At 39.8% G+C, this 71,345-nt stretch overlaps 3 protein-coding genes across 13 annotated transcripts; 2 read left to right on the forward strand and 1 right to left on the reverse strand.

Annotated features, from left to right (window-relative positions):
- Window positions 1-6,561: 6,561 nt before the first annotated feature.
- Window positions 6,562-12,864, forward strand: LOC122332195 (eukaryotic translation initiation factor 5-like). 2 transcript variants are annotated; one of them, XM_043229492.1, is made up of 12 exons: window positions 6,562-6,634; window positions 6,871-7,066; window positions 8,471-8,750; window positions 8,835-8,916; window positions 9,019-9,191; window positions 9,924-10,035; window positions 10,227-10,354; window positions 10,437-10,598; window positions 11,066-11,227; window positions 11,682-11,846; window positions 11,940-12,080; window positions 12,331-12,864. In XM_043229492.1, the coding sequence occupies exons 3-12, from the start codon at window positions 8,679-8,681 to the stop codon at window positions 12,424-12,426; spliced, it is 1,293 nt and encodes a 430-aa protein (XP_043085427.1). In that variant the 5' UTR covers window positions 6,562-6,634; window positions 6,871-7,066; window positions 8,471-8,678; the 3' UTR covers window positions 12,427-12,864. The 2 variants fall into 2 exon arrangements, with proteins under 2 accessions (XP_043085427.1, XP_043085428.1); XM_043229493.1 differs by lacking the exons at window positions 6,562-6,634; window positions 6,871-7,066 and adding an exon at window positions 7,097-7,310.
- A 1,486-nt stretch (window positions 12,865-14,350) lies between these two features.
- On the forward strand, window positions 14,351-39,925 carry mark3a (MAP/microtubule affinity-regulating kinase 3a). Of its 9 annotated transcripts, XM_043229503.1 has the most exons (19): window positions 16,385-16,537; window positions 17,253-17,444; window positions 18,136-18,189; window positions 24,103-24,151; window positions 25,241-25,306; window positions 25,397-25,467; window positions 26,784-26,840; window positions 26,969-27,205; window positions 27,282-27,401; window positions 28,013-28,112; window positions 31,493-31,605; window positions 31,707-31,857; window positions 32,583-32,785; window positions 33,447-33,550; window positions 33,762-34,001; window positions 34,201-34,227; window positions 35,976-36,085; window positions 37,796-37,840; window positions 38,736-38,959. In XM_043229503.1, exons 1-19 carry the CDS (start codon window positions 16,427-16,429, stop codon window positions 38,822-38,824), a joined length of 2,139 nt encoding a protein of 712 aa, XP_043085438.1. In that variant the 5' UTR covers window positions 16,385-16,426; the 3' UTR covers window positions 38,825-38,959. The 9 variants fall into 9 exon arrangements, with proteins under 9 accessions (XP_043085442.1, XP_043085436.1, XP_043085437.1 ...); XM_043229507.1 differs by lacking the exons at window positions 16,385-16,537; window positions 35,976-36,085 and adding an exon at window positions 14,351-15,028 and having other exon boundaries at window positions 38,736-39,925; XM_043229505.1 differs by lacking the exon at window positions 37,796-37,840.
- A 419-nt stretch (window positions 39,926-40,344) lies between these two features.
- LOC122332222 (creatine kinase, testis isozyme) lies at window positions 40,345-43,265 on the reverse strand. Of its 2 annotated transcripts, none has more exons than XM_043229518.1 (7): window positions 43,179-43,265; window positions 42,344-42,498; window positions 42,091-42,223; window positions 41,451-41,622; window positions 41,100-41,223; window positions 40,714-40,903; window positions 40,345-40,622 (listed from the first exon to the last, which is right to left on the reverse strand). In XM_043229518.1, the coding sequence occupies exons 2-7, from the start codon at window positions 42,482-42,484 to the stop codon at window positions 40,444-40,446; spliced, it is 939 nt and encodes a 312-aa protein (XP_043085453.1). In that variant the 5' UTR covers window positions 42,485-42,498; window positions 43,179-43,265; the 3' UTR covers window positions 40,345-40,443. The 2 variants fall into 2 exon arrangements, with proteins under 2 accessions (XP_043085453.1, XP_043085454.1); XM_043229519.1 differs by lacking the exon at window positions 43,179-43,265 and adding an exon at window positions 42,639-42,846.
- Window positions 43,266-71,345: the final 28,080 nt, after the last annotated feature.

Here is a 71,345-nt window from a genome sequence, read left to right on the forward strand (position 1 = left end):
AGAGTGTCATCTTTCATCCATTATATCAGATGACCAAACTGGTTTTATAATGGGCCGCCAGTTATCGTCCAATATACGCCGACTGCTGAATGTAGTCTTTACTCCATCCAGGTCATCAAAACCAGAAATGGTCATTTCGCTGGATGCAGAGAAAGCTTTTGACCGGGTGGAGTGGGATTACTTATTCACAGTTCTACAAAATTTCGGATTTGGATCTACATTCATATCATGGATCCGTTTATTGTACTCCAATCGCTCAGCATGTGTGAAAACAAACTCTGAAATGTCTACTTATTTTTCTCTCTCTCGGGGTACCCGTCAAGGATGCCCACTCTCACCTCTCCTCTTTGCTTTGGCTATTGAGCCTCTCTCTATAGCTTTGAAATCTTCTTCAGTGTTTTCAGGTATTAGTAGAGGCGAACAGGAACATCGGGTATCATTATATGCTGATGACCTTTTGTTATACATCTCAGATCCTCTTAACTGTATGAATAACATAATGCATTTGTTAAATGAGTTTGGCTCTATTTCCGGGTATAGGCTGAACTTTGCTAAGAGCGAATGTTTTCCAATTAACGCGTTGGCAAAACAAATCTCCCCGACGTTACTTCCGTTTCACATGTCTTTTACTGGTTTTCGTTATTTAGGGATTCAAATCTCAAAATCTTTCAAATCTTTGCAAAAAGAAAATTTTACTAAATTAATAGACCGTATTAAAGCAGATCTTCAACAGTGGAATAATCTTCCGCTATTGTTAGTAGGCAGGATTGAGTCAATTAAAATGAATATCCTTCCACGTATGCTTTTTCTGTTTCAGACGCTTCCTATTTTTCTCCCCAAATCCTTTTTTAAGTCACTTGATGCCATCATATCCTCATATATTTGGGCTGGTAAACCCCCACGTGTTTCGAAGTTAACACTTCAAAGAGCCAAACAGGATGGGGGTCTTGCACTTCCAAATTTTCTTTTTATTATTGGGCAGCTGTCACGGTTGTGTGGTAAGCACGAGAGCACACAACGAGATTAAATGAAAATAAAAGGATTTAATCTTGAAATGGTTAAATAAAGATACAAAAAGGCAGGCAGGTAGAACAGGCAGGTAGAACAGGCAGGCAGATACAGGTACGGACATCGGGGGACCTTGGCACCAACAGAACTCAAAACACAGGACTTAAATACACAGGGTAATTGACGAGACACAGCTGATGACAATAACATAATTAACACAGAGGGAAGGCAGGGCACAGGGAGCACATGGCACGAAACGAAAACATAAACACAGAGTCCGGGGAACGTGACAGCAGCTAATATCCAAAAATATATTTTTGGTGTAATTCCCCAGATATCACTTGGTGTAGGATGGAAGCCAATTCCTGCGTATCATCCTCATTACCCGCATTGGTTTTTGACCCCAATCTGCGATGTCCCACTAAATTCACCACAAACCCGATTGTACTCTCTTCACTAAAAATCTGGAAACAGTTCCGAAATCATTTCAAATTAAAAGCATTGTCCACTTTGGCGCCTATCTGTGGTAATCATCTTTTTGTCCCTTCTAGTTTGGATTCTACTTTCACACAGCTAAATGAAAAGGGTTTAATACAGTTCCGGGATCTGTTCTTTGATCACACATTTGGGTCATTTAACGATTTGTTGAGTAATTATAAAATCTCTAAATCAAACTTATTTCGTTATTTTCAAATGCGTGACTTTGCCAAAAAACATTTGGATACTTTCCCCCAGCAGCCAAAGAATACTTTAATTGAAGATATATTCTTGCTACCAAAATTTCTGAACCGCATTTCCTCCATTTATGACCTGCTTCAGTCCTCACATCTTCTTCCTCTTTCTACACTCAAACAAACCTGGGAGATGGAGTTAGAACAGGAAATTGACGAGGAGCTGTGGGACACTGTTTTAGCCAAAATTAACTCTGTATCTGTGCTCGCTTAAATCTCATTCAGTTTAAAGTTGTTCACAGAATCCATTTCACTAAAGCAAAATTAAAAAAACTCTGTTTATCAGAAGATGATAGGTGCAATAGATGCCTGTTGTCCCCAGCAGACCATATTTATACATTTTACACTTGTCCTGGTCTGAATTCTTACTGGTCCTCTTTTTTTGATACAATGTCAAAAGCTCTTAGTGTTTCTGTGATACCTTGTCCAATAACAGCAATTTTTGGAATATCTCCTGTTGATGGCTTATATAAGAAGCACCATGCCGATATTATAGCCTTTGCCTCATTAATAGCCAAAAGACGTATACTGTTACACTGGAAATCCTCATGCCCCCCTCCCAATCTCTCTTGGTTGAAAGATTTGATGTCTTTCTTACATTTGGAAAAAATCTAATACTCTATCAGTGACTCTGTCAATTCATTCTATAAAATGTGGAATCCTCTGCTTTCTTTCTTTGAGACCATACCTGCATTATAGATACAGAATCTTTATTTACCCCCTTTTTTTTTTTTTTTTTTTTTTTTTTAATTTAATTTCCTTTTCTTTATTAGAAATTATCCCCTTTCTTTTTTTTTTTTCTTCTCTTTTTTTCCCCTCTATTTTCTGTATAATAAGTTGGGCTGGGAAGAGATTATTTGTATGTGTATTCCTTTTGTGTGTGTGTGTGTGTGTGTGTGTGTTGTTGTTGTTGTGGTTGTTCAAAAAAAAAAAAAAAAAAAAAGTTACATGTTTGTATGTATACATATATTACAGTAATAATAAAAAAAAATAAAAAAAAAAAAGCTGATGCATTGTCACGTTTGTATGCCTCCAAGTTCTTGATGAACCTGTCAATGTTCTACCATTTAAAATGTTTGCACTGGCCACCCAAGGACCAATGCAAGTCTTTTGCTGCTATCCAGTTGCTTCTTGTGGCCTGATATGGCAAGAGATGTGAGAAGGTACATCCAGGGATGTAAGGAATGTGCCATGTACGAGAGCCCCCATCATCTACCAGCTGGAAAACTGGCTCCCATCCCCAACCACCCATGGTCACACCTAGGAGTTGATTTTATGTTCTTGTCATTGTCAAAGATTTTCCAAATTCTGTTTCGAGGCTGCAGCTAATCACGCTAATCACGCTAGCACCGCTAGCAGCATGATGAACAGCACGCACACCGAGAGAGCCGGAGAGGAAACCGCGTTCACCATTTCGGAGCACGACGTAAGGAGGGCATTCAGGAGAGTGAACACCAGGAAGGCAGCAGGACCTGACGGCATCACAGGTCAGGTTCTGAGAGCCTGTGCTGACCAGCTAGCACCGGTGTTCACTGAGATATTTAATCTCTCCCTGAAACAGTCTATAATCCCCTCGTGTTTCAAAGAGTCCATCATTGTTCCTGTGCCGAAGAAACCTCAACCATCTTGCCTAAATGATTACCGCCCTGTAGCTCTGACATCTGTAGTGATGAAGTGCTTCGAGAGACTCGTCAGAGACTTCATCACCTCATCACTACCGGACACACTCGACCCACTACAATTCGCCTACCACCAGAACCGTTCTACGGAGGATGCCATCACGCACCTCCTCCACACAACCACAAGCCACCTGGATTTTAGGAAAGGTAACAATGTGAAAATGCTGTTTGTGGACTATAGTTCAGCGTTCAACACCATAGTTCCCTCCACGCTCAGTTGGAGGTCCTGGGACTCAGCCCATCCCTGCGTCACTGGATCACCAACTTCCTAACTGACAGACCACAAGCCGTACGGATGGGAAAACACACCTCATCCTCCCTCACTCTCAGCACTGGAGTCCCTCAGGGTTGTGTTCTGAGCCCCCTGCTGTACTCGCTGTACACACATGACTGTGTGGCCACTACAAACTCCACCACCATCATTAAATTTGCTGACGACACTGTCGTGGTGGGCCTGATCTCCAACAACGATGAGATGGCCTACCTTCAGGAGATCAACAACCTGGAGAGATGGTGTCAGGAGAACAATCTGCTCCTGAACGTCAGCAAAACAAAGGAGTTAATAGTGGACTTCAGCACGAAGCAGGTGCGCTCTTACCATCCAATCAAGATCGACGGGACCCCAGTGGAGAGAGTGGACAGTTTCCGGTACCTGGGTGTTCACATCACGCAGGACCTGTCTTGGTCCTGTCACATCAACACCCTGGTGAAGAAGGCCCGGCAGCGTCTATACCATCTGAGGCGCTTAAGGGACTTCAGACTTCCATCTCAGGTGCTCAGGAACTTTTACACCTGCACCATCGAGAGTGTCCTGACGGGAAACATCACCTCCTGGTTTGGAAACAGCACCATGCAGGACAGGCGAGCTCTTCAGAAGGTGGTGCGGTCAGCTGAGCGCACCATCCGCACTGAGCTCCCTGTGCTGCAGCACATCTACAACAAGCGGTGCTGTACCAGGGCCAGGAAGATCGTGGAAGACCTCAGCCATCCCAACAATGGACAAAGCGCTTTCGTTCCCTGAAGGCAAACACAGAGAGAATGAGGAGGAGCTTCTTCCCGCAGGCCATTCGGAGTCTGAACCAGAGAACACCCAGTACCTAATCACCGGGATTCCCATGTTTACCCCTCTTTCCCCAGATACTCGCCACTTACTTTGGACAATTGCACTAGCCACTTTGCACTGGACATTCGCACAGCCACTTACATTTTACACTTTATATTTTATATTCTACACTTTACTTTATTTTTATACTTTACTTTGCACACTTCTTTTTTATACATATTTTTATACATATTTTTTTAAATTTTATATTTATATATATTTAAATTGTGTTTTCTATTTTGATGCTGGACGGTTGTAAAGAACATTTCACTGCATGTCGTACCATGTATGTATGTGTATGTGACAAATAAAATTTGAATTTGAATTTGATTTGAAGTACTCTCAGAACTCCCTCCGTTAACCATCGACTGTTTCCAGCCCCCGCTGTTCCCTTGGTCAGGGCGACCATCCGACGTTCCGGCCATCGACTACTGGTTCCGAGAGAGCGAGAGGGTCTATCAACCAGGGCAAAAGGTCTGGCATCTTTAAACTGTTTACTCGTCTCTATATTCCGCTTCTCATCTGGCTTATGCCCTGCTGTGCCAAAATAAACCACCTGTTATTCAACTCGCCTCATTGTCCTGTCTACTTCTGTAACACCTACACACATGTAAATAAGAAATAACATGAACTGATGCATTTTGTTTGAGAGGCAAAAGACTTTGGTCTCTGATGCAACGTTGAAACACTACTTAAACCTGACTGATGAAATTATTTTTGTGCACTTCATGGTCGAATGCTGCACAGCTACCAAACTAATGATTGGTCTTTGTGTGAACTAGAACTGGTGGACTTTCTGAGTGTATTTAAACTTTTGGCTATTTTAGAAAGAAACCTTTAAATTAAAAAAAAATAGGAATTGGGAGGAATCAATATACTGTATTATGAATAATTTATTGCTGTTGTGTGACTATCTAACTTTTTTAAATCTGATTATGTAATCCAGATGACGTAATCAGTCCAGCACTTTACAGTAAGCTTTATTTGTTAACAGTAGTTAACTACATTATATAACACGAACTGACAAAACTGACGAACGTTTGGATGTTATTTAATGGGCCTGAGCTAACATGGACATACAACAGCTGTATCTCTTGATAGATCGGGTCTCCACGCCAGGTAATATTTAGAATACAGCCCAGATGCCAGATCCGGTCCGAAAATATCAATTAGTCCAGAAACAAAACAACTAGTCAGCAGAGCTGTTGGAGCCCAAATGAGTGTTCAACAGTCGTCAGTCAGTCAAGATGCTCACTGAGAAAAAACAGACAAGAGCAGAATCAGGAGACAAAGTGATTACGGTAAAACAGTAACGGAGTTTATTGAACGATCTTAGTTGCGTATGTCCCAAATTTCACATTTTGTCTGACCAGCACGAATTTGACACGTACCGTTATACCAAAACTGCTTCATAGCAACATCCCATAAACCTTGGGCTTCCATAAACATTCCCCTTATCTATCTCTATTCATACAGACATAACAGTTCATTAAACCACACAAGCTTGAGAATGAACAACAATGAAAATACATAAGCAAGGAAAAATTAAGAAATATAAAAAAGATCAAACAATAAAAATATAACGATAAATGATCAACATAATCAGATGAATTACAAATTAATAATAAATCATATTATTAACTAATGATTATGTAAATAAATTATCATAAATGAATTAAAAACATAAACCATAACACCACATACAGTTTGCACGTGAGGATCTAAGGATCCTTTACTTTATTAACTAACGTTAACAAAAATCAATAATTTCTGTAACAAATGTATCGCTTATTGTTTTGTTCACATTATTCACATACATTATGTGAATTAAAATCCTCAACTAGGCTAACTTACGTAACCTATAACTCTCGTTTGCGCAGTAAGAGCTGCTTTAGAAGAACGTAAACCCAAATAAATAGTAATTATGCGGCGCACGGTAATGATTGACGTTACACGGAACAAGTCAACATTGCGAACTCGAATACAGGAAGTAATTGTAGCCAATGAGTGGCTGCAATGGGCGGGGCTACGTGGATTCCACGCGACGTTCACGCCCACTGCCAGAGCTCTCGACTCATTCTGCCTTTGCGTGGAGCAAAGAAGGTTCTGGAAAGGTAAGACGTGACTAGGAACCAACATTAAAACATTAATTGCTGGTAAACTAACACGTCTCAGAAGACGTACTATATAGTGTTTAAGTCTAGCAGTTGTGAAATCATTTTGTTTGTGTGTTTTTTTTTTTTTTTTTTTTTTAGAAAACAGTTTTTATAATGGCGAACAGGAGAGCCGCTTAGCCTAAGTGTGCTGCCAAGTTACATTTGACAAATCTATCTCTCTTTTTCTAATCCAGCTTCTCTGCGGAGATCTGATATCCCTCGATTGATCGGCTGCATCGCTCAGCACTTCCCAGGTCTAATCTGTCTTTACCGTTGTGTCGTGTTACATTCTTGGATCACGACCCAACATCTCCAGGCTCTCCACTGTCAACCCTTCACTGCGTCGGTGGACGACTAGCGTTGTGTTTATGTCTTTATTTTACGGAAACGGTGAGTATCCGATCGGTCGTTTGCGTAAACCGATTTTGTCGGTACCCGTTACACGCGTGTAAATGCGTTCTGGTGATCCAAATCTCGGAAACGGGTGTTTTTGGAGGCTTTTTATAACTGGCTAATGGGTGTGAACTAGCCTGACGGAGGGAAACAAAATGGCGGCGCTTTGCGCACTCCGCTGCGCGCTAACCGTGACGCACTCTGCACCACCGCGACGAGCACGCAACTTTACCAATCTGAGGTTTGTCAAAGCAGATACCCTTCTGGTTGAGCCGCCTTTTAACCGTTTAGCGTAACGCACGCGCTGTCACCGGTATTCGACGCGTTTATCTCGATGTAAAAATATCAGGGTGGGTTGAGCTCAAACGGGTAGCCATGTGCATATCGACCTTGGCTGCGACACGGGTCACTCAAAATTGCGCTGTATCTTATTTCTAAACCATTAACGAAGCCCCTTTAGATGCGTTGACGTGGTTTCTGAACGTTTACGTTGACTTTAACGTAAACGACTCGAGGGATGCACCAGCCAAAGACACGCTTAACGCTACGTGGTCGTAATCTTACGGTTGTCTGGTGTTGGAAATATTGTTCTGTCACGTAACTCACGGCTCTTAAATATATTCCTCACCACGTGGTCATTTGGCTCGAGGCATACGTGAACCTGCTGACGCAGTCGGTGACGTGGGTAACTAGGGTCTAGAGCAAGGCCTAACCTACATGATTGTTTTTCACGACCAGACGTTTGTTTAGCTTTAATAACAGATGGCAGAAAGAATGCTAAAAGAGTGTATTTAATTCAACGTATATTGTGGGTCATACAAGCCGGTGCCTTGTGGGTATTCAGAGGAAGAAGTCTCCACAGTAATCATATGTGGCCATATTTGCCCCAATATTTAATATAGTTGATGGTGCACTTCACTGTGCATCGCTCTGTTTGTTGTTAGCATAACAAAAATGTTTGGCTAGTTGTGTAACAGCTCTTGTCAGTGTCAAAATAATAGAAATGGCCCATCAAATAAAAAAATTAGCTAAGCATTTAATTTATGACAGCTGATATAAATCTTTTTATCCATTTAAATGTTGGTGTTTCAAATCAATGATATTTGATATTTGTGTGTTTAATTCATTATTGAATGAGACAAGAAACATTAGTGGAGATCAGTAGCAAATGTGTGCGTATGGCCTGCATTTTTAATGTTTAAAGATTAAAGTAATGCTGTATCAGCTTAACTGCAATGTAGCTTTAGGTGCTGATTGGCCAGTTGGGTTGCATAATTCTTCTATCGACAAAAATGGTTTTGAAAGAATCCAATCTGAACGTGTCACTAAGCGGAACGCCAGAAAATGGTCAAAATAAGAGGAAGTGTTGTATGAGACGATGTGTTTCCCTTTACTTTTCAGAGCTGTTGCGCAGCTGTTGGAACGCGAGCGGGGGAAACCTAGTCCACGAGCGAGGAGTTTGCAGCCACTGTGGCAAGATCTTTTTCATGTCAGAGACCGAGCACTCTTGCAGTTGTTTATGTCATCCCCTCTTCTCCAGACAGAAGATACCCAAAAAATTCCATTCAAGATCTTTTTATCTTGCTGATAGTGCCTCAGATCACTCAAAATGTCTGTCAATGTCAACCGCAATGTGTCGGACCAGTTCTACCGCTACAAGATGCCCCGTTTGATTGCCAAGGTACCCCGAAGATTGTTTTTGGCCTGTGTGCTTTATTGTATTGAGTTGGAGAAGATTTAAAACCAAGAAAAAATGTAATTGCAGGTGGAAGGCAAAGGGAATGGAATCAAGACGGTCATTGTCAACATGGTTGATGTTGCAAAGGCACTGAATAGGCCTCCAACCTGTAAGTTTGTTCATGACTGGTTATCTCAGAGCGGTTATTCTCTCAGTAGTGTTTTATCATGGAAGAGTAATGCGTTTCTTCCTCTCTTTGATGTTTCCTCAGATCCAACTAAGTATTTTGGCTGCGAGTTGGGGGCGCAGACTCAGTTTGATGCAAAGAATGACCGCTACATCGTAAACGGATCCCATGAAGCCAACAAACTGCAGGACATGCTGGATGGATTCATCCGCAAGTTTGTGCTGTGCTCCGAGTGTGACAATCCTGAAACTGACCTGGTAAGCTGTAGCTCACGGTTAAAAATTAAAGACTTTATTTACTCTTGTGTTTTGCTGTCGGCCTGATAATGTTTAGAGAACCTTCGGAAGGGTGTTTAACCTTTTTTGTTTTCTTGGTACAAGTACAAGGCCAGTTGTCGTGTTTATTTAGTACACTCAGTTTTGTCCTTTGCCCTCCATAACGCCTACAAAAGTGATAACAAAATAGCCATGGTTGTGAAAGCATTGGTCTTTTTATTATTTTATTATTGTAATTTTAGTAATTGGACTTATTAAACACAATTTTTTTTATTTTAGTTGGTGTCAAAGAAGCACTTCTATTTTATTACAAGTTCTTCCTTCTGTTTGTTTTTATTTTATTTCTGTTTGTTTTGATTCTTGCGCTCACATTTCAGAGCACAAATTCTAAGTCTGCTTAACAGAGAAGTGCTAAAATTTATATTGATCCTGTGCGTTTAGCTTAATTAGCACCAACTATAGTTTAATTGACACATTTATGGGTTTGAAAGCTGTAGAATTCAAGTGAGCGCTTTGGCCATTTTGGAAAAAATGGAAAAACAACTCCTTGTAATAGCAAATGTCCTGGTTTCACATTTTTAGCTGGTATTTAAAATGTAATTCCATCCTCAGTGGTTTTTTAAACATTTGTTGACACAATTCAGAATTGTTTAATTTTCCAAAAATGTTCCTCATGAGGATCTGTTGTTCAGTTAGTTTCTTTTTTTCTCTCAGCATGTTAACCCAAAGAAGCAGACCATCGGGAGCTCTTGCAAGGCTTGTGGTAATCGGGGAATGCTGGACACTCGGCACAAACTGTGCACATTCATCCTCAAAAACCCACCTGGTGAGTTGTGCTGTTGTGGGCTGTTAAAATGCATGTACTCTTTTTATTATTCACTATATTAAGAATTAGATTTACGTGTTTGTTGGACATTGGTATAGTACTACTTGGTTATTTATTTTTTTCCTTTCTGACGTTAGTATTGCATACAAGCTTTACAACCCACATTAATTGCGAATCTGTTTGAAATACAGAGACTGATAGTAGTTGTGTGAAAGAGAAGAAGGAGAAAGAGAAGAAAAACAGAAAGAAGGATAAAGAGAATGGCTCGGGAAGTGGTGAGGCTGGGAACCATAACAACATAGATGCACCAGATGCTGTGGTGAGAGATGCATGTGAATAACAATGCATATATTATTAATAGAATTTGTAACCGCTGTATTAAAGTTTATGCTGATGTGTAGGATGGTGAGGAAGACGACGATGACTGGGCAGAGGAAACCACGGAGGAGGCCCAGCGTCGGCGTATGGAGGAGATCAGTGACCATGCTAAGAACCTGACCCTCAGCGAGGACCTGGAGAAAACCCTGGAGGAGAGGGTCAACATGTTCTACAACTTTGTCAAAGTAAATAATGTCGCTGTTATCGGTTTCCTATGTGTTTTCCTTGAGTTACATTGCCATTCAAAAGTTTGAGGGGTTGGTGAGATATTTCCTTGCTCAACAAGATTAAATGCATTTGATGAAAAAGTACAGTGATATTGTGAAATAGTATTCAAATTTAAAAACACTTAATTTCAGTTTTTTCCTTTTTAATCCAAATTTCTTCAGTATCAGAATGACATCTGCATGATCATGTGATACTGATGATTTTCTGCATGTTGAAAACGGTGGAAAAGCTGGTTTTTGATGAATAGAAAGCTTCAAAAAGACGTTGTCTAAAATGTTGTAACCTTTGATCAGTTTATTAAGTCTTTCTTTAAAACTATGAATGCTACCTGTGTAGTAGATTTAAATTAACACATGGTTCTAACTAAGGGTTTGTGAGTGGTATTAGATTTCAAGATTTTTTTATTTTTTTTTTCTCTGATCAGCAAAAGAAAGAGAGTGGAGCAATAGACTCTGCTGATAAGGATATTCTGGCTGAAGCAGAAAGGCTGGATGTGAGAGCCATGGGGCCACTTATCTTGAGCGAACTGCTTTTTGATGAGAACATCAGAGACCAGATCAAGAAATACAAACGTCACTTCCTGCGGGTACGTATTTATAAAGAAAAGTTGATTTTAAATGTAATGGACTGGCCCACACAGACTTTGCATGTACGTAACATTGGAGCACCCAGTCACTTGTGTAATTAAATATTTTGGTTCATTTGAGCTCCATTTAATACATTTTACACCTCAATTTGGCAGGTTTTCCCCCCCAAAAAAGTTTCCATCTGGGCCTAGTGATAGATGAGTATTTATAGCAGGACACGGAGACGTGCTGACAAGCTAGGATGCTAGCGTAAAGCCATGCTAAATATAGCCTTGACTATAAATAACTTTTATAAGTGACTCTTGAATGAGCAGCTTTGATATCTACCGCTTTTCATCCATTGCTTGTATAAATAAAACTGAATCGATTTAAACGATCTACCCATTCTGCTAAAGATAACAGAGAGTGTTTTTGCTTCATAAATCAAAGTGCTACGTTTTCTTTTTCCTGCAGTTCTGCCACAACGACAAAAAAGCTCAAAAGTATCTGATGGGAGGCTTTGAGTGTCTGGTAAAGCTTCATCAAAGTCAGCTGCTGCCACGAGTGGCCATCATTCTCAAAGACCTCTATGATGCTGACCTGCTGGAGGAGGATGTCATCCTCATGTGGGCAGAGAAGGTACAACCTACTCACCAGTTTGATTAGTAGAGCATTTTATAATATTAGGAACTACAAATCATAAAAATATATCTTTTTTTCCTGTGTTTTAAGGTGTCCAAGAAGTATGTTTCCAAGGAGCTGGCCAAGGAGATCCATGCCAAGGCCGCTCCCTTTGTCAAATGGCTGAAGGAGGCAGAGGAGGAGAGTGAAGGGAGCGAGGGAGAAGAGGAGGAAGAGGATGAAAATGTTGAGGTAATTTCTTACACCAGTTAATATATAACGCACCCTTTTATTTATTTTTAATCTCACATGAACAAACTCTTAATCCTAAACAATCCACACACGGGGGGTAACATGGTAGTTAATTAGAGGCTTTATATTTTAACTGTCAGCAGGAGCCCTGGGACTGTAATTAGTGTAATTACATTAGTCTTCTCTAGGCTAGAATTGGAGCTCGTGGTTTTCTGAATCTTCATCTTTCTTTCTTTGTTTCGGTCTTTAGGTTGTGTACTCCTCCTCTGCCCGAGAGCTAAAGGTGGAAACCGTTCAGCCTGAGAAAGCCGAAGAGGATGACGACCTTGATATAGATGCCATTTAAAGAAATGAGGAGTGAGACAGCAGCTGCCATCTCGGAACCTTGCTACTTCCCGTTCTTCTCTATTAAAATGGATCACAGTGGCCTCCTGTTTAGCCCCAGTCTTGTTTTGTCCCACTTTCTCCTTTAGTTACATTTGATTTACAAGAATGGTTTTAATATAGCTCTTTCATTGACTTGCTGCTGATGTATTAAGATCTTTTGAGCTTTATTGTCTGTATTGAGCAGTTGTGTTGTATTGTGAGCTTGACTTTGATTCATGGGTTTGCTTATACTGCACATCTGATTTTTGTTTTTCTTGAAATCATTTAAATAAAGGTCTTTGCTGTACATTTATATGGATGATTTTGTTTTTTTGAGGTTTTTTTGACGAAACAAGATTGTAACCCGAATCTCTGTAACAGTATACATGAAATAAACAAGTAACAGTGAACTATGAAACAAATCTCTCTGTTTTTGCACCACTTGATTTCATTACACGCTTTACCTCAGGGGTGGCAGCTATTATAAAAGACCCCTGTGGCTTCAACCACATGCCAGCTTGCTTAAACCCTGACCTCCAAAACATGTGCTTACTCGAAATGTACAAGCATTTCTGACATAGACTTTGAGTCGGGGCTGTGAGGAGTGTTTTCTTGGAACATTAACTTCAATTGCAATTTGTAGTAGCATTTATTCAGAAAACGTTGCATGCATCTACTGTGGAAATTAATTGTGTTTTAACGTCAATCCTAAATGATCCACTAGATGGCGCACATGCACCAGTACAGAACTGATGATTCATCCGTAAAGTGGCATATCGCTGTATGATTGGATCTCAGAAGTCCATAATTGTATGAGCTATGTTTGATGAGCATGACTTGGCATTTAATTAAAATGGAACATGTTTTGAGATTGTGACACGTACAGTAAGAATGACTTATTGCATTATCTATGATAATCTATGATAACTCAATGTGGGATTCCAGTTGTAGGAGAGCAAAATTCAATCTTGGGGGGAAAAAAAGATTTAAAAAAAAAATTAAGTCATTTGTGCAGCAGTGGGAAAATAAATTGTATGTGTGTGTGTGTGTGTGTGTGTATATATATATATATATATATATATATATATATATATATATATATATATATATATATATATAGATAGAGATAGATATATATATATATATATATATATATATATATATATATATATATATATATATATATATATATAGTTTTTTAGCATTAAGTTTAATTAGTATTTTAATATTATTTCACCAAAATTGATGTCATATGCAGTAATACTCTTATATTTCATATGCAACATGCAAATTAAATTATACTTATTAAACCATGCATATCACCTTGCACATATCCGTATATTTCTAATATCCGTCTCATAGGTTTCATTTACTTGACAATTGCTATATATTTATTACTTACATATTTATTTTTTCCTGCATTTATATGAATTAGTAAGTTCTGTTAACAAGACAAATGTACGAGAGAGAGAGAGAGAGAGAGAGAGAGAGAGAGAGAGAGAGAGAGAGAGAGAGAGAGAGAGAGAGAGAGAGAGAGGCGCACTTGGCAATTAAAGCTAATTCTGATATTGTTAGGTTTGTCTGATGTACTTTTTGTGTCCCGAGATCTGAACATGGCTTTGCCTACTTCAAGTACAGGAAAGCTAGAAGCTGGTATGGTGAATAAATCTAGTTTTCATCTCAAGTCAGTGTGCAACGTTTAGGCTAGCTATATTTCTGTACAAAACCCGATGACTGAATTATTAAAAATCTCCGTCTTCGTTTGCAATAACGGCCAGGCCAAATATGGTAAAATTGCACTTCATTTGAACACCGAGCAGGGTGTGTCACAGCTGTTATGGTATGACGAAGTTTTCCCCTTTTTTCCATACGAACACCTACAGATCTCTGAGAGATGCGGCGCTCTCCAATGAGCACAGGGATCCGTCTGTTTCCTCACTTCCTCTGTCTCTCTCAAGGCTCGACTCGAAACTCCTGCGCTCTCGGGCAGCCATCTTGGATCTCGCTTTGAACGAGAGGTAACGGACGCGGCCGCTCGGGTGGAATGGAACCGTCGACAAGCGCGTCCTCCCCGCGGCTCCGACGCCTGTGACCGCTGCCGTTAGCGCTGAATGTACCGGACCCGTCCGTTGAAGGATCGCTCGATGAGCAAACCGTCTTTGGGGGCGATCGCTTGCGGAGGCCCCGTAAAGTGCAGTTTTCGCTGCTCTTAACGCGTTACTTGAACCGGACATCCGAAATATGAAGCAGACGGCGACGCGAGGCCTGGAAGTATTATGTTTTTAACAGTGCACAAGTTAGCCGGTCTCGTTAGCTGTTTTGGGATCTGTTAGATGGCTCGCGATCGGTGATCAAACGCGGAATATTTCTCTCCCAAACTTTTAACAAGTTTGCGAGCAGCTTTGCGAGCCAATCAATGATATTGACCGAGCGAGCAATTTGCCAAACGCATATTTCCCCCCTCCGTTGTACCGCGAAACCCGCTGCTTAAAATCGTAATTCCGGGAAAGCAGCTTTCCGTCAACGCCATGTCAACAACAAGAGCCCCGCTTCCCACCGTCAACGAGCGGAAGGCTGAAAATGTAAGTAGCCTGCTTTGTGTTTTCGTGTTTGGTTAATAATCAGTCGACCCCGTGTTGGTTTATCGCTTGTGCGTGTGTTATTTTGATCTCGTCGCGATTTGCGGCCGCGTCTCAAAGCCTGCAGAGCCGCCTGGCTGGACGGAGCTGCCGTCTGAAATCATTCAAGCCGCTTTTCCTCCTGAATTAAGGGCAGCGTCGCGCTTTACGTGCTGGTCGGGCGCTTTAAGTGGATTAGCGGTATTGTGCCAGTCTGTGGACAGATGGGGCACCGGGCTGAAGTGACGCATGGGGTCCAGGGCATCGGTAACTTGGCTGCTTTTTCTGCTTGTGGGCGCAGCATATGCTCGGTTAGTTAAAGTCCCGCACGCTAGATAGTGACCGTGCGTGGGTTTGCATGTTTAATGCGCCGATGGCATGCAGATATTGCGCATTGGCGTCAGCCTGTCCTATAGGTTACTGCTCAGACGTCAGCGGCGAGGGAAGGTGACATGAGCACGCGCGCTAATGCAGGTCCCCCTTAAAGGTGCCTGTGAATAATGTGGCATTAAGTTACGCGCTTTGACTTTTCCGGTGGATACCTGTCTGTCTTTCTGTCCGTCAGACTGTCTTTTTAACATTCAGTCACTCTCTCTCATCCCATCATTATATCAGTATTCTGTCTTCTAGCCTAGCTGTCTGTTATTCAGTCTATCTCTCCATCATTATATCTGTCTGTCTGTCAGTTGTTCTTCTCTATCTGTCTGTCGCTCTTTCAGTCTGTCTGTCTTTCTATCATTCTTCTATGTGTTGTTGTCAGTCAGTGATCCTCATTGTACGTTCGTTTGTCCATGCATTCATTTCTTCTGTCTGTCTGTCTATCGTTCTTTCTATCGTTATCTCAGATGTTCCTGTGTTGTTGTCAGTGCGTGATTTGTCGTCTGTCTGTCTATCATTCTGTCGTTCCATCTCTCTCTCAAATGTTCCTGTCCTATCATTCGATCTGTTTTCAATCAGTGATTTTGTCATTCTCTCCATCTATCGGTCATTTTTCTATAGTTCTGTCATCTAATCTGAATGTTTATGCGTTGCTGTCTTTTTTTTATTGCTAAGTGTACATTGTGTACTTACTGATTTTTTTTTTTTTACTTATTTTAAGTTGAAACGTTTGTGAATTGTATAATGCCTTACTAGAATCTGCATATTGATCACAAAAAAGTCGAATGAAGTATCAATCGCCCATCCACTCCACCCCACCCTGCCCCAAAATCTCTCTGCCCCTCTCTCTCACTCACACACACACACACACACACACACACACACACACACACACACACACACACACGCACACTGGGTGTCAAAAAGACTCCAGCAGTGTGATGCAGCTCGTCAGTATCAGTGTTGGTGGATGGGAGAGTATTGATGAGTTCTTCTCACAGAAAAGACAGGGCTTTTTGGTTCAATGCCATTCAGCTTGCCAACACAAAAATGAGAGGATCGCAATCTAATATGAAGCATCGTGCAACAGTAAGCGTAAGTGACCTTTAATCATGACTCTTCTTCGCGTTTTATTGCTTTTCCTACAATTTTATATCAAGCCTGAGGCTACCGGCGGATTCATAAATCTATTAGGCAGAGCTTTGTGGATAACAGTCAAGTCAGGGCGTCAGGGACAATATGCAGGATTTAGTGGGAGCATTGTATAGCGCAGTGTCAGCATTGCCTTACATGCAGAGGTGTTAGCACCGCATGAGACTCACCGACTTACTAAACGCCATCCTGTTGCACTCATGACCTCTGAATGGGACAGTTCAGTGAAACAGTCTCAGGGTTTTGTTGTCTGGTGTGCGTCGCACAGTGCTCCTCTCACAAGGTCACATGAGACCTTGAGAACTGTAGGCGCACTGAAATGTGGTTTTATTATTATTGTTATTTTTGTACGTTTATGGAAATACTTCTGGCCGATTTTTTTCGGACAACTCAGAAAGATATGTTTTCGGGGTATGAATGCATGCGACCGTGCTAATGGACCTCTCTGATGTGGATGTGTGCGGTCAATGTTTGCAATATTGGTTGCCAATATCTGGCCTTTACATGACTGGACAAAATCTGGAATAAAATGCGCAAGACTGAAAATATAATTTGGCTTCTTTTTTTTTTAAATTAAGTTTGCATGCATGGATAATGGCTACTTTCTGTCATTCTATAATATATACATTTTAATGTTTGTTTTGTTTTTTTCTAACAGCATACAACGAATGGCCATGGCCGAGGGGAGGTGACCTCTCGATCTGTGAGGTCGAGTGGTCGAAACCGAAATTCTGGCTCAGGATTAGATGACGTGCACCCTCTTATTGGGAATTACCGACTTTTAAAAACCATTGGAAAGGGCAACTTCGCCAAGGTCAAACTGGCTCGCCATATCCTGACAGGAAGCGAGGTGAGGAGTCAGGAGTGTGTTTCCTCACACACGCACACACACAGTGGGCCACGGGGGTTTTCCAGACGCAAATAAGCTTTTCTGCTTTCATGTTTCCTTTAGAAATGTTTTAAATTGTAAAACTTTTGTAACTCATTTTATTTGTTTATTTTACACGCGTGCATGTTGGCACACACAATCTTTCCAAAGAAAGAAGATGCAAGGATGCTTTGAAACGATTACAATTTATAATGTTATAGAGGATTTCAGTTTCAAATGAATTGTTCTTTTGATAAGTTTATCACGGTTTTAACAACATATTAAGCAGCTCAACTGTTTTCAACATTTACGATAATTAAGAACCATTAGTACTAACTGAGCGCCAGTAACATTTCATAACTGAGCAGCAAATCAGCTTATCAGAATGATTTCTAAAGGATTATGACACCACTAAAAACTGGTGTGATGGTGCTGAAAATTCAGCCTTGCATCAAATAAATAAATTACATTTTAAAATCAGTTAAATTAAGAAACTGCTGTTTTAAATTGTAATATTATAATATTTTAAAGTATAGATTTTTATTTTATTCTATATAATTTTTTTTAAGCAAGTAGATAAAATCTCTCAAACCCCAAACTTTTGAATGTATAGGTTGCCAATCTTCCTCAAATATAGTACGATTCCACTAAACATTTTTTTTTTCTTTTTCAGGTGGCAATAAAAATTATTGATAAAACCCAGCTAAATCCAACAAGCCTTCAAAAGGTGAGGTTCACTATTTAATACTAACATGTTATGCGTATTGATGTAAAACTGTCACGTTTCAGGGGTTTTCTTCCTCGTTGCTGCTAGTGTTGTGTCATTTACAGCTACAGGAAATTCAGTTTGTTCGTGACTTTGGGACGTTGTTTTTGTCTGTGTTGGCTGCCTGGTTAGTTAGTTTGGCAGTGGTGCAGATCTACACTGATTCATAGGTAACGCTGGCAGTCAGCTCAGATTTCTAAACCGAATGCTGACTGCAGTGCTGATCTCCTGTGCTATCCAGAACGTTTATCAAAGTCTTGTGCAGCAGAACTGGAACATCCTGTCAGCTGGTGTTCTCAGTCACCCATCATCATGAGAAGTCTATTCAAACAGAAGCTCCTCCAGCAGTAACCTTCACACTCCCAGCTCAAACGGTGAAGTACACCAGCTGTGCTGCAATACTCTGCCCACCTACTGCAGGCAGCGCCGCCACTCAAGCCGCTCTCCGCTGAGAGAGCCTGCCACACCTGCGCATTGGCAACCTTGTGTTCAGAAAGGTTGTTTTTTTCTTTTTCTAAATGTGTACAAGCTGTGTGAAGATTGAGAGGGAGCTGATGCTGTAATTTTTGGTAACGCCGTTAATATAGCATGCGTTCTGCATGTGTCGAGACGGTTTGTTCTCTTAAAGTGATAGTCCACCAAAAACATAAGAATTTGCGAACACTCAAGTTTTCCCAAACCTACAGGATAACGCAAATAGGCATATTTTGAAGATTCTCTCATTTGTCTTTTTTTTTTCGAAAGTCCTCTCACGTAGAGCGCATTAAATATGGTAAACGGTTTCTCAGTTGTGCTTACTTTGATGTGACGCTGTTGTAGATTAAGTATTGCTAAATTTACAGGTTAAAGCAACTTTTTATCAAGTTGTGAATCAACCAATTTTTCTTATTTCTGTGCAGTTGTTCTTGCTAATTGTACTCTGCAACAGTCATACTGTGTGACTAATGTGGACCGATTCATATGCTAATGATTATTATAAACCATTTATTTATTTATTTATTTAACAAACCAAAAGTTTTTTGCGAGACTCACTGTACAGCTTGTAGTGTCTGTTTACTTACTCTCAGAATCGCAAGTCATTATCAAATATAAAGTGAGGTTAAGTGCAAGTCACTGGATCACCCTTGTTTCTTCTGTCTCTGTTCTCGGTCTGGTCCGCAAACTGTGTTTCATGTAAGATTTCAGGTTTCGGGCACGCATTAAACCTATGGACGTGAAAAAAAAAAAAAAAAAAAAATCAGGGTTAAAATCGGCGTTAATGTACCAGTGAAATTATTATTAGTTTCTGATGTCATGTTGTAAAAGGATTCGATCAAGTTATTGACATTGCGTGACTAGAAAAGCTCATTTGTCTATTGTTGGAAGTTTAAAGGTGACATATCTAAAAATCTAACTTTTCCAGGTTTTAAGTGCTAATATCACGTCGCCGGTGCATCTATCAAACCAAGGAAACATTGAAAAAAAAATTAATCCACTAACATTTAGTGAGCATTTTTTTGCAAGCCTCTAAACCCCCCCCGAGATGTTGTAAAGGGATCTCATTATAATATTACCGCCTTTTAACCTGTAAGATTCCACCCAAGGCATCGTCATTTTGATTTCGCAAGCGACAGCAATGTACCATGCCGAACGTTTGAGCAAAACATGCTAACAGAGCAGTGGATGTATTGATTTATTTACTCTAGCTTATATTGCTGCTGCCACACAGGTTTAATATAACGTGCGACTTATTTCCCAGCTGTTTACCTTCAGACAAAATTATCCGACTGTTTTTGTGACTCGTGTTATTGATGTTAACTTTTTCTCACATGCCTTTGACAGGCGCCGTCTGTCCGTGTCCTTCAGATGAATGCACTCAGAAAACTGTATATCAGAGGTTTAAACTAATACGGTTTAATACGCGTGATTTGAGCTCGATAAACACGGCAGGATCAAATCGAATGTTTTTAGCAGGTATCTGCTGTAATGCCGCAGATGTATTCTGAAAAAGAGGGCGGGGAGTAGCAGCTCATTTGCATTTAAAAAGACAGTCACGAATATCTGCCTATATAATGATCTGTTGAGCATTTTTTTTGTGGACATATTGGGGACTGAAATTACATATTGTGCCCCTTTTTACAATATGTCCTCTTTGACGTCACTTTCAAAGGTGTCAGTCTTTTTCATATTGAATTCATAAGTCTTTCAGCATTACGTGAAATTCTCATCGGCTTGGGTTCCTCTTGAAATTATTGGATTTTGCCCCAAATTTGCTGTGCAGTGATTCAATGAAGCTCGTTTAGTAGAAACTGTGATTGCCTGTTGTAATGATACAGAAATAAAAACCAATCTACGCTATGTCCCATGCTTTTCACGGTTGTGGACGGTTAAACCAAAACTTGACACAAACCTTTATTGCGCCGCGTCTGCTTGTGACGCTGTTATGGTGAACAGTTTGGAGATTTCACAACAGCCATGGTGGAAAGAGGAGGAAGAGGAGGAGGAAGAGGATGTGAGGGGGAAGGACAGATGGACATTTGGGTGGGCCGGCAGTGAAGTGACAGACTGGAGGGACCTCAAAATGGTATGAGATGGAAGATAAAGGCCAGAACGGGCAGAGACTGAAGCAGCCTGATGACAGCCAGAACAAGCGGAGTGGAAGGTGTACATATGAGTGATGAATGCGAAATGAAAGGCCGGGAGAGATGTGGGCATGGGATGATCAGAAGAATTCAAATGATAATGCTAATCAGTGCTCGCTCAGAGATATACAAGCAGAGGACGCGTCTCTAATTTTAGCTGGGAGCTGCGAGCCGCAGCCACCATTAGTTTTTCCACAGCGCCATTGATTGGGATTCAAAGTATATCCTCTCTCTGTGGCCTGCTGGTCGTCAGCCAACACACGGCCGTGACTCACACACCGCAATAATGAGAGACCGGCCCAATCAGGCCTCTTTGGTCTTTCTATGTTTTTGCTTTAATTATCAGCATGGCTTTCGTTTTCTCTTCCTCGTACCCCTTTACATGCGCGTTGTGTGTTAATGATGCAGTGATTTATTTTTTTTCCCCACATTCAATTTTTGGATGTAAAATACACTACATTCATTTTTTCTTTTAAATGAACTCTCCTTCAGTGGCTTCTTTCATGCAGTGTTCAAAATTAAAAACGACTTTCAAATGTTTATGCAATTGCTTACATCAGTGAATTGAACTCAAGAGGTCTTGTTTTTGCTGCCAGGTTATTTTTTTTTAAAACTCATCTGAAATGTGACGTGACTAATGAACCTGGAGCTGCAGGAAGATGACGTCGTGACGACACTGATTGGTTTCTGATCTCATGATAGCTGTAAATAGCGCCTGTACTGTACAGATGCAGATGGCAACTTCAAAAAAAAGTCACAGCTGACGCAGTATTGTTTAATAGCAGTCCAGGTCTTAATCAACAGTGTCTTTAAAAACATGCAAGATAAAAAAAAACCCCCAATGCATAGCCACATACGAGCGTTTATAGTTATGCAGTAGGTTGAGATTATCTAACAGTATAATCACAGAGGTATTTATATACTATTATAGTTAATAATGTTTTGTTTTAGTTAAAGTATTTGGAGTAAGTGTGTGTGTTTTTTTTTTTTTTTTTTTTTTTGGTAAAACTATTTTACAGGTTACACCTATATACACCTAGAATATTAGTCATTTATTAGTGCTAATTAAGCACGTATTAATACCTTATTCTACAGCTCTAATCCTACCCAGTATCTAAATTTAACTACCTTACTAAATAACTATTATTAATAAACGGCAAATTAAGAAGTATTACCAGTTTTCTGTTGTTTGTTTAATTTTAGTTTTAGTAATCATTTTAGTACATAATGCCATTTATGGTTGTTAAGTCCGTTTTTCACCTTTTTTATGATTTTATTTTTATGATTTTTAGTGAAAAGTCTTTTCACCAGTTTCGGTTAACAATGCCAACATGAGCGGAAGGTGAATGTATTTTATACCAGTATCTTTCTGAGAGCGTTTCTGTGCCTTCATTCGCTTGCTGTTGAAGCAGTGGAGCGTTCAGTGATGTTTTTCTGAATTCCAGGTTGTTTTACTCTTAACACGTGTCCTCAGGACTGGGCATGTGTGTTGTTGTGTAATTGTCCGTGGGCGTTTGAGCTCCACACTAGGTCTGGTCCCTCGACTGAAGTGAGATGTTCTGCTGTGGACTGGTGTTTTTTAGTCATCACAGAGGCGTAAAGATGGTGCACCGAAGGGAAAGAGAGTGTGTGTGAGCTGAGAGAAACGGAAGAAAATCTTTAGAAAAACAGACAATTATGTGAAATAATTAAATAATGTCAATTAGAAATGAATTGGAATTCCACATTTGGTCATTCTTTTCTCAAACATTTTATGAAAGCATTTATCTTTTCTTCAGGAGATCTGTATGTCTTTTAATCAAGGATTTGATGGATTCAGATGTTTTGACAGTGCCATTATCTAATAACAGGCATCGTTTTTTGAGACGCGTCTTATAAATCAATAGACTCTTATCTGGCCTTCCCCAGACCTCTCTGCTTCACCAAACTTTTAGGCTGATCATACACAGACCAATCATTATTGATTCGCATCTTGGAAAGTTTCTTGTCTCCTTTCTTTCTCTTTCACCTTTTTCTTCACTTTTCTTATAATGGGCAGTTTGATGTATTTAGAGAACCGTGATGGGGCTTTGAAAAATATTTCTTGAGATATCAAATATATAGGCTATATAATATATTTCCACGTTAATTTCGTGTTAAGTCTGTGATTTAAAAATAGTTTCAGTGAACTGATTAAAAATGCTGATCTCTGTGAATCATAAATATACATTTATATTTATTTTTATTATATTACATTTTAATAACTCAATATGCATGTAAATATACATTTTAGACCACCATTCATAGTTCAGGCTAGGTATGGTTTTGTAATGTTTTTGAACAAATTGCTGTTATGTGATCAGAAATACAGTGTATATTTTTTTTTTTTTTTTTTTTTTTTTTTGCATCTGTGGATTTCAATTACAGTACGTGTCCTTGTACAAGCTTTCTTTTTTTTTTTTTTTTTTTTTTTTTGAGCCAGAAATGATTTTAGTTCTATTCCAATCTTCTGTATCAAAGCTCCATACAGAGGGCCGTGTTCATATATAATTTTCCTAATTTATTTAATTTCTAAAAACATGTATTTTTCTGTCTGTTGACTGTATTTTCTGATTTATAAGTGACTGATTAAAGAGATATTTAAACTGCAAACTCAGGTTTTTTTTGTTCTAGAAATGTATGCTTATTTCTTTTAATGATGTCTGTTTTGCATATTTAAACTAGTCCAATTGTCTAATGTACAGTGATTTAATCAGCTGGGGAAGCATGGTGAAATCTCGTACATCATGTTCTTATACAGATTTTTGCAGTGCAGTGTTTTATAGCGGGTCTAACTCACAGAATGTCATGTGGTGAGAATTGGATTGGGTTTATGATGTACCGAAAGTGTTTCCCTGCGGTCCAAAATCTCACCGCGTCTCTCTCGCACCTTCTCCGAAGCTACAGCTACGCTTGTGAGAGCAGGACGTGGAAAGCAGTACGTGCTAACAGCTCAGGAACACAGTCTGCCTACTATAGCACTATTAAAGATGCATGACTCTTCCATTCCATTGAGAGCCGAGGATTCAGCCTCTTTTTTTAGAGATCAATAATGAATAGCACTTAACTCTAGTTTCCACTGAAAAGGAAGCACTCTGTTCACTGTGACAATGACAGAGTCCAGCTGTATTTAGCTTCCCGTTTCATGTTAATGCTGAAAGATGGCGCAAAGCCTTTGTTTAACAACTCGTCGTGACATGTTGATTACATTCAGTTATGATCTTTTCTTCAACAGCTTTCCAGAGAAGTCACAATCATGAAGAATTTAAACCACCCGAATATCGGTAAGCATGTTTATAAAAATGTTTTTTTAAATTGAGAAATAAACTAAAATAAATAAAACTGTAACTAAAACTTTTTATTTCATTAAAAAAAACAAACCTTTTTGTTAGTTGAATTAAAACTGAAATAAAAAAATCAAATATTAGATCAAATACTAACGAAAATGAATTCAAACTTGAAGTAAAATTAATAAAGATGACAAACGTATAGCAGAAAGACTATGAAAATAACGGCAAATGTTAACTATAATAATATATAAACGCACAAAATAGCATGTTTGTTTTAACTTCCCCCTTTTTTGAATCGGTGCAACAGCCCATAAGTAGTGGCTTAGATAATGATCTGCTGAATTAATTGATTCTCCCACATTTTGTTGTCAGTTCCTGTTTGCAAACAGCATAATGATCATCAGAGTCAGACACGTCGTCATGTCTTCAGACAGAGAGAGGGGCTTTATGTATCGCTAGCTTATATTTAGACTCTGTCTGCGGTACGGCGAGAGAGAGAGAGAGAGCTGCACAGTGTTTCACGGCAGACAGACGTTCGGCTAAATGGGAAGACGTGGAGCGTGCTTTTAAATGTACAGAGGAGGATTTATAAATAAGAAATGATTTCCATAGAGATGGGGGTAGGGTTGCTTATGAGAGGCGGACCGTGAAACCTCTTTTAAAAAAAAAAAAAAAAATCATTGTTATTCTGAAACAGGGATGGTAACACTGATAATATCATGGTAGTTTATATATCATAGTATTGAATGATGATCATATGCAAGTTTAATTTAGATAACATTAACAGCACTTTTTAATATAAACCTTGCATGCACTAACTCTTTCCCATTTTTTTTTTATGTAAAAACCTTTATGTATCTAATACATTTCTGCCATTTTTCTAAAATAATCAAACCTGACTAATATATGTATTTTAAGTAATATTGTGTATATAAAATTGTATTGCATGTGAATGCGCCCTGTTTTTCATTCATTTTTGATTTGACCTTAAAGAAAACTTTCTTCTTTTCCTCTCTTTGAGCTCATTTATTTATTTATTTCTCTCTTCTCCTCCGTAATTGCCTGTCTCTCTCTCTTTTATAGTCAAACTGTTTGAGGTGATCGAGACTGAGAAGACGCTGTTTCTTGTGATGGAATATGCCAGCGGAGGTAAGCGTGCCTGAGAGCGAGAGTTTCATTTTGCGTCCTTGTCTTCCCTGAGGGTTTATCTCTGACCTCTGTGCTCTCTGTGTCCTGCAGGTGAGGTGTTTGACTATCTAGTGGCTCACGGGAGGATGAAAGAGAAAGAGGCCAGAGCTAAATTTAGACAGGTGCAGTTCTCTTACTGTTTTCTTTCAACATGTTAGACACCCGCTGTGACTGCTTTTCTGCCCGGTGTGTGTTTAAATGAGTTCATCAGCCTTGTTACGTCCAGTAATGACCGCAGCCCACTAAACCCACTACTTGAGCGTTATTACATTAAATCTGACAAGAGCCCTTTAACACACGTTAGTTAGGTGTTGGGTTACTCAATAATGTCACGGCAGTGAAATGTGCGGAGATTAAAGACACTAGCTATGTTTCAAGTTACAAATTAAATGTATCCTCAAAATTTGAATGTCACATAAAACATACGAGCAAAGCACTTTTTACATCCAGAGAGTTGAATAAAACAAATCTTCCTGATTAACTTGTGCTAAATATTGTGAAAAATGCAATTATAGTAGAAGGCACTGTATATCATTTTTTTTCATATGCACTTATTTGGTAAAAGTGTTTCCATTTAAGGTTATGCACATGTTTTCTTACTCCTACTGAGTCGAGCACATAAGTGTTTTTTTATGCACATTTTTGCATTTCCATACAATAGAATTTTTTTTATGCGGTGTAAATACACAACAATAGATGAATGGAAACCTACTTGCATTAAGTAGGAATGCAGTTATGTTGTGCTGTATTATCTGCTCTGTGTTGCGTCATAATTTAACTGGGGCTAGAGCGGTTAGTCATTATGAGCGGGGTTGATTCTGGCCAGTTCTGTGAAACGGCACAGCCAGTCGATGCTAACCATTGAATTTTGGGAAAAGCTATTAATGTGAATCGACAGCCCATGACAACCCATGTCCTGGACCGGCATCCTTTTATTCAAATTTATTTAAAATGTCTGCCACCTCAAACTATCTGCAGTAATTTTTTTTAAATATTACGTGATCGGTAACTAAAGAAGTTAGAGTCTTGCCAGTATAAAGATTAAACAGCATTTATTTTATATAGAAATCTTTACTATAAATTCTTTACTGTCACTTATGATCAATTAAATACTAAGTCCTTCCTGAAAAGAGTATTAATTTTTTTTTTTTTATTCAAAATTATTGAATTGTTCAAATCACTGTTGACTTAAAGCCTGTTTTATTTTTCATATATTCATAACATATATTCATATATACATTTTTTCAAGATGCTTCTGCAAAATTGCCATTTTAAAGCTTTGCCATACTTTTGAAAGCATCGTTTTGATAATTAGTTATTTATTAATAAATACCATTACCAATACCAATAAATAAAACGACTGATTAAATAGATACGTAATGATCTCAGTACTGATTAAATATTAAATTGATCGGATTTGATGATTTGTTTTGTACAGATCGTGTCAGCTGTGCAGTATTGTCACCAAAAACACATTGTTCACCGAGATTTGAAGGTGAGGTATTTTTCTTGTTTTTTGCAAAACCTTATACGGCATACGTTTTACGGCATAGTGCATGTATTTACTGGCAAATGCAAAACAAGATGAGAAGAAGCTGAACGCGATCTGTGTGTTTCCCCCAGGCTGAAAACCTGCTGCTAGACGCTGATATGAATATTAAGATAGCTGACTTTGGCTTCAGTAACGAGTTCATGGTGGGGAATAAGCTGGACACGTTCTGCGGCAGCCCCCCGTACGCTGCCCCCGAGCTCTTTCAGGGTAAGAAGTACGACGGGCCGGAGGTGGACGTGTGGAGTTTGGGCGTCATACTCTATACGCTGGTCAGCGGCTCCCTGCCCTTCGATGGACAGAATCTCAAGGTTTTACTTCCCTTTACCGGTCTTTATATGCGTTTGAGTCCGTGACCGTGTACTTACCGCTGCGTGATTCCCACAGGAACTGCGTGAACGCGTGTTACGTGGTAAATACAGGATCCCTTTTTACATGTCCACGGATTGTGAGAACCTCCTCAAGAGATTCCTGGTCTTGAACCCAGCCAAAAGAGGAACGTTAGAGGTTAGCCTCGGTCGCCATCCATCTATCGATCTGTTTGTTATCTTTTAATAGAGTGTGTCTGATATTTCATAACACCTCCCTTGTACTAAAACAAAGCCGAATAATTTCAATATACATATTTCTACCAGTATAAAATTAAGCTGTGATTAATCAGTGAAAATGTGGTTGTTTTTCATGCATACTGATTTTAGTGAAAGTATGTTACATGAAAGTTATATTGGTGTCACATAAGTGAGAATTAACCAAAATATTAAATCATTTATTGAATGTAATTTTTAGACTTGTATAATGAGATCAATATAGCTATATAAATAGCTTTGTCATAACAGGATTATCATTTTAAAATATAAATAATTCACAGTTGTATTGCAAATTTAAATTTTAGTGTAAATTCACGTAACATAAATTATTTTGTGTGTTCAGTTAGGGTTTATTTTTTATTTATTTTTATTTTTTTTGTGACTTTTTTTTGCACTGATCATTCCTCAAAAATACATGCATGTCTAAATGTACTAAATACCGAATAAATCTCATAAATTTCTAGCTATATCATCTATAAGTAGTGACACCTGTCTCAGGCTGGTTATGATTATTTCTTCTTTCTCTTTTAGCAAATCATGAAGGAGCGCTGGATCAATGCTGGCTTTGAGGACGATGAACTCAAACCCTTCCTTGAGCCGGAGGCCGACATCTCGGACCAGAAGAGAATAGGTAAGAGGAAGCGCCGCTGCAGTTAGTTCATCTCCCGCTATATCAGTGTTCAATTTCATGCAGCTGAAACATTTTGCATAATCAGCTTCGGAGATGCCTTCTATTAGAGCAGGCCGAGGGAGATTTATATTTATACCGCAACACTGAGAGAAAGCGTCCAGAGACAATGAAATGAGGGCGTCAAGGGCACACTTGTTAGTGTGCGTGGTTGCGTAATACCCAGCAGCTGGCTCCCTCATCTTTCGACATCTCTGAAGTCTACTCCTCCCTCTCCCGCTCTGTCTCAGCGAGGATCTCCCCGCGTAGCAATGTGATATGATCACATGACTCCCGGTGCAAGAGCTTAGCTCGCAGGAGCACGAGGCAGTGCGGTGCACCCCTGCTTTGCACGCTTATCTGCAATCGATCCGCGAGCAGCTCTGCACATATGCCTGCCACACACACACGCACACGAGCGCACACCTGGTTACTGCAGAAACAAGAACACTTGACTGTGGAAGTCAGAGTACATGATGACTGTGCTTGTCTAGCCTCCCGCCCCCACTTTAGGAGAAGCCTCACGTTGAGAGGAGCATGCTGGAGCCTGGCTGCCCACCGAGGCCTGTGTGTGTGTGTGTGTGTGTGTGTGTGTGTGTGTGTGTGTGTGTGTGTGTGTGTGTGTGTGTGTGTGTGTGTGTGTGTGTGTGTGTGTGTGTGTCGAGGGAAGGTGAAACGGGGAGCTCTGGCTCTTTGAAGGAAAGCACTTAAGTCAACCAACATATGCATTCCCATGAGCCCATTAAAAGGCAGTTTTGAGAGGGAGAAGGAGGCTTAATTCAGGCTCATGAAATATATCTTTCCATCTTGATTCACTCTGGAACGTGCGTTCATAGAGAGAGCTTTTCGACACACAACATCTGACCGGCTCGTGTATCATGTAGATGCCATCTTTAAAACTCCTAAACATCCTGGTCCGTTTCTGTTGATTATTTACTGTATACGTTTTTCGACTTTCGAAATAAAGACTCGTTACATTCATTTGACAGATGCTGTTAACCAAAATGACAAGCAATTACCTTCTCTTTTGTGCATTTATAATTGCTCAGTAGACTTGCTTTTCTTGTCTGTCCAATTATGAATTACTATAAATTATATAAAGTGTTATTAAAATAAGTGTGGTTATTAAAGTGTTTTATTTAGGGGTTGCACTGTATGTTACAGTTTGTGTACTGTAATTTAATTACAGTGTACTTATCAAAGAAAGCACTGAGTAATTTAAGGTAAATAAATGGTTAGGTTCAGGTTTAGTTCCTAGTTATTCCCTATTTATTCTAAGTACTGTAGTAAACTCGTATGTAAAGCAGCAGTAAAGAGCTCCTGTATTAATTTGTATGTCTAACACCATTTTTATTATTCATTTTACAGCATGAATTAAGCTTAATTCATAAATATACCGTTATTCTTTAATTTTCCTTTAATTGTCAAATGTTTTTACTTAATTTTAAACATGTATTAGTAGTTAATTTATTTTTAAATGTAATTTATTTCTGTGATGTACAGTTGAATTTTCAGCACTTATTACTCCAGTCTTTCTTTAATTCTAACGTGCACAGAAGTAAACCAACTTTGTAGCTTTAACTAATTTATATACTGAAATTCAGATGCTGTATCTAACTGACATATTTGGTTTTATTTCGGACTATCTCTAGCCCTGCAATTATTTTCCCAAATGCCATTTGTGTGGAAATGTTATGTTTTTATTATTATAATTAGTCTGTGAGGCCAGCGATGCTGGAGATGAACGCAAAGAGGAAGCAAAGACGTTACTGTAGCAGTCAGATCTGAATGTTTCTGAGAGGAACCGGCTGTTTTTAGAAATGGCGTTTTCTTTTAATTTCGTCTCTGTGTAATTGATTTTAATTCGTGTTAATAGGCGCAGCACTGCTCACAAAACTGTTTCACAAAGCTAAAGTCAGGGCCGGGTTTTTGCTTCAGATTTTGAAATTACACGGTGTAATATAAATCCAACACTTTTTTTTTTCTGATTTCTGATTAAAGTCATGATTGAAATGCAGTGTTTGTGTTATTAGTTATGCTATGCACTTTATTAATAATGTTTAAACTTTATATTTACAATATCTAACAAGAGTGTGTGCACCCGTCACAGTTCTGCAAACATTTTAGTATATCCCCACAAGGGACAATACTATAGAAATGAAACTTGGATATATTTTAGAGTAGTCAGTGTCAAATTTGTATAGCAGTAAAGATTTACTGTCCTCTGAAAATAACTCAACGTTCAGCCATTATTGTGAAAAAGCTGGCAAACAAAAGTGTTTATTTCTGGCTAGTGATTTTTGCTGTGCTTTTAAAATTGAAATAGAGAACTGTAAAATTTATAAGCTATTTTAAAATATTGCTGCCGTAAAAGCTTATAATCATAATGATTATATTATAAAAACAATATATATTATAACAACAATGGTGATAACATTTGTTTTTGACAAGGCCAGTAAAAATTGTAAAAAAAAAAAAATAAAAATTCTTAGCATTGATCACTAATCATTCAAATGAATCCGTTAATTTAAAGACCAATTCTCAATATTGACTAGTTGCTTATTAGCATGCATGTTATTAATATATTGGCTGTTTTTTAGTGTTTATAATGCGCACATTCTGCATGACCTTATTCTACATCCCTAAACCTACCCAAAAACTGTCTTAATTAACTACTAATTTGCTGCTTAATATTAACAGCTTAATTGGTGGTTAATTATTTGAAAATTTCCAGAATTGCGCATTAAAATAAAGTGTGACCAATGCAATTATTTATATTTTAAAATGAAAGGAAAAATAATCATGCAGATCTTAGTGTTTGAACGGTAGTGCATTTTAAAATGTAAATTTCCAGTGTTTAGTAAATGCTATAAAATCCTGTGCATGTTAGCCAATGCATGAACTAATGTTACTGGACACAACCTTGTTGTAAGGTGTTACCTAATAAATGTATTTGAGTTAAAAACGGAAGGTACAGCACACTCTCTTTTAAGCAACAGTGAATGGGTGGCTACAGGATGGATCTGTGTATTGATAGCATGTGTAGGAGGATCGGATGACTCAGATACATTCTTACAAATAAACTGGATTTATCTCTGGGTATCGACCAACTGGTTTATAGTGTCTGTAACAACTGAGGAGGTGATGTGTGATACGTTTATGCTAACAGTTTAAATCTTAATCCTACTCGATCTCTAAAAGAGACGCGACGATCTTCAATGAGCGCTTTCTCGAACCCTTAAACCAAAGTGATAATGAAACTAATGGTAACACAAATGTACTGTGTAAAGTTTTAAACTGGAAAGAGTCTCTAAACTTGAATCCTTTTGTGTGTCATCCTCCAGATGTAATAGTGGGAATGGGCTTCTCTAGAGAGAAGATCCAAGAGTCTTTGTCCAAAATGAACTATGATGAGATCACAGCCATATACCTACTGCTGGGAAGGAAGACCAACGAGGTGAGCTGCTAATAGGACTGGCCACTTACTGATGTAATGATATGATAATACAGTGATATAATGTGCTACAAGCGTGACTTGCTGTTTTCGTGTGATTGTAGGAGGTCAGTGAATCCAGCTCCAACAGTAATCTCTCCGTGGCGAAGACCAGACCCACCAGTGAGATGAACGGCCAGTCACCATCGCACCTTAAGGTTCAGAGAAGCGTCTCCTCCAGTGACTCCAGAAAATCCCGACGCCACAGTGAACAAGGTGACTTTCTCTTTACAAACAGACATTGGACTTTTAGATCCAGAAGGTGCACAGACAATCAATTGAATAAGAAGTTTACTAAGTAAGTCTACTTTTTTTACTCAATATGCCTCTTAAAGGTATAGTTTGGCCAAAAACGAAAATCCTGTCATTAATTACTCGCCCTCATGCCGCTCCGAACCTGTAAGGGCTTCGTTTGTCTTCGGAGCTCACATTAAGATATTTTTGATGATCTTGTAAGGATCCTTGCTGCCCATGCAGTTTCAGGGAGCATATTTTCTGTTTGCGTTGTTTCCCGCTTCGACGTTAACGTGAGCAACGTATCCGTATTCGTGCATTGCTTATGTTTATGTAAGTGATGCTCTCTAAAATGATGCTACAGGGTGATGCAGAGGAGACCATTTGTTGAATACATTCATTTTAGTTTTTTGTTGTGCACACACAAGTATTCTCATAGCTTTATAAAGTTATGATTTAACCCCATATGTCACACGGGTCATTTCTTCAGTTTCTGGACCTTGATCTTGTTAGGATCCTTACTGTCTGTGGGAGAGTCGGAGAGCTCCCAGATTTCATCAAAAATGTCTGTTCGTCTTCCGAAGACTAACAAAGATCTTACAGGTTTCTAATGGCGTGAGGTCGAGTAATTGGTTTCAGAACCGAAGCACCCCTTTAAGTAATTACATGTGAATATTTGTTGAGAAAATCTCCTGAATGTTTCACAGTTGGTGTGGTCGCTAATTCTGCGTTGAGTAACTCCAAGAAGACGGTTCCTGTCACAGCTGACGGGGACGTCAAACAGGAAGGGGGGGTCACAGCACGCAAGCCGCCCACTCACAGCCCTCCCAGTCCACTCCTGGGTAACGCCAACAACCCCAACAAAACAGAAATACCTGACCGCAAGAGAGGAAACTCCATCACACCGAATGTGAGCTCACCTCGTTGAATATACTTATTATATATATATATATATATATATATATATATATATATATATATATATATGTATATATATATATATATATATATATATATATATATATATATATATGTATATGTATGTATATATGTATGTATATGTGTGTGTGTGTGTTGTAAATTACAGTTATTCTGCAAGGCTGCACTAAGTGATCAAAAGTAATAGTAAAGACAATATACAAAATTACAAAAGGTTTCTATTTCTTTTGAATTTTATTTATCAAACAATGCTGAAAAAAAATAAAAAAAGTTTATGATTTCCACAGAAACACAAAGCAGTACTACTTCTTTCAACATTGATGATAATAACAAGAAATGTTTATTCAGCAGAAATCACCATATTTTATTATAAGTTATTTCTGAAGGATCATTTGGCGCTAAAGACTGGACTGATGTTACGGTAAAAATCAGCTTTGGATTAAAGAGAGAAATTTCATTTTACAACATAATGAAATGCAAAGAGTTGTAATAAATTCTAATAATATTTCACAATATTACTTCTTTACTGTATGTTTGATCAATTAAATGCAGCCTTAGTGAGCATAAAAGACTAATTGAAAAACAATAAAAACAATCTTACTGAGCTTTTTTTTTTTCTTCTCATCACTCAGAATAACTCTGGATCGGGGGGCATGTCGAGGAGAAACACGTACGTGTGCACTGAGAGAAACAACACAGACCGCCTTTCTGTCATTCCTAATGGGAAGGAGAACAGGTACAGGGTTCTTTTCCTGTGTCTTGATTGTTCCGCTTAATATTTGCATTAGACAACTCTGTACCCTCATTTTTAACGTACATTTCTGCATTTGCCGCTTAGATTACGTTCAGGCTGTTGTGTGTTGTCTCTAGCGCCTTGCAGCAGCAGCAGCTGAGTTGCTGGAACGCTCTGTTAGTAAAAACAAGCCTGATTTTGTCCCTGTGTGTAGTGTGACGTTGTCTCCTGGCTCTCGGGACCCGGGTGCCTCCACGCACAGCATCAGCACTGCTGCCACACCTGATAAAACGCGTTTCCCACGAGGCTCGGCGAGCCGCAGCACCTTCCACGGACAGCTGAGAGACCGCCGCACGGCCACCTACAACGGCCCCCCCGCCTCCCCAACGCAGCCCCGCAGCCGCGGTAATGCCAACAACCTGCTCACCAAGCTGACCTCCAAACTCACGCGCAGGTAAACACGCATTCACGTGCAGAAACGCTGCCTCTCTTACAGTGTCGGCGGCGCACAACTGGGGCTCGACTCTTCCTTTCTTTTCCTGACCTTTTCTTTTGTTTGTATTTTTTCCTAAGGGTTCATTTAGAATGGTTTATTTTGTCCATCTTTGTAACGTCTATCCTTTTTTTTTTTTTTTTTCATTCTTGTGTTGTAGAAATATGTCATTCAGGTTTTCCAAAAGGTAGGACATCGGGTTCATGGGGTGTAAATCTGTCTTTTAATGTAATGAGAGGAGTCCAGGGGCTGACGCACTAACCCATAGTGATATGATTGCAGTGATTTGGAGTTTAATGCTCTCTCAGTGGTTGATTACAGCATGCTTTAAAACACTGCCTGCATCCTAGTGTGACCAGATCAAATCAGTCTGCCGCTCTTTAACTGATTGCTACTAATCAAAATGTTTGCATGAAACGAGCTGATTGTGCAAAACAATGTGTGTGACTTAATCTGACGTCGCAAAAACACTTCATTTGAAGCATTCAGCCGAATTCACAAGGGCTTCGGTGCATTCACAGCTGTACAGGGTTTAGAGAGATCCTGGAAAAACATTGCAAATTTACTGCAACACTGTGTTTCTTATTTTTTTTTATTAAAAAAAGGCATTGAATTGCAATGCTTTTCAAGAATTTAGTACATTTTATTCAGGAAGGAAGTCTTAAATTGATCAAAATTGATGTTTCAGTTGCTGTTCCTGTGAACTTTCATCAAATAATCATAAAATGTATTGTGGTTTCCACAAAGACTTAAACAGTACAAATGCTTTTAACATTGCTAAGAGTTTTAAATATTTATTAAGTAGCAAACCTTCATACATTGCTGTTTTACTGTATTTTTTTTATCAAATGAGCATAGAAGACGCTAAATAATGTTTAAAAACTAGAAATCTTAAAAATAAAGAGATCTCTGATAAACAGATTTACAACTAATCCAGAATAATTGAAAAATAATTTTCTGTTAGCCTTAAGGGGTTTAGACATAATGGACCCAGAGTGCCAAAAAAAAGAGATTAGATTATTATTTTGGTCCGTTTTTTTTTTTTTTTTTTTTTAATAGTATGGACTGAGATTCAGTTGCAAATGTAGACCTAAGTTAAATCTAACGATTTTAAAGGAACCATACCAAAACAATAGGTCTGTGCCCCTCAAACACAGTCATCTACAACATTGGGATATCTTTTGTGCTTAATAATTTTATGAAAGAATTAACTGCTCATTAATGGTTTGCTACAGAGCTCAGTTTTTTTTTCCAATAAATGTGATTTGATTTGATGTCGTTTTGGATAGAAGCCGCTTATGTTTACCAAAGCTGCATTTATTTGATCAAAATACAGTAAAAACAGTAATTCTGTTAAATGCTAAATGTGTTTTTACAATTTAAAATGTAATTTTATTCCTGTGATGCAAAGCTGAATTTTAAGCTTGATTACTCCAGTATTCGGTGTCACATGATCCTTCAGAAATATTCTGATTTGCTGCTCAATAAATGCTTATTATTGTTGTTATTATTATCATCATCAATGCTGAAAACTGTATCGCTGCTCTATGTAATATTTCAGGACGGTGTTTATTTCAAATGGAAATCTTCAGTAAATTTTTAATCAAATTGAGGTACCCTTACAAATCCTAACCTGTGATATAATGTATAAATATAGAGTAAGAGCACGTCCTAAAGAAGGGTTTTCGGTGGGAGGAGTCTGTTGTGGCTCACGGGCAGACTCCATGTTGAACGACCTTCAGGAGTCACCTTCACGTCTTCAGATTTGTGAACAGATCAAACTCTTTCTCTAACAGTACCAAATGCTCTATTAATGTTAAAACTGTCTCAATCTATCCCTCTCTTCCCCTGTGTTTCCTTCTCTTCTCCCTCTCTCCCTCCCTCCCTTCCTTCCTTCCCTCTTTTTCTCTTTCTCTGTCTGCCTTCCTTCCTCAGGGTCACTCTTGACCCGAGCAAACGGCAGTCTGCCGTCAAATCAGGGCCGGCTGCCCCCTCTGTGCCCCCCACCCTCACAGTCCCCTCCAACCCTGCGGCAAAGACTCTTAGTAAGTCTGCGCTCCACTCGTTTACAGTCTTCCTCTTTCTTTATCATCCCCCTCTCCTCCAGCCTCTTCCCTTTCCACCACACTACGGGGTTCCCACGACCGTAGCAGGACTTTTTCAGGGCTGGAAATGTGAATAGAATGATATCATGAATCTATAAATTAATATATTTAGAAGCCTTTATTTTTAGTATGGTTCCACTTTTAATTAGTTAACACAAACTAACACTGAAAATACATAAACGTGCAAATTTTAGTTAATTTCAAAATGTATTAAAATATTAATAAAATCAGATGTATCTGTTATATTATTTAATGGCCTATGAAGTTTTTATTTAAATAAGCTGATGAACTGACTATAAACAGAGATAAATATGGTAACAAAAGGCATTAACTAGTGTTTGTTAATGGGACTTTGTTGGTAAAGTAGAAATGAAGAAATCTAGAAAAAACATTCTATTCTGTCATTCTATCTTGATAGACAGATTTTTTTAAAATATATTAAAAATAGTCTATGCATACATTTTAAAACATTTAAGAAGAGTTTGTGTATTTGTAACATTAAATATTTTTAAATAATTGTATAAAATATATAAATTATTACATTAAAAATAATTATATATTTTGTAGATTTAATTTTATATATATATATATATATATATATATATATATATATATATATATATATATATATATATATATTATTTTTATGCCATATTGAATTGATGAGAAAACATTAGAAAGTTCTTGCCAATAAATCAGTCCGACTGATTCACGAACGGTTCTAAATGATTCATTAGTGAATCAGATTTGATTCATGACTTTGATTTGATTTGATGTACATTCATTGGTCACAACGAGTGGGAACCCTGTCTCTAAACATGTGGCTCTGTAATGGCTATTTTTTTTGTTTTTTATCAGCGTCCACCAGTTTAATTTCTTTCTTTTTTTGTCGGCTTTGAACTGCTCTTTTCTTCCAGATTCAGCATCTCTGGCTATAGGCAGTTGTAGGAATTCGCAGATGAAGAGTGTCTAGAGTAAGGGCTCGTTTAAACGCTCAAACAACAGCTACAACTTCACATTGTGTTTAATGGAGAGCGAAAGACTGTGTGTGTGTGTGTGTGTGTGTGTGTGTGTGTGTGTGTGTGTGTGTGTGTGTGTGAGAGAGAGAGAAAGAGAACGACTGTGTTGTCTGTTGATTTTAGTTGGAAAAGATGGCGTATCCAATATCCATAAACGCACTACGACACGCACCCTCTCGCATGCGAAGAGCACAGTATATATTGTATGTATAGACACGTCCTCTGTATATGCGTCTGATGTCAACATCCAGCGCTCAGAATAGGCTTTACCCATGATGCACTCTTTCAGTGGACCTCTAGATGTTCATTGTTCTTTGAAGGAAGCAGCATGGCATGGTGAGGAACTAGTTTACACATTCAGGTGTCCAAGTTGATCGTAAGAGTCTTGCATAAGATGTTTTTGTGTTTCGTCCAACATACTGATGGCAGCAAGTCTTTGTGGGGGCTACATTTTTCCTTACCTTCTTTTTTTTGCTCTCTCTCATTCAGTCTCTCTCGATTTCATTGTGTGTGTGGTGATTTGCTCTAATATGACTAAAAATGATTTCCTTTTCCCTTTCTGTCTCTCTCTCTGTCCGTTACTTTTTGCTCCATTGCGATCGCTAACCTTTCCACAAATAAACACTAAAAGAGTCTCAACCGAGTTTGAGAGAAGCGGGAGATTTGAGGGCTCAAGGTGAGGTGTCAGTGACTCTGGAAACCCTTACTTCCTCTCCTGGTTGATTATTTTCGTGTGTTGTGGACGTCTCCCGCTGTATGAGAGATCAGAGTGTATGTTAGTGTAGTGTGTGCAGCCCGAGGGCCATTAGTCTGCTTTATTCATCTTGAATGTTTGAGTGGTGTGCTTTTTTTCCCTTTGTTTTTACATTAGGGCTGGGTGATGTTAAATATCGATCCTTTTTTTCATTCATATTGATTTAGCTGGTTATTTGAAATTATGTAACAGAAACCAAATGATTTGAGTGTACTTTATTTTGCCAGAGAGGATCATTAGACTAGTGTTAATAGAAATGTACATTATAAAAAATTTATTTGTCACTTTAAAAAGTAATTTTATCAATTTAATGTAACCTTGATAATTCATATTAGAATGATTTTTTTGAAGGATCATGTGACACTGAAGACCGGAGTAATGTTAAAAATTACAGGAATAAATTGTTTTAAAATAGTTATAAATTATTTTTTTTAATTGCAGTAATATTTCACAATGTTACAATTATTTTTAATCAAATAACTGCCTTAAGTGATTTTGGGTTTGATGGTACTTTCCACATTTTTAGTGTATTTTGAAAAAATAACAACAGGCTGAATTTATTTCTATTTTATAATTTTTTTCCTTATCACCAAGCCCTTTTTTGTTCCATGGCCTTAGAAACGAGCTGCTCGTGTGCATGCGCTAGTCTGCTGTGCATTAATTCCCGTGTGTGATGATAACCCATGCATGCAGCTGCTGCACTGATTCTTCACTACCATTGTGATCAAGTCTTAGCGTATTAGTAACCTCAATACAAGAAACGCTCTTCTCCGTCCGTTGCCTTGACCTCTCCCCCCTCTCTCTCTCCGTCCCGCAGTCGCCATGTATCTGGGGATCAGCAGAAAGATGAAGGGAAAGATGGAAAAGACGGGAAACCCCGCTCTCTCCGTTTCACCTGGAGTATGAACACCACCAGCACCATGGAGCCAGCCGACATCATAAATGAGATCCGCAAAGTCCTGGACGCCAACAGCTGCAGTCACCAGCAGCGTGAACGCTTTCTGCTTCTCTGTGCCCACGGGGACAGCCGCTCCGACAGCCTCGTCCAATGGGAGATGGAGGTTTGCAAACTGCCCCGGCTCTCACTTAATGGTGTCCGTTTTAAAAGGATATCTGGCAACTCCATCGCTTTTAAAAACATTGCTTCCAAAGTTGCAGGCGAACTCAAGCTATGAATATATCTTTAATCTAACTGCATAGAGAAATTTATGGTTCAGTTCAGTATAGGCAAACAGATTAAGCTGTACAATCGAAAAGTAGCAGTTTCCGAATGTTTTTCTTTCTTTTTTTTTTTTTTTTTTTTTTTTTTAATAAACCACTTACATGTATTTGAAAAAATGTATATATTTTAACATTGCTTAAAGCAATAATTTCTTAACATCGTATTATCGTGCAAGTCGTTAAATGCTGTATAAAGAACCTTTCAGTGTTACGATTGTATGATGCTCTGAGGAGATGTTCAGAGAGGAACTCATTGCCATCGCCGTCGTTGCAGACGGATCAGTTGAGGCTGATCATTCAGGAAATGGACGCTAGATGGAGATTTATGGGTTTCGTTTCATCTCTTTAACAGGCGCTATTCTGTGGTGATTTTAAGTATCGCGTGTTTTGGGCAGCTCTTGTGTAAAGGGTTTCGCCTGAATCTTGAGTTGCTTTTTGAAACTTTGCTCTGCTCCTCTATGTATTGAGGATGCTCGTCTGTGAAAGCGGCTGCAGTAAACCTGATTTGAGCTCCGTTTCACTGTTTGAATGTTATTAAGAGCAGCATTTCGATGTTTTATAATTTATTTCACTTTTGCCCACTCAGATGTTTTTTTTTTCGTGTGTAAATAATGTACTTTATGCGGCAAGTACACATTTTCATACTGTTTTGTTGGCGTTTTCTGAAACCAAGAGGGCATCTTGTAATCTTTCACGTATAAGACTCATCACAGATTCCATCAAACTATCTGTAACTCGTCACAGTGTTCATCGCAGAGATCTAATACAGCTACAAAATGATCTCAACATTTGTATCGACTCTTTTTCATCTCATCTGTTTCTTCTGACCTTTCCTATTGTGTGAGGAAACCTAGAGTTTTACAAAGTTTGTTCAAGGCTGCATTTAACTGATCAGATATATAGTAAAAAATGTAATGGTGAAGTTGAATTTTCAGCATCATTACTCCAGTCTTCAGTGTAACATGATCAGTCAAAATCATTCTTCATGTTTCTTGATTATCAGTGCTGAAAACTGTTTTGGAAGCCATGATAATCAATACACCACATTTGTTTGCAAAGGATTTATTTTGCAAAGACTGCTGAGTAAAAGTATCTTGTTTTAATATTTCAAACTGTAGTTAATGTGATTAACGGCAAACATTGTGGAAATGAATTAGTTCCAGGATTCCTATCAAAAGAACAGAACTGAGAAGAAAGACAAAAAGTCAACACAAGGCTAATTTTATTTTCTAACATTCAAGTCAAATCAATGAAAGGTTAAAGGTGTGGAGAGAAGAATGTGGGAAGTGAGGTTTTGGGAAGCTCTACTTTTGCGCAGGCATGAGGTCCTCGATGGCCTGGCTTTTCTCTAGCCGTTTCTCCATCTCTATCAGCAGCTTGACTCCATCCACCACCATCTGCACCAACTCCACCTCAGAGAAACCCAGGCGGTCAGCGTTGGAGATGTCAAACACACCACCCACAGCTGCAGTGTCCACACCACCTAATGAACAAAGGCACCGCTTGCTTATTGGAATCGTTCCACGTTCTAGATTTCTGTTCACGACTGCAGCTCAAGTTGGTTCGGTTCCTACCTGTTCCACGTTTTTGCAGCCTTAGTCTTTTTAGGATTTCCTCAAACTGGCGGTATTTGCTGAGGTTAGGCAGTTTAACGTGCACTCCTGCTCGCAGACCTGTGCCAAGGTTTGATGGGCAGGTGAGCACGTACCCAAGATGCTCGTTCCACATGAACGCATGTCCCTTATTTTTGAACAGCTCCTCGATCTGAAAAGGAAGATGTTAGTTAATCGGCTAGCTAGCATCTAGCATGCACCAGAAATATCATTTATCCAGATGAATGCAATCACCACTTAAGCTCCATAACTGCATTAAACAGAACGTTACTCTGTATTAGTTTGAGCGCTAGTATAGTTACTGTTCTTGGTGTGATTGGGCTTTTAGGACCACAGTGATGTAATACCTTCGTGAGACCTGTGCAGAAACGGGTGAACACCTCCTTCATGTTACCACCTTTCTGCATAGAGATGACACGCAGGTGGTCCTCCTCATTCACCCACACCAGGAATGTCTTGTTATCATTGTGCCTAGAGAGGAGGAGAAAATGAGCGAGTCTTTAAAGACCAGCACAGAAACGTAATGCTTATATATGAATATTTACAGCTTCTTCTAGATATTATATGTACTTAATATAGAACAAAATGCTGATGCTACCTGTATTTGAAGAAACTGACAGGAAAAGGTTTCTTTTCTATAAACACCACTCTATAAAATTACCACAAGCAGTGAATTAAAGACAGTCAGGAACACTGACCAGATGCCCCGGGCGTCAGGCCAATCACGAGCCATCCCAGAGGCCAGCAGGAGGGGAGAGACAGGCTTGTCAAACAGGAAATGGTCATCGATGAGCTGCTGCTGCTCGTCCTCTGTCATGTTTTTCAGGGCATAGTATTTTCCTTTGAGATCCCCAGTCAGAGCACCCAGAGCTACAGACAGAGCAAAGCAATCTGAGATTAAATCCCATTATCCTGGAATCATTTCTTAAAATATTATAGACTACATCTTAAAATGCAGAAGAAAGATTGTGTCGGTCCAGTCAGTGGATGATACTCATCACCACTAGATGGAGCCACATGACCAGGCTATGTTTCAGGAACAGAAATACTACAGTACCAGTTACCAGCCTAATTATTACTACCCTTAAAAGTATGTTCTGTGTGAGGAAAAATATCATTCTCCTATGCCATAACCACATCTATGAATCATAAGCAGACAGACCACAAGAGTCTTTCATGCCAAGGATCCTTCTGTAGTTCTGAACCAAATCCTCCGCCAAAATGCAAAGGACTGTGGGTAATATCAGCCATTACAATATACAGTAGTAGACCATTCAGGTACCTTTTGGGAAACTCATTTATTATATAAATATAGCAGTGTTTCCCGTGGTACCATACCTTCCACAGAGAGGCTCTCAACAGCTCTTCTCTCTCCACGACTGCAGTGGGGCGGCAGGCAGAATCCACGGATGCTCCTGCCTGTTCTGACGCGAGAGCTCAGCACGTAATTAGAGTCCAGGTCATCACCTCCCTGCAGAAGCAGAGAGTTTTAGTCTTAAAACTCTATTGTACCAAATGTTAGTGAACAGTGAGGTCTCGAGATGTTTTGGACCCCGCTGACCTGCTTTTGGATGATCTATCGGCTTCATACCTTGAGGTTACCGGCGTTGAGGTCAGTCTTGTGTTTGTCTGTGGGTTTGTATCCTCCATGTCTGTCCTGAATAACAGGGTCCAGCAGCTCCTTGAACACCTCATAGGTCTCCTCATCCCCAGCCACACAACCCACAGTCATAATGAAGGGGTGGCCTGAGACAGGAAACAAGTCCATTTAGGAGTCATATAATCAGATTCTAACACTAAGGCCTTAAAAAAAAAAAAACGTTTAACATCATGTTATTTCTCTTAGGACTATCCCTGGCCCTGACAGACTATGTGTGTTCTTTTACCAGGATTATCTACTCCAGTCTGAATGACGTTATCTATGGTGAAACCACTGGGTGTGCAGATCTGACGGAGGCGTTTGTACATGTCCAGAGTGAGGTACTTGGCCATATAGTTGTTGTGGTATTCGAGGGCCGGATACTCTTCCTCAGCTGGCCGCTGTCTGATGGTCACCCTGGCTAGTTTAGAATTGCTGAATAAATACAACAACACATGGGGTGTAAAAATACCACGCACTGCTGTCGAAGAATGAAGTCACCTGCACCGTTGTGTTCTGAATGTTTTACCAAATACAGTGTTAAACTGACAAAGCAAGCCGTTCATGATATTTTTAAGTCAAGTCTTCTTGTGGCCAGCTAGAATGGGATTTTCCGTACTACTGCATGTTGCACAGGCCTTATCTGTACAGGAACTGTTTTTATTTGAAGCCCTCTGCACTACAACGAGTCAGCAAGGTCACCATTTAATCACTTTTTTTCTGCTTGTAACCTATGTTACAAAAAAGTGCACGAGAAGTGGTCTTTGAGTTGTCTGGAGGTCTTTACCTGGGTTATCTACCCCGGTCTGGATTACATCATCCAGTGTAAACCCACTGGGTGTCTGTGTCTCAGGAAAGACGCTCCCATTGGCTGCTATTTACAGTCCATTCATCCCATTGGAAGAACTTAATTTGGAAAAATTGCGCTCAACAAATACATAAAGTATATATAAAATATAATTATGATAAAAGGATAAAAGTTTATATCCCAAGTATTACCGTGGAATCAAAAATGCTGTTTACGTGTATCGACGTAATAGAGCATATCTGCTGCTTCATATATATATATATATATATATATATATATATATATATATATATATATATATATATATATATATATATATATATACGTTACTCGAGTTTTAGCGCACTTTCTCCTGTTCGTCTCGTCGTTAAGCGACAGTGACCTTGCTGAGTCTTGCACATAAAATAACAGAAATGTTCACAAAAACGGGTAAATGGATTCTTAAGAGGTTAACTTACATCGGACCCATTTTTTGGCTGATTTGAACCTGTTTTAGGTCTGCAGATACACAGATGCTGCGACGCGGAGTCTGACTAGCAGCGGAGTCTCTAACGGTTTACAAACATTTAAATCAAAACACTCACGCGCTGGACTTTGAGTGGTTGACCTATTACACGTGACCATTATTTATTTATGTGTTTATTGATTAGTAAGTCTTTATGCGTCTTAACCTGTAAATAAAATGAAAAAAAAAGTAATATAGCAATAAAAAATACCATGTATATTATACGTTATCATTCTTTAAAAAAAATTTATCTGATATTTTTTTGTACATCGAATATAAATAATCAACAATAACATAATTTTTAGTTTTCTACTAATCAGCCTAATACAAAATGATTAATTTCTTTATTTTAAGCGTTTTGTGTAATTTATAAATTTAACATTAAAAAGTGAAATATTTCAAACGCATCTTATTAAATTTTTACAGTTGTATAATTTGAAATAAAAACGAACCAGCTTTCTTGCAAATATTGTTTATTGTTATTATTATTATTAAACTTGTAATGCATATTTAATCAGGTCTACAAAGTAATTTGAGTGAATGTTAATGTTTTGTCTCCCAGTGTGTGAAAATGATGTGTTCCCCTGTTTTCCATTATGGCAGAGTGTTTAATCCTCCAAGGCTGCTCTCTTCATTAAAGCTGTGCCTCATGAGTTTTGTGGAGTACTCCGAGATCATCCAAGAAGGGGATGTCATCATTATCTTCCCCATTGAAAGCTCTTGACCCGAGCAAACGGCAGTCTGCCGTCAAATCAGGGCCGCCTGCCCCCTCTGTGCCCCCCACCCTCACAGTCCCCTCCAACCCTGCGGCAAAGACTCTCTTTTTTTCCAGAATATATTTATTTGCATTTCTTGTATATACAGAACAAAACAATAAATAAAACAATCAAATAAAAACACCTTACAGAGCCTCTGTGTCATGTCTTTGGACTCTTTCGCTGTGGTTTTTGTCTTGTGTCATGTGCTCTGTGTGCCCTACCTTCCGTTTCTATTCATTGTATTATTGTCTTCAGCTGTCTCTTGTTAATTTAGTCAATTATGTTGTATATTTAAGTCCTGTGTGTTTGTATTCAGTGGGTCCGATCGTCGAGGTTACATTCTTGTGGTTTGTGTTCTGCCTGCCTGCATATTATTCTTTTGCCCGTTTAAAAAGATTAAATCTGTTTAAGTTTATTTTACTTGTCGAGTGCTCCTTTGCGCTTAACCACACCCGTGACGCTCTGAGAGCACTTCTATACTTAGATTCTTCTCTAAATTAATTCTGGAAATGAATTTCATGAAGAAAATGACTATTTGTTTCCAATGGGTCTACAATCTTTTTTCCATTCTCTAAGACGGTTAAGTTGATGGCTTTTTGGCATTTCTCTAATTCTCCATGCTAACAATTTTCCAGATTTTTTTTCCCCTGATCATAATAGCAGTCCTATTTCAACCACATTAAGTTATTACTAGTTATTTCCTTATATTTGTCTTTTAGTACAAGAAGCTCCTCCATAAAATATACGCTTATTTTATCGTCCGGATATTTCACAAAATCTTGATCAAGAAGCCTTGCTTGAAATCGAAACCTGGAAGAAGGGAGTACAAAATTATCTCTTTAAACTTTAAACATAATAGGTGCGTGATCGGACAATAAAATGCTATCATACCAACTTTTACCTACTTTCGCCGCTAAACTATTTGAAATTAAAAAATAATCTATTCTCGAAAATGTTTTATATGTATTCGAAAAGCATGAATATTCTTTCTTTTTTGGATCGAGATAAAAAAATCTGAATTGAAATCGGACATATACTTCAAGATAGTTTATCTATTCCTGAAGAGCGATCATACTCTGGGTTAAGTGCACAATTAAAATCTCCTCCAGTTACATAATCTCCAGGATACGCTGATATAGTGAAAAAGGAAGGGTCATCTATATTAGGAGCATATATGCTTAAGTTAATATGTGACGCCAAAATTGTACCATTAAGACTTTAGTATCTCCCTTTATATTGTTGTTTTAGCTGAAAAGGAATGGACTTATGTATAAGAATCATGACTCCTCTGGCTCGAGAGGTGAAAGATGCACTGAAGACTTTTCCTGGCCATCTCTTAGTGACTCTACTAATATCTTTTTTTAATAAATCAGTTTCTTTTAGAAGGATTATATTATGTTATATTTATCACTGAGTACTACCTACGAATATGACCATGTAGATAAAGCCGTGCCTGGGCATACCATATAAAACAGAAAGGCAAAGAAAAAAAAAATACAACACTTACTTAAACAACCCTCCATCATCCCATCCCACCTGCATTCCCCCAACTGGAAAGCATAGTAACACCCCTTACAATGAACCTTGGTTATGAAACACGTTTGATGCATATAATATGGAGCAACCTTTGGCAAGCCAGCTCTCATTATCATTGGCCATGGGCTCGCTACCCAGTGAAGAACATAACTGAGCTATGAGTGTTTTACTAAACCTCACTCCATAGAACATCAACCTGCTTTGGATGGATTCCTGTGCACCTATCCGTGATCTTATTTACTCATATTTATCAAAATGCTGGGAAAAAGGAGAACATCCATTTAAACTACATTTAAACCAGAAAGACGATTAACCCGAGATACTCCGTTTCAGCTGGAATATAATCCTTATTCCAATTCCATTTTTTAAACTTCTTGACAACTTGAAAATGGAAATAAGAATGTATCCTGGAGAATAATCACAGAGTTCAAGTCCTGATTTAGTCCGTGCTTACTTACTGTTACAGTAGTTAAGCGGTTAAGTATGTTACGTTTTTAAGTATGTAATTATATATGTAAACAAAGGAAAAAGCTTTCCTTTGCAGATTAGCTCATATTTTGAAATATGACTATTTATTCAAGTCATTTTACTGTACAGTTATAGAGAAAATGAAAGGCAAAAAAAAACATTCTTGCACTTGGATCATTTTATTATATTAAAACACACATAAAATGATTTCCCTTATCTCATTCTTTCACTTAGCACCTAGCAATATTTCTTCGTATTCAAACACTTGTAAAAATGTTGCTTTATAGGTTAACTCGTTCTTTTAAATGATCCATATTCAGAGTGGCCCTGACTATTACTGTAATTATTATATTCTAAGTCATTTTACTTTATAGTTTTGGAGAGTTTTGAAGTCACCCAAAACAACTAAATGCGTCCTAGCACTTTTAGTGTGTCCCATTTTTTTTCAGCACTCATAATACTACAAATTTAAAGGCATACTCAGCATACTCATACTCACTCATACAGCATACATTTGGATTTCACCGTTGACACTGTATTTTGATTTTGACACAATTTAACATTTTTATAAAACACACACACACACACACACACACAGAAAGAATAAATAGAAACGTTCAAGCAGTGTGGTTTCAATTAAACGTTTAAATAATGATTTTCACCAATAAAAAATTACTGTGATCCAGTGGTTTTCCCGAGTCTGCACACATTTATTTTGTAGAGATCCCACAATCCCTCCATCTGCCTAGGTGTTGCAAAACATAATGCAGACCCATATTGACTGCATCATCCCCTGACCTGTTTGCTCTGTAGGCAAACTGCAGGGGGTCCCGTAAAAGTCCTTTGGATAACCCAAGACCAGTTTGTCAAATGATTTCTTGACCACAGACATTAGGGCCACAGGTCTGCAATCCAATTAAATCCAGTAATTTGGGGTTTCTTTGGGATGGGGATGATGGGATGGCGGCGCGTCTATGGCATGAAGGGACTACACACAGCTCCAGTGATCTGTTGAAGATCTGTGTGAAGATGGGGGCCAATTGGTCAGCACAGGTTTCAGTCACGCCGCCTGGGCCCGGCGCCTTCTTTCTTTTTTTTTTTTCTGAATACCTGAATACACACGGTTGACAGGCAGGTGTGGGGGAGCGGGGACTGCAGTAGGTGAGAATGGTGTCTTTTCAGACCTGCAGTAAAACTCCAAAAACTTTGCCACAGTGCTGGGGATGGTGTCTTGTAGTTGGTGATGTCTTTCAGACCTTTCCACACAGAAGCTGTGTCCCTTGAGGAGAACTGAGTCTGAAGCTGTTCGAATAATTCCTCTTTGCCACTCTGATCTCCTTTTCCAGCGTGTATTTGGCCCATTTATACAAGACTTTTGCAGCGAACCATGGTTTGTCGTTGTTAGAAATGAAATAAGTCCTGGCAGAAAGGCACATGTCCTCACAGAAACTGATATATGATGTTCCAGTCTCTGCAAGCTCGTTGAGATCTTTGGCAGCGGCTTCAAAAACAGTCCAACCAGTGAGGTTTAGCCGATTTCAGCTTCCGCCTGTAGGTCGGTACGAGATGAACCAAGCAGTGATCAGAAAGTCGCATCCTTTATTACTGTGTAACAGTGATCCAGTATATTACTGTCTCTGGTTGGACAAGTAACATGCTGTCTGAATTTTGGCAGTTCACGTGAAAGATTGGTTTTATTAAAGGCCCCCGAGAATGATTAAAACAGAGTCCAATGACTTAGTATACTAATGACATAAAACTCTGCCCAATACAGACAACTGGAATGGTGTTAATAATAACTATAAGTTAAATCATAGTACTGAATTAAAAAGCCTATTAGTTTTCCAAGATATTTAATTGTCGTGGCTGTTTTCTCTGCTGATAAAAGCAGCATATGCTGGTTAGGTGTGTTTTAAAGCTGAGATGCTGGTTTATGCTTGTTACACGACCACATCTGAATGGTTTTCAAAACATAGATTTACACAGTACAAAAAGTTATAACATAGATACAATTTTACCCCAAAACACCCCCCAAAAAAAAAAAAATCTTAAGACACAAAGGATGAATGCAGGGATATTGTTTTCATAGCTTTCACATTTATAGAGTTATTTATAGTTTCCATATATTTGTCCAAATCAATTTTAAACAAAGAAAACAAAGGTTTAGAGCAAGTAAACTTTTGTTTATGAATATAAAATTTAGCCAACAGAAAACACAAGTTAATTATGTAATATTGTCCTGTATTTGTAAATGTATCTGTTCCATGAAACGCGGCCTTAATTGAATCAACGAATCAACGTCTCGTGCGTGGCGGCAGGAAACCCCAAATATGGTTATGGCGAGTGGAATCGCAAAATAATTTTAAACACACGCCTGCTGCACCAGGTCTGCAAAACCATTCCCATATTCCAAACTATCCCAATTAAGTTTTTTTTTTCTTGAGGTTTTCGCTTCCATTAGGAGATAAAAGCGTAACGTTACGACTTATTCGCGCGTCTGAACTGATCCAAGTGTATTTTGCTATCAAGGTAAGGCCGCCATTTTACATTTACTTGAACGTCACCGTGACTATGGTTACAGGTGATATTCGCCTTAACAGGGGATTATGTCATTTAATCTTTTCTACTGAATAAACTCGACAGTTTTAGTCAGTTTACCATCCGTTTTTTTAATATAGTCTCAAAAATGAGTTTGTACGTTCGCTCATATTCTAGGCCCTCGAGACTCGTATTTTAAAGGTAAACATTGCTTAAAAAATGCGCGTCGGATCATTCGAATCGTTCGAATCCATTATGCAAATTGCGATACGACAGACTTATGCGAAAAGTTTTTGGAGTGGAGTGAACTCGCAAATACAGAGACTGCTGTGAGTTAGTCTAGCTTCAGAGACATTTGCTCGTATCTCGCATCTTGAAGAAAAGTGTGCAGATATCGATTCTGAGCTACAGTGTGCAGACTTCTGAACTAAAGTGTACAGACCGTCGAATCTACACAAAGTTCAGAACTGCAGATACAGACATACAATGTCTACACCGGACAACACGGAGAGGGTCATGGAGGCTCCTCCTGTAGAGGAGAGCTCAAAAGGTGAGTGTTACAATTATGTTTTAAGGCGCATCCCTCAAATTCAGTGGAAAAAGTGTTTTTAGTTGATGATGATGTCCTTGGGTCATATGTGTGGCTAATAGTGTTTTCTATCTGTTCCTCTTAGGGTCAGAAAAAGGTGACAGCAAGAGGAAGAAAAACCCAATTTCGGCTTTCTTTAAGAAAGTACGTGAGGCCGTGAAGCTTCCCTTCTGCTCCAAGAAGACAGTGGACCATCTACTGCAGCTGGACCCACAGTTTGACAGCTCTGCACCGGACGTCAATTTGTCCATCTCTAAGGACAATGTGGAGAGACTGGAGCTGCTGAGCCTCAGCAGGCAGGATACACCCTGGCCAAGCTCTGCTGGCACGTTCATCATTAAGAGAGGAACTGTGGCTCGTCAGGAAGGGGGGAGCGATGCCGCTTCATCCAATTCGGATAGCTGCCAAGAACAGTTTCACTTTACACTTCCAGGTGAAGTGCCTGTTGAGCCAGCAGGGCCTTCAGCTTGCCCAAAACCCAAGTCAGCATCCAGATTAGACGACTCTACACCTAACGCCGTCTCTGAGGACAGAATAGAGAGACTGAAAGTGGAATCTTCAGGTGAGAATAAAACTGCAAACAGGGACATTCATGTAGCTATAACAGTAAAAAAAAAAAAAAGTTCAGCCGTGTCTTTAATAGTTGTTGTTGTTGTTGTCAAATTGGTTGGTCTTAGTTACAAAAGAACGGGGAAGAAGAGAAGAATCCGCTCTTTCTTCAAGGGAGTGTGGAAGACTATGAAGCGGCTCTTCAGCTGCCAGAACAAAGTCGGGTCCTCAGACTGCGTCCCATCTACTGGTAAATCTGTGGTCATTTTTCAATTTGAACTAAAAGATGTATGCATGTAACTTTGTAAGTAAATATATAAAAAAAATTGTGTTATACTACTTGAAGCATTTTATGCAACTTTAAATTATCTAGCAAGCTTTTACAACTTTTAACACATTGTACAATATATTATTTAGCACAAAATATAATATGTTCTGTGTGTTTTTACGTGTATGTGTGTTGTTGTTGTTGTTGTTTTTTCTAGAATCCTTTCACTCTCGCTATATGGTAAAAAGGATTATTGGAGAAGGAGGCTATGGCAAGGTGTATGAGGGAATCCGTATTTCTGATGGCAAAAAGGTAGACAAACATTTTGCTCTCACATTCAAACCTGAAGAAAGTGTCTTAAAAAGTTAAAGGACCTGTAGTTTATTCTATAGTTCTCAATTCTTCATGGTTAGGTTAAGGTTTGGTGTTAAATATGCTCAACTGTGTGTTTTTTTTTGTAGGTTGCCATCAAATATATTGAAAAGTCTACACGGAATCAGTATCTTCAAACTGTAAGCTGGCAAAACATAGGTTTTAAGTTGTTTAAGGTTTAAGTTGAGTTACCAAACTAACAGTTAGTTGCGTGTTTTCTGTAGGACCTGCATCCTGAACCTCTATTTAATGAAGTTGCACTGATGCTAGTGATGAGGCAAGGAAAAATAAGTCCCCTCATCATACAACTGTATGAGTGGTTTGAAGACCCTAAAGAGTTCACGCTCATTATGGAGTATCCAGATCCCTGCGAGAGCTTGTTGGACTTCATCAACGACAATCCCAGCATGAATGAGACCACAGCACGACGCATCATGTGTCAGGCGGTGCGAGCAGTGCAGCACTGCATCAAGCGCGGTGTTTTTCACAATGACATTCATCCAGACAATTTCTTGTTGAGAAAACACACTTTGGAGCTCAAGCTAATAGACTTTGGCTGCGGTCAACTGTTTAGTAGCGATGGCTATGATAGCATGCAGTATAGAGGTGAGCTGGCATTTTGTGTGCAAACCAACATTTAGTGACTTATCATTGATCGTGTGATACTTTAAGAATTGCTTCATGCTGAAAATGTCTTGCTTACAGGAATAATGGATTACGTGCCGCCTGAACTCATCATCAGTGGCAGATTCCATGCCGTCTCTACAAACGTCTGGGCTCTTGGAGTCTTGTTGTATGAGATGATGAACGTGTGTCCTCCATTTCGTGATATAAAGGAAATCATGGAAGCCGAAGTTAGGTTTGCAAACCCACATTTATCCAAAGGTGAGAGAACAGCACTGATCACACACCCACACACACACACACACACACACACACACACACAGCTTCTGCACAGACAATGGTAGAGATGTCTTGTCTAGTAAAGCACAGACTTTAGTATTTACCAACTGATGTTAGAGGTTAGGATATGCGTTCAGAGATATAAGTTTAGAATAAGTATAAATTCTTTTAACCTTAAATAAACCTCGTTTCAGAAGCTGATTCCATACATGCCAACCCAAATGTCACATGGTCACGACTAACCAGCTCTCTCCTAAAAAACAGAATGCCGTGATGTGATTGTCCAGTGCCTAGCCCGTGACCCTACTGAAAGGCCGACCTTGGAGCAGCTCTTGCAGCATGACTGGTTTAAAACAAAAATGAAGGGAGGATTGAGTCAGAGGGCTGAAACATCGGAGGTGAGACAGTGTAACAGTCATTTTCAAGCGACCAGAGGAACCGCTTCCTTCGGAGATTGGGTGAAGTTTTTGGTTTGCAGTGATGTAGAAGCACTGCAGGTTACCTGTTGTGATTTGTTCAGAGATTTCCCTCAGGAGAGGTACTTAAATCAGTATTAGCATTAGTTTGGTTTTCTTCAGACAGTGCGGTGAAGTCTTCTTCTCTGTTTTTCAGTGATCAGTATGTGTCCGGTCTGCTGCGCTGGAAGGGGATGTTATCAGAGCGACAGACGAGAAGTGCTGGATATGAGCCGGGAACTCTGACTCGGTCTAAAGCCTAGACGCTCCACCTGTCAGCCTCTGAAAGGACTTTTATGTTTTTTTGATATAAAAACACCATGACAGTTTGAAGACGTTTCGTGAGATTCATTTCTGAACTTTATGCTGGTACATTAATCTTTTCATCAGTCCACTGCTTTTACCTTTTGATGTTACTTGACAATAGGAATCATTTTCCTATCGGAACACCGGCGAAAAATTAATTACAATACATTTACATTTTTACTTTTAATATGATTCTGAATTGGAGGATCAGGGTAAATTGTACTTGTTTCTTCTGGGAAACATTTAAGTATTTCTGTAGCTTCTTAAGTGCTGTACCAAAATTTTATTTTCTAACATTCTCAAATCAATCAAATGAAAGGTTAGAGGTGCCGAGAGAAGAATGTGGGAAGTGAGGTTTTGGGGAACTCTACTTTTGCGCAGGTGTGGCGTAGGGTGATGGAATCAGGTGGCAGGAAAGATCAAACTTCCCCAGTATGAAAGGGGACTAGCACTCCGACTACGCCACTATGGGAATTTCACCCAAAGAATTGAATAAACCACCTAAAACAGGCTAACACAGATTCACTCCACCAATTAAGAGTCAGAGAAGTGGGTCATGAAACACTTTTTATTGACAAATCTTGGATAAAATAGGATTTAAAATGGTCTAGAAGGTTGCTGGATCTAAAAAAGACACTTCTAAAAGTCGGGCTGGAGCTTACCAAAACTAGGGAGGACAGACCACACCACTCGCTGGTGACTCACTGCATTTCACTGTGTAGACACACGGGCACACTCACACACACATTCACACATGGGGAGGTGATCACTGCACGCTGTGAGGAAGATACCACCACCTAAAAGAGATTCTCTGCCCCGGTGCTCAGGCCCTGTCACCACAAAGAAGGCAGGTCAGTAACTTGTCACTTGAGAATGAAATAGAATTATCTACACAACCAATCAGGAGAACTAAGCACAAAAGAAAGATCAAAAAACAAATGTAACCCACTAGAATATAATTCTGGAGTGTTGTCGGTTGACGTTTCTTCATTTAGAGTTTGTTTCATTCAGTCTCATTCAGAACTGAAATATTAATGAGTCTAACATTTGTTTATACTGAGTCACAAAATATGTGTGCTTGTGTCTTTAAGAATGCCAGGTTTGGTATTAACATTGATTGGGGGTGCACAGGTGAAGAAACTTGCTTTTGCCCTACATGTTAGGATGAATTTTATTTTCATTGGGTAGTATGTGTTAAGTCCCGCCCTCTCGGGTAAAATAAGGGATGTGAGTGGTTAATAAGGAGAGAAGAGATGTGCATAAAAATATAGAACTGATCGGAGAGATTTGAGCTGAAAATACTGGAGGAAATACAGTAAATTAATTGATAAATCATCCAATTAATACTTTTAAGTGTATATAGTGCGTGTGTATACACAAGTTATTTACTTTATTGTGTTGTTTATGTTCGTATGTTCCATGTTCGCTTTTTCCACGTTACGGCGGTCACGTCATTCCACTCGTTTTGAGTGCTGAGACAGACGGTGTTTAAAGTGTGTTTTTGATAATAACTTTCAAACGAGGACAGAAGGACTGAGATTTTGGACGTTTCGTCGTGTAATTGTCCCGAAGGAAACCAGATAGCGCTCCAGATCACCGCGAGGTCTGGGGTTCCTCTGGCTGCGTTGGAGTGTGACCCACATCGGCCACCGGGGACGGCGCAGTACGAGGATCTGCAGGAGGCCTACCAGGGAGTTTCCGCGATCGTATCACAGTTCAAAAAGGAATCCAGGTACACTGGTTTTCATTTGTTTGCTGCTCAGGAGAGTGAAGAGGCCAGTTTTTTCTGTTTCCACGGCCACTCACGCACTCCAAGCGACGATTCAGGCCTGCTTCGGTGTGGGTTATAAGTGTGTGTGTGTGTGGGCCACGGTGTTTATTATCAATTCATACAAAGTTATTCAGCGCTTTAGGTTTGTGAGTATTCATAGTGTTATTTTTACACAAAAATCACATTACAGTATACATTTTATTACCAGTGTGTTGATTATCTCAGTTAACTCAAAGTGTATTTGATACGGAGCTCACTTCCCTTATCCAGTCATTTGTGACATTTCCCTTTCTGGGGCTAAATTTGTATCCAATTTGAGATCATCTTGATGGTGTGAATACTACTTGATAGTATTATAGTATTACTGCTTAATTCTACTTGAAAGTTAATCTATTTCTAACTCTTTCAATTTACTGGAATTAAATTCTGTTTATTTTCTTCTACTTCAAGTGTTTTATTTATTCTAAAGAGTTTATTCTTGATCAGTCAAACTGCGAGTATATATTTTATTCTGATTAACTGTCTAAAAGAAAAGTATATAGTTCAGTGACATCAGAGGGGCCTTTTTAATACACCATCTCTTAGGCATTAGTTTATTGAACCTGGTGCTGCTCCTTACTAAGCCATTATAAAAGGAGGTAGGGGGCGCTACATAAATTGGGGGCTCGTCCGGGATCTCCCTCTGGTAAGTCACTGAAGAATTCCTGAAAAGAAAAAGACAGGTCAGACCAGCCAAGCTCAAGCACATCTTTCCACCTCATTTTAAGTAACCGAGAAGTGAATAAACAGTCATCATGGCTCTGAGAAAAGACCCCTACCTGCAAGCAGAGTTAATCAGCTGGTGCAAAGATGTTGGTGTTGATGAGGGTCATGCTTTAATGTTGATTAATGTACCTGTACACACAGAAGTGGCTAAGATGGAAGAGACTTTGGAAACCATAAAAGCCCTAGGAAGAGTTCGTGTCAGAGACACAAGAGAAGGACCTACCTCACGATTTGTCTTTGCGTTGTGTGAGTGCAGACAAGCCATTGACACCACACACCTACCTCCAGAAGTGTCACCTGGAGAAAATAAAGAGCCATGGACCATCACAGCAGTCCAACCAAGAGAATCCGTACCTGACACTGCCTCTGGAGATTTTACTGAGAAACTTGCTAAGTTCCTGATGAAAGAAGGTAAATCACTCAGTGACGTACAAACTTTGTTTACTCCCCGCAGCACAACTGACAGTTCCCCTGAGTCCATCATACGTGCCATGGGTGAGGTCCTGGAAAAGACTGTAAAGCAACCCAGTGATGCCAATGCATACCGACGCCTGCGCACGTTTTCAGCCATAGTTCCTACCCCCCCAGGAGAGGAGAATATGGAAACCTGGATTGAACAAGCAAGGCTTATGATAACGGAGTGTGAGTGCTCTGAAAAAGAAAAACGACGACGAATTGTAGAAAGCCTGAAGGGACCTGCTCTGGAGATCATAAGAGCTGTCCGGTTTTCAGATCCTGAGGCGAGTGCCCTGCAGTACTTGGAAGCATTAGAGAGCACATTCGGCACCTCCGAGTCTGGTGAGGACTTGTATTTCAAGTTTCGTCTCATGCGTCAGAACACTGGAGAGACCCTCTCTGAATTCCTGCGAAGGATAGAAAAGATGCTCAACAAAGTTGTAGAACGTGGTGGATTAACTCCAGGACTAGTGGATAAAGTACGAATTGAACAGTTAGTTCGAGGGGCCGTGAATTCCGACATGATGTTGCTCCAGCTACGGCTAAGAGAAAGAAAAAATCACCCACCTTCTTTTCTTAGTCTACTGAAGGAGATACGGGAGGCAGAGGAGAGTGAGGCATCTCGCCACAGGATGTCTGTTAAAGCCAAAGCTATACATTTTCATGAAGAAGAGAGAACCAGCACCTCTGTCATCCAAGAACTCAAGGCTGAGATTCAAGAGTTAAGAACACAAATATGTGGAGGTGAGTCCAAAACAGTGTCTACTTCATCCCTTGTAATTAAACCAAAAGAAAAACAGATAAAGAATGAAACAACTGACAATGCTGAAGTCCAAGAGTTAAGAAAACAGATCGAAAATTTGCAGCAGCAGTTGACCATTATGAGTGTTAGCTCTACTCACCTCTCACATCAAGTTCCCGAGAGGCAGCCAAAACCTTCCACTTCGTACATGTCCCTGAAAGGCAAAGTAACAAGAACAAGAGATGATTATTTCTGCTACAGATGTGGGAGGACGGACATATTGCGACAAAATGTCAAGCTCCACCAAATTCTGATCAAGTAATTCAAAAGCTCATTCGTTCTCTGCGACAAGCAAAGAGTGAGAAGTATGAGACTAGCGACAACAGCAGAAAAGCCCAGAACCAAGCCTGTTTCTCCAAAAAGAGTCAGACAGACATCAGTGAGTCCAGCAGTCTTCCCAAAGGCCTAGTTGGACCGGCATCTACTGTGGAAGTGAAGCTTAATGGACATGTATGTCAAGCCCTGTTAGATACCGGATCACAGGTGACGATCGTGTTTGACAGCTGGTTTTCCAGGAATCTCGCTGATGTGCCCATTCACCCCCTGACTGGATTGTCAATATGGGGCCTCAGCTCATCCAATTACCCATACAAGGGGTATATAGTTGTCGATGTCACTTTCCCTGTTTCTGTAACTGGAGTGGAAGAGTCACTGTCCATTCTGGCCCTCGTATGCCCTGATCCTCAAGGTCCTCCCCAAGTGCCAGTTATAATTGGTACTAATGCCAGTTTCTTCAAACGTCTCACAGCTTTCAGTCATGATACTGAAGGATCTAGTGCTGCACATGTTTTGAGAATCCAGAGCAAACACCCTGCAATCCATCTGACTCGGAAGCAAGAGACGAAAACTCCTCTTGACAAGCCCGAAGGAAAGGTTTGTTGGACAGGACCTGGTAACTGTGTAGTTCCATCACGGGAGAAGTATGTGCTCTCTGTAAAATGGTGACTGAAAAGCCTCTGGGAAAAGAGATCTTTGTGGTAGATTCCCCTGAGGAAGACAGTCTTCCAGCTGGAACATTCATAACTCCTTTAGTACTTCCATCTTCAGCAGTAGATGGTAAAAATATCCAGGTCCTGATTCATAATGAAACATCTAAGGATATTTCTATCCCTGCAGGAACTGTAGTCGCCCATGTGTATCCCACTGACACGCTCACAGTGCCTTCCGAATGCCACAACAGCTCCAAACAAATAGACCCAATGTTGTTTGATTTCGGCGAGTCATCTATTCCTGAGGCCTGGGAACATAGACTGCGCTCAGAAGTTGTCTGAAAGAGGGGATGTGTTCTCCACCAGTGAGTGGGACGTTGGGTTAGCCTGCGGTGTCGAGCATCACATCAGACTGCGAGACAACAAACCATTCAGAGAGCGCTCTAGGCGCATTGCACCTGCGGACATTGAGGATGTCCGCCGCCACATTAAAGAACTGTTAGCAGCAGGAATCATCAAGGAGTCCAGGAGTCCTTATGCATCGCCCATAGTAGTTGCACGCAAGAAGAGTGGGGCAATCAGGATGTGCATTGACTACCGCACTCTAAACACTCGTACAGTCCCTGATCAGTACACTACGCCGCGTATTGATGATGCCCTGGACTGTTTGGCGGGTAGTAAGTGGTTCTCCGTGCTGGACCTCCGCAGCGGATATTATCAAATAGCCATGGCGGATTTAAGATAAAGAGAAGACAGCATTTATATGCCCTCTTGGTTTCTTTCAGTTTGAACGGATGCCGCAAGGGGATTACTGGAGCTCCAGCCACATTCCAGCGGCTAATGGAGAAAGCCGTTGGTGACATGCACCTCCTCCAGGTAATAGTCTATCTCGATGACATCATCGTATTCGGACGCACACTTGAAGAGCACGAAGAGAGAGGCTATTAAAAGTCCTGGACCGTCTGCAGGAGTGTGGCCTGAAAGTCTCGATTGACAAGTGTCAGTTTTGCCAGTCACAAGTTCGTTATGTGGGCCACATTGTGTCAGATGCTGGAGTATCACCAGACCCAGCCAAGATTGAAGCCATAACATGCTGGAAAATGCCCACTGACCTAAAGTCACTGAGATCTTTCCTGGGGTTTTGTGGGTTTTATCGGCGCTTCATAAAGGGTTATTCAGCCATTGTGAGGCCATTGACTGAACTCACCAAAGGGTATCCACCAACATCTGGTCACAAGAAGAAGGAAAAGGATGGAACGAAGTACTTCAAGGAATCCGAACCCTTTGGAAAGCGCTGGGATGACACGTGTACCACAGCTTTTAACAAAATCATCCACTGCCTCACACATGCCCCTGTGCTCGCTTTCAGACCCCACCAAGCCTTACGTGCTACACGTGGATGCCAGCATGAACGGTATAGGAGCTGTCCTGAATCAGGAACATCCTGAAGGGCTCAGGCCAGTAGCCTATGCAAGCAGGAAGCTGAGCGACTCAGAGGGCGTTACCCAGTTCATCAGCTGGAGTTTTTGGCGCTGAAGTGGGCGGTGGTGGACAAGTTCCACGATTATCTATACGGAGCCCAGTTCACGGTAATGACAGACAACAATCCACTGACTTATGTGTTGTCTAGTGCTAAACTGAACGCCACGGGTCATCGCTGGTTAGCTGCTTTGGCTACCTATAATTTTAGTTTAAAGTATAAACCTGGGCGCCATAACATTGATGCAGATATCCTTTCGTTACCCCTGGGAACCAACCGAGTCTGAATGGAAGGAAATACCCAATTCGGCAGTAAGAGCCATCTGCCAGTTAACAGTTGTTTCAGAGAGTGACGAGTCATCATTCAGACTGGTGGATCATTTATGTGTCCCTCCTCAGAGTATTCCAGAGGCATTTGCTTGTCCCACAGCATTGAGTCTGGGTCATATGAAACAACTGACCAATGAAGAGTTAAGGAAAGCGCAAGAGGAGGATCCTGTAATCCGTGAAGTGAAGTACGGCGTAGAGTCAGGAAAATACTTACCGTTGCTAAGAGTTCCAATGCCACCGTTACTCTGCTACAGCGTCAAGGTCCTAAGTTGATGATCCAGAACCAGCTTCTACACCGCGTCACTAAAAGTTCCTGTGGGAGAGAAAAGAAACAACTTGTCTTACCTGAAAAGTACTGGTCCCAAGTTCTGCGGTCCTTGCATGATGATTCAGGCCATTTAGGAGTAGAGAAAACAACCGAACTCCTGAGAGATCGATTCTATTGGCCCCGAATGTCCACCTACATAGAGCAGTATGTTAAGAATTGTGGACGTTGTGTAACCAGAAAGACGATATCCAAGAAAGTTGCACCACTGCACCACCTGACCAGCTGTGGGCCATTCGATCTAGTATGCATTGACTTCTTGTCTATCGAGCCCGACTCAAAGGGTCTCAGTAACGTTCTCATTATAACTGATCATTTCACACGCTATGCCCAAGCATTTGTAGCTAAAGACCAAAAAGCTCTAACTGTTGCCAAGATATTGTGTGACAAATTCTTCATTCACTATGGCTTACCTTCCCGGATTCACTCCGATCAGGGAAGAGATTTTGAGAGCGGTCTCATAAAAGAGCTCCTGAGTATGCTGGGAATCAGAAAATCTAGGACGTCTCCCTATCATCCACAAGGGGACCCCCAGCCTGAGAGATTCAACAGAACACTACTTTCCATGCTTGGTACCCTGAATCCTGTAGAGAAAAGCAGATGGAGTCAACACATTAACAGTTTAGTACACGCTACAACTGTACTAAGAACGGCAACTGGTTACTCACCGTACTATCTTATGTTCGGGAGAGAAGCTCGCTTGCCGGTGGATGTGTGTTTTGGGACTTCACCTGATGGAAAAGGAGCTGGTAGCCATCGACAGTATGTCGAAAGAATGAAAACAGAGTTACAGAAAGCGTATCAATTAGCAACGGAATCTTCCCAGAAAAGTCAACAGAAAAACAAACGGTTGTACGACAAGCAAGTAAAACACCAGACCTTAGCTGTCGGAGATCGTGTGTTGATACGAAATCTGGCCTTGACAGGAAAGAACAAACTTGGTGACAAGTGGAATTCCATTCCCTACCTGGTGGTGGAAAAGTTAAAAGACTTACCTGTGTATCGCCTGAAACCTGAATCCGGTATGGGGAGTATGAGAATGTTACACCGAGACCATATCTTACCTGTTGGGGATGAAGTGAGGTTGTCCATTCCTGAAGACCCAAGAAAAGTTTCTGCGCCGCCAGAGACCAGGACAGGACTTGTGGAAAGAAAACAAAAGAAAGAGTTAAGAGGGAGGAGTGTGACACAAAAAGAATATGCACCCAGAACCGAGTCTGAAAGTGACGAGGATGATCTGTGGTATTACTACTCAAACAGGGTAGAGAGACAACCCAGACCAGAGAGTGATGCACAAGATGGATCTGCGGTGGAGGACACGGTTTACCTTGGAGGTGAATTGGATGGACCTCATACAGAAGCTGCTGAGTTGATGTTCACTGAAGAGGTCCGTGGAGAACAACCAGATCAGAGTCCAGAAGAAAGAGAAGATCCTGGTTTAGAAGGGGGAGATCCCGGTACAGCTAATGCTGACAGAGAGGTAGCAGAGACTGTTTATTCCCGCCCCAAAAGAAACCTAAGACCTGTAATCAAATTGAACTATGAAAGCTTGGGCCGGCCAACTAACCGACCTCTAACCCTGGTTCATAGAGGAATGATTATACATGTTGAGGGTGGAAAATCAGAAAAGAAACACTGTAGCACAGTGTGGTGTCACCCTATGGCACAGTGCATTCAATGTGCTCAGTTAAGTGTTCAGATGGAGCCCAGAGCTACAGTTAAAGTGTACAGTTAAGAAGTGATCTCATGGGGACATGAGATGTTTAGAAGGGGGAGTATGTAACCCACTAGAATATAATTCTGGAGTGTTGTCGGTTGACGTTTCTTCATTTAGAGTTTGTTTCATTCAGTCTCATTCAGAACTGAAATATTAATGAGTCTAACATTTGTTTATACTGAGTCACAAAATATGTGTGCTTGTGTCTTTAAGAATGCCAGGTTTGGTATTAACATTGATTGGGGGTGCACAGGTGAAGAAACTTGCTTTTGCCCTACATGTTAGGATGAATTTTATTTTCATTGGGTAGTATGTGTTAAGTCCCGCCTCTCGGTAAAATAAGGGATGTGAGTGGTTAATAAGGGAGAGAAGAGATGTGCCGCAAAATATAGAACTGATCGGAGAGATTTGAGCTGAAAATACTGGAGGAAATACAGTAAATTAATTGATAAATCATCCAATTAATACTTTTAAGTGTATATAGTGCGTGTGTATACACAAGTTATTTACTTTATTGTGTTGTTTATGTTCGTATGTTCCATGTTCGCTTTTTTCCGTTACGGCGGTCACGTCATTCCACTCGTTTTGAGTGCTGAGACAGACGGTGTTTAAAGTGTGTTTTTGATAATAACTTTCAAACGAGGACAGAAGGACTGAGATTTTGGACGTTTCGTCGTGTAATTGTCCCGAAGGAAACCAGATAGCGCTCCAGATCACCGCGAGGTCTGGGGTTCCTCTGGCTGCGTTGGAGTGTGACCCACATCGGCCACCGGGGACGGCGCAGTACGAGGATCTGCAGGAGGCCTACCAGGGAGTTTCCGCGATCGTATCACAGTTCAAAAAGGAATCCAGGTACACTGGTTTTCATTTGTTTGCTGCTCAGGAGAGTGAAGAGGCCAGTTTTTTCTGTTTCCACGGCCACTACGTACCCAAGCGACGATTCAGGCCTGCTTCGGTGTGGGTTATAAGTGTGTGTGTGTGTGGGCCCACGGTGTTTATTATCAATTCATACAAAGTTATTCAGCGCTCTTTAGGTTTGTGAGTATTCATAGTGTTATTTTTACACAAAAATCACATTACAGTATACATTTTATTACCAGTGTGTTGATTATCTCAGTTAACTCAAAGTGTATTTGATACGGAGCTCACTTCCCTTATCCAGTCATTTGTGACATTTCCCTTTCTGGGGCTAAATTTGTATCCAATTTGAGATCATCTTGATGGTGTGAATACTACTTGATAGTATTATAGTATTACTGCTTAATTCTACTTGAAAGTTAATCTATTTCTAACTCTTTCAATTTACTGGAATTAAATTCTGTTTATTTTCTTCTACTTCAAGTGTTTTATTTATTCTAAAGAGTTTATTCTTGATCAGTCAAACTGCGAGTATATATTTTATTCTGATTAACTGTCTAAAAGAAAAGTATATAGTTCAGTGACATCAGAGGGGCCTTTTTAATACACCATCTCTTAGGCATTAGTTTATTGAACCTGGTGCTGCTCCTTACTAAGCCATTATAAAAGGAGGTAGGGGGCGCTACACAAACAAAACACAACTTGACCACATAAGTCACGCAATTAGCTCCACTGAGTACTAAAGAAAGTCAGTTCGAATAAATGGATCAAGACTGAAAACAAATAAAAGAAATCAATTCAACTTCAAAAGATGAGGACATATGGAAAACCAAAAAAAGAATATTAAACCAAAACAGTCTGGAAACAGGACAGCACTGCAACCGTTAAAGCAAAAAGGCGACTGCAGTGCAGTTTATGGACCTTCACTTAACGGACCGAAGGAATTTGGGATTCAACCACTGATACGAGTAGTCTATGTCAATGCAGGGAACAAAACTATTCGGTAAGCGTGTCCGTTACCACAGCTTCTCCAGCGTTTAAGTACTTCTACGAACCCCTCAGGTGGCCCGGCAGCAAGGAGCATTGGTTCAAGACCAGTACTTGAATCACGCCTCAGCTCGCGTGCTCCAATTTAGTTCTCAAAAGCGAATACGTTCCCGTTTTTATAGCACGTGGCGCTGACGCAACAATAATGCACTATAAAAGAAACTTGGCTCCTACTGCCACACAGGCATGAGGTCCTCGATGGCCTGGCTTTTCTCTAGCCGCTTCTCCATCTTCATCTCTATCAGCAGTTTGACTGCATCCACCACCATAACACCCCTTACAATGAACCTTGGTTATGAAACACGTTTGATGCATATAATATGGAGCAACCTTTGGCAAGCCAGCTCTCATTATCATTGGCCATGGGCTCGCTACCCAGTGAAGAACATAACTGAGCTATGAGTGTTTTACTAAACCTCACTCCATAGAACATCAACCTGCTTTGGATGGATTCCTGTGCACCTATCCGTGATCTTATTTACTCATATTTATCAAAATGCTGGGAAAAAGGAGAACATCCATTTAAACTACATTTAAACCAGAAAGACGATTAACCCGAGATACTCCGCTTCAGCTGGAATATAATCCTTATTCCAATTCCATTTTTAAACTTCTTGACAACTTGAAAATGGAAATAAGAATGTATCCTGGAGAATAATCACAGAGTTCAAGTCCTGATTTAGTCCGTGCTTACTTACTGTTACAGTAGTTAAGCGGTTAAGTATGTTACGTTTTTAAGTATGTAATTATATATGTAAACAAAGGAAAAGCTTTCCTTTGCAGATTAGCTCATATTTTGAAATATGACTATTTATTCAAGTCATTTTACTGTACAGTTACAGAGAAAATGAAAGGCAAAAAAACATTCTTGCACTTGGATCATTTTATTATATTAAAACACACATAAAATGATTTCCCTTATCTCATTCTTTCACTTAGCACCTAGCAATATTTCTTCGTATTCAAACACTTGTAAAAATGTTGCTTTATAGGTTAACTCGTTCTTTTAAATGATCCATATTCAGAGTGGCCCTGACTATTACTGTAATTATTATATTCTAAGTCATTTTACTTTATAGTTTTGGAGAGTTTTGAAGTCACCCAAAACAACTAAATGCGTCCTAGCACTTTTAGTGTGTCCCATTTTTTTTCAGCACTCATAATACTACAAATTTAAAGGCATACTCAGCATACTCATACTCACTCATACAGCATACATTTGGATTTCACCGTTGACACTGTATTTTGATTTTGACACAATTTAACATTTTTATAAAACACACACACACACACACACACACACACACACACAGAAAGAATAAATAGAAACGTTCAAGCAGTGTGGTTTCAATTAAACGTTTAAATAACGAACGTAAAATAAAAATAATAAAGCTTTCTTCTTATTGCGCTCTCTTGGCGTTTTTTTTTCAGTTTGTTTTAAGAAATGCTAGCTCATGTAGTGTCCATCAGTGGCATGTGACACATTGCCAGACCTGATCAGTCCCAATTACAGTTTTGGGTATATCTACACATGTAGGATGATACCACTGTTTGTAATGTGCTGATTGTGATGGTGTTTTTTGTTGATGAAGCATACAGCTGTGACCTCAGCCTGCCTTCATTAAACATGCTTCCCTAATGGATGACCCTTGCATAGAGCATACGCAAAGGCTACAGAAAACACAACACAATTGCTCGGAATGGATTGCTGCTGCACAGCTGGTTGAAGAACATAAAAATGTTCTTTTTTTACTGTCATACACAGTAAGTTGATTTTCACCAATAAAAAATTACTGTGATCCAGTGGTTTTCCCGAGTCTGCACACATTTATTTTGTAGAGATCCCACAATCCCTCCATCTGCCTAGGTGTTGCAAAACATAATGCAGACCCATATTGACTGCATCATCCCCCCTGACCTGTTTGCTCTGTAGGCAAACTGCAGGGGGTCCCGTAAAAGTCCTTTGGATAACCCAAGACCAGTTTGTCAAATGATTTCTTGACCACAGACATTAGGGCCACAGGTCTGCAATCCAATTAAATCCAGTAATTTGGGGTTTCTTTGGGATGGGGATGATGGGATGGCGGCGCGTCTATGGCATGAAGGGACTACACACAGCTCCAGTGATCTGTTGAAGATCTGTGTGAAGATGGGGGCCAATTGGTCAGCACAGGTTTTCAGTCACGCCGCCTGGGCCCGGCGCCTTTCTTCTTTTGTTTTTCTGAATACCTGAATACACACGGTTGACAGGCAGGTGTGGGGAGCGGGGACTGCAGTAGGTGAGAATGGTGTCTTTTCAGACCTGCAGTAAAACTCCAAAAACTTTGCCACAGTGCTGGGGGATGGTGTCTTGTAGTTGGTGATGTCTTTCAGACCTTTCCACACAGAAGCTGAGTCCCTTGAGGAGAACTGAGTCCGAAGCTGTTCGGAATAATTCCTCTTTGCCACTCTGATCTCCTTTTCCAGCGTGTATTTGGCCCATTTATACAAGACTTTGCAGCGAACCATGGTTTGTCGTTGTTAGAAATGAAATAAGTCCTGGCAGAAAGGCACATGTCCTCACAGAAACTGATATATGATGTTCCAGTCTCTGCAAGCTCGTTGAGATCTTTGGCAGCGGCTTCAAAAACAGTCCAACATGTGAGGTTTAGCCGATTTCAGCTTCCGCCTGTAGGTCGGTACGAGATGAACCAAGCAGTGATAAGAAAGTCGCATCCTTTATTACTGTGTAACAGTGATCCAGTATATTACTGTCTCTGGTTGGACAAGTAACATGCTGTCTGAATTTTGGCAGTTCACATGAAAGATTGGTTTTATTAAAGGCCCCCGAGAATGATTAAAACAGAGTCCAATGACTTAGTATACTAATGACATAAAACTCTGCCCAATACAGACAACTGGAATGGTGTTAATAATAACTATAAGTTAAATCATAGTACTGAGTTAAAAAGCCTATTAGTTTTCCAAGATATTTAATTGTCGTGGCTGTTTTCTCTGCTGATAAAAGCAGCATATGCTGGTTAGGTGTGTTTTAAAGCTGAGATGCTGGTTTATGCTTGTTACACGACCACATCTGAATGGTTTTCAAAACATAGATTTACACAGTACAAAAAGTACCCCCAAAAAAAAAAAAATCTTAAGACACAAAGGATGAATGCAGGGATATTGTTTTCATAGCTTTCACATTTATAGAGTTATTTATAGTTTCCATATATTTGTCCAAATCAATTTTAAACAAAGAAAACAAAGGTTTAGAGCAAGTAAACTTTTGTTTATGAATATAAAATTTAGCCAACAGAAAACACAAGTTAATTATGTAATATTGTCCTGTATTTGTAAATGTATCTGTTCCATGAAACGCGCCTTAATTGAATCAACGAATCAACGCCTCGTGCGTGGCGGCAGGAAACCCCAAATATGGTTATGGCGAGTGGAATCGCAAAATAATTTTAAACACACGCCTGCTGCACCAGGTCTGCAAAACCATTCCCATATTCCAAACTATCCCAATTAAGTTTTTTTTTTTTCTTGAGGTTTTCGCTTCCATTAGGAGATAAAAGCGCGTAACGCTACGACTTATTCGCGCGTCTGAACTGATCCAAGTGTATTTTGCTATCAAGGTAAGGCCGCCATTTTACATTTACTTGAACGTCACCGTGACTATGGTTACAGGTGATATTCGCCTTAACAGGAGATTATGTCGTTTAATCTTTTCTACTGAATAAACTCGACAGTTTTAGTCAGTTTACCATCCGTTTTTAATATAGTCTCAAAATGAGTTTGTACGTTCAAGCTCATATTCTAGGCCCTCGAGACTCGTATTTTAAAGGTAAACATTGCTTAAAAATGCGCTCGTGGAGCATTCGAATCATTCGGTTCGAATCCATTATGCAAATTGCGATACGACAGACTTATGCGAAAAGTTTTTGGAGTGGAGTGAACTCGCAAATACAGAGACTGCTGTGAGTTAGTCTAGCTTCAGAGACATTTGCTCGTATCTCGCATCTTGAAGAAAAGTGTGCAGATATCGATTCTGAGCTACAGTGTGCAGACTTCTGAACTAAAGTGTACAGACCGTCGAATCTACACAAAGTTCAGAACTGCAGATACAGACATACAATGTCTACACTGGACAACACGTCCATCTCTAAGGAGAGGGTCATGGAGGCTCCTCCTGTAGAGGAGAGCTCAAAAGGTGAGTGTTACAATTATGTTTTAAGGCGCATCCTCAAATTCAGTGGAAAAGTGTTTTTTTAGTTGATGATGATGTCCTTGGGTCATATGTGTGGCTAATAGTGTTTTCTATCTGTTCCTCTTAGGGTCAGAAAAAGGTGACAGCAAGAGGAAGAAAAACCCAATTTCGTCTTTCTTTAAGAAAGTACGTGAGGCCGTGAAGCTTCCCTTCTGCTCCAAGAAGACAGTGGACCATCTACTGCAGCTGGACCCACAGTTTGACAGCTCTGCACCGGACGTCAATTTGTCCATCTCTAAGGACAATGTGGAGAGACTGGAGCTGCTGAGCCTCAGCAGGCAGGATACACCCTGGCCAAGCTCTGCTGGCACGTTCATCATTAAGAGAGGAACTGTGGCTCGTCAGGAAGGGGGGAGCGATGCCGCTTCATCCAATTCGGATAGCTGCCAAGAACAGTTTCACTTTACACTTCCAGGTGAAGTGCCTGTTGAGCCAGCAGGGCCTTCAGCTTGCCCAAAACCCAAGTCAGCATCCAGATTAGACGACTCTACACCTAACGTCGTCTCTGAGGACAGAATAGAGAGACTGAAAGTGGAATCTTCAGGTGAGAATAAAACTGCAAACAGGGACATTCATGTAGCTATAACAGTAAAAAAAAAAAAAAAAAAAAAAAAAGTTCAGCCGTGTCTTTAATAGTTGTTGTTGTTGTCAAATTGGTTGGTCTTAGTTACAAAAGAACGGGGAAGAAGAGAAGAATCCGCTCTTTCTTCAAGGGAGTGTGGAAGACTATGAAGCGGCTCTTCAGCTGCCAGAACAAAGTCGGGTCCTCAGACTGCGTCCCATCTACTGGTAAATCTGTGGTCATTTTTCAATTTGAACTAAAAGATGTATGCATGTAACTTTGTAAGTAAATATATAAAAAAAATTGTGTTATACTACTTGAAGCATTTTATGCAACTTTAAATTATCTAGCAAGCTTTTACAACTTTTAACACATTGTACAATATATTATTTAGCACAAAATATAATATGTTCTGTGTGTTTTTACGTGTATGTGTGTTGTTGTTGTTGTTGTTGTTGTTGTTGTTGTTTTTTCTAGAATCCTTTCACTCTCGCTATAAAGTAATAAGGATTATTGGAGAAGGAGGCTATGGCAAGGTATATGAGGGAATCCGTATTTCTGATGGCAAAAAGGTAGACAAACATTTTGCTCTCACATTCAAACCTGAAGAAAGTGTCTTAAAAAGTTAAAGGACCTGTAGTTTATTCTATAGTTCTCAATTCTTCATGGTTAGGTTAAGGTTTGGTGTTAAATATGCTCAACTGTGTGTTTTTTTGTAGGTTGCCATCAAATATATTGAAAAGTCTACACGGAATCAGTATCTTCAAACTGTAAGCTGGCAAAACATAGGTTTTAAGTTGTTTAAGGTTTAAGTTGAGTTACCAAACTAACAGTTAGTTGCGTGTTTTCTGTAGGACCTGCATCCTGAACCTCTATTTAATGAAGTTGCACTGATGCTAGTGATGAGGCAAGGAAAAAATAAGTCCCCTCATCATACAACTGTATGAGTGGTTTGAAGACCCTAAAGAGTTCACGCTCATTATGGAGTATCCAGATCCCTCGAGAGCTTGTTGGACTTCATCAACGACAATCCCAGCATGAATGAGACCACAGCACGACGCATCATGTGTCAGGCGGTGCGAGCAGTGCAGCACTGCATCAAGCGCGGTGTTTTTCACAATGACATTCATCCAGACAATTTCTTGTTGAGAAAACACACTTTGGAGCTCAAGCTAATAGACTTTGGCTGCGGTCAACTGTTTAGTAGCGATGGCTACGATAGCATGCAGTATAGAGGTGAGCTGGCATTTTGTGTGCAAACCAACATTTAGTGACTTATCATTGATCGTGTGATACTTTAAGAATTGCTTCATGCTGAAAATGTCTTGCTTACAGGAATAATGGATTACGTGCACGCCTGAACTCATCATCAGTGGCAGATTCCACGCCGCTCTCTACAAACGCCTGGGCTCTTGGAGTCTTGTTGTATGAGATGATGAACGTGTGTCCTCCATTTCGTGATATAAAGGAAATCATGGAAGCCGGGTTAGGTTTGCAAACCCACATTTATCCAAAGGTGAGAGAACAGCACTGATCACACACCCACACACACACACACACACACACACACACAGCTTCTGCACAGACAATGGTAGAGATGTCTTGTCTAGTAAAGCACAGACTTTAGTATTTACCAACTGATGTTAGAGGTTAGGATATGCGTTCAGAGATATAAGTTTAGAATAAGTATAAATTCTTTTAACCTTAAATAAACCTCGTTTCAGAAGCTGATTCCATACATGCCAACCCAAATGTCACATGGTCACGACTAACCAGCTCTCTCTAAAAACAGAATGCCGTGATGTGATTGTCCAGTGCCTAGCCCGTGACCCTACTGAAAGGCCGACCTTGGAGCAGCTCTTGCAGCATGACTGGTTTAAAACAAAAAAATGAAGGGAGGATTGAGTCAGAGGGCTGAAACATCGGAGGTGAGACAGTGTAACAGTCATTTTCAAGCGACCAGAGGAACCGTCTCCTTCGGAGATTGGGTGAAGTTTTGGTTTGCAGTGATGTAGAAGCACTGCAGGTTACCTGTTGTGATTTGTTCAGAGATTTCCCTCAGGAGGAGGTACTTAAATCAGTATTAGCATTAGTTTGGTTTTCTCTCAGACAGTGCGGTGAAGTCTTCTTCTCTGTTTTTCAGTGATCAGTATGTGTCCGGTCTGCTGCGCTGGAAGGGGATGTTATCAGAGCGACAGACGAGAGAAGTGCTGGATATGAGCCGGGAACTCGGACTCGGTCTAAAGCCTAGACGCTCCACCTGTCAGCCTCTGAAAGGACTTTTATGTTTTTTGATATAAAAACACCATGACAGTTTGAAGACGTTTCGTGAGATTCATTTCTGAACTTTATGCTGGTACATTAATCTTTTCATCAGTCCACTGCTTTTACCTTTTGATGTTACTTGACAATAGGAATCATTTTCCTATCGGAACACCGGCGAAAAATTAATTACAATACATTTACATTTTTACTTTTAATATGATTCTGAATTGGAGGATCAGGGTAAATTGTACTTGTTTCTTCTGGGAAACATTTAAGTATTTCTGTAGCTTCTTAGTGCTGTACCAAAATTTTATTTTCTAACATTCTCAAATCAATCAAATGAAAGGTTAGAGGTGCCGAGAGAAGAATGTGGGAAGTGAGGTTTTGGGGAACTCTACTTTTGCGCAGGTGTGGCGTAGGGTGATGGAATCAGGTGGCAGGAAAGATCAAACTTCCCAGTATGAAAGGGGACTAGCACTCCGACTACGCCACTATGGGAATTTCACCCAAAGAATTGAATAAACCACCTAAAACAGGCTAACACAGATTCGTACCACCAATTAAGAGTCAGAGAAGTGGGTCATGAAACACTTTTTATTGACAAATCTTGGATAAAATAGGATTTAAAATGGTCTAGAAGGTTGCTGGATCTAAAAAGACACTTCTAAAAGTCGGGCTGGAGCTTACCAAAACTAGGGAGGACAGACCACACCACTCGCTGGTGACTCACTGCATTTCACTGTGTAGACACACGGGCACACTCACACACACACATTCACACATGGGGAGGTGATCACTGCACGCTGTGAGGAAGATACCACCACCTAAAAGAGATTCTCTGCCCGGTGCTCAGGCCCTGTCACCACAAAGAAGGCAGGTCAGTAACTTGTCACTTGAGAATGAAATAGAATTATCTACACAACCAATCAGGAGAACTAAGCACAAAAGAAAGATCAAAAACAAACAAAACACAACTTGACCACATAAGTCACGCAATTAGCTCCACTGAGTACTAAAGAAAGTCAGTTCAATAAACGGATCAAGACTGAAAACAAATAAAAGAAATCAATTCAACTTCAAAAGATGAGGACATATGGAAAACCAAAAAGAATATTAAACCAAAACAGTCTGGAAACAGGACAGCACTGCAACCGTTAAAGCAAAAAGGCGACTGCAGTGCAGTTTATGGACCTTCACTTAACGGACCGAAGGAATTTGGGATTCAACCACTGATACGAGTAGTCTATGTCAATGCAGGGAACAAAACTATTCGGTAAGCGTGTCCGGTTACCACAGCTTCTCCAGCGTTTAAGTACTTCTACGAACCCCCTCAGGTGGCCC

The sequence above is a fragment of the Puntigrus tetrazona genome, unplaced genomic scaffold (genome assembly GCF_018831695.1).
Source record: "Puntigrus tetrazona isolate hp1 unplaced genomic scaffold, ASM1883169v1 S000000006, whole genome shotgun sequence".
NCBI lineage: Eukaryota > Metazoa > Chordata > Actinopteri > Cypriniformes > Cyprinidae > Puntigrus > Puntigrus tetrazona.

What these genes read in the sequence shown, in the direction of transcription:
- LOC122332195 (XM_043229492.1), top strand. Translation starts at nt 8,679, where the DNA reads ATGTCTGTCAATGTCAACCGCAATGTGTCGGACCAGTTCTACCGCTAC. An exon ending in CATCCTCAAAAACCCACCTG is followed by an intron (nt 10,036 to 10,226) that starts GTGAGTTGTGCT and finishes TTTGAAATACAG; the next exon opens with AGACTGATAGTAGTTGTGTG. An exon ending in AAGAGGATGAAAATGTTGAG is followed by an intron (nt 12,081 to 12,330) that starts GTAATTTCTTAC and finishes TTCGGTCTTTAG; the next exon opens with GTTGTGTACTCCTCCTCTGC.
- mark3a (XM_043229499.1), top strand. Translation starts at nt 16,427, where the DNA reads ATGAGTTCTTCTCACAGAAAAGACAGGGCTTTTTGGTTCAATGCCATT. An exon ending in GATGGAATATGCCAGCGGAG is followed by an intron (nt 25,307 to 25,396) that starts GTAAGCGTGCCT and finishes TGTGTCCTGCAG; the next exon opens with GTGAGGTGTTTGACTATCTA. An exon ending in CCAAAAGAGGAACGTTAGAG is followed by an intron (nt 27,402 to 28,012) that starts GTTAGCCTCGGT and finishes TTTCTCTTTTAG; the next exon opens with CAAATCATGAAGGAGCGCTG.
- LOC122332222 (XM_043229519.1), bottom strand. Translation starts at nt 42,744, where the DNA reads ATGGCCAAGTACCTCACTCTGGACATGTACAAACGCCTCCGTCAGATC. An exon ending in GACTGGAGTAGATAATCCTG is followed by an intron (nt 42,499 to 42,638) that starts GTAAAAGAACAC and finishes TTCCTGTCTCAG; the next exon opens with GCCACCCCTTCATTATGACT. An exon ending in TGAGAGCCTCTCTGTGGAAG is followed by an intron (nt 41,623 to 42,090) that starts GTATGGTACCAC and finishes CTCTGTCTGTAG; the next exon opens with CTCTGGGTGCTCTGACTGGG.